The sequence below is a fragment of the Elaeis guineensis genome, chromosome 2, assembly GCF_000442705.2.
Source record: "Elaeis guineensis isolate ETL-2024a chromosome 2, EG11, whole genome shotgun sequence".
Lineage (NCBI taxonomy): Eukaryota > Viridiplantae > Streptophyta > Magnoliopsida > Arecales > Arecaceae > Elaeis > Elaeis guineensis.
Window position 1 is genome coordinate 9,872,072 of NC_025994.2, and position 72,089 is coordinate 9,944,160.

General features: G+C 40.7%; 2 non-coding genes across 2 annotated transcripts; both read right to left on the reverse strand.

The window, feature by feature from the left end:
• Window positions 1–26,431: 26,431 nt before the first annotated feature.
• LOC114913067 (small nucleolar RNA snoR2/U65) lies at window positions 26,432–26,586 on the reverse strand. The gene has a single exon (XR_003799101.1). It is a non-coding gene; the product is annotated as a small nucleolar RNA snoR2/U65 (small nucleolar RNA).
• A 67-nt stretch (window positions 26,587–26,653) lies between these two features.
• On the reverse strand, window positions 26,654–26,880 carry LOC114913054 (small nucleolar RNA Z112). The gene has a single exon (XR_003799081.1). It is a non-coding gene; the product is annotated as a small nucleolar RNA Z112 (small nucleolar RNA).
• Window positions 26,881–72,089: the final 45,209 nt, after the last annotated feature.

Below are 72,089 nucleotides of genomic sequence, written 5' to 3' on the forward strand. Positions count from 1 at the left end.
TCTTTCTTTTCTTCTTTTCCTCATCCAAAACAAGGGACCCAATCCCCTCTTCTCCTATCGCCCTAATGCGGCCAAAGAAGGCCGACTCTAGCCACCCATGGCAACACATGATGGCGGCGCATCCACAGCCCCGACGACAACCCCAATGGTGGTTGTGGCCGGTGGCATATAGAGAAAAGAAAAAGAAAAATAGGGATGGTCCTATTCTTCTCCAAACCGACAGCTTGCCAGCTCATCGGTGAAAGAAAGGTACTCAAAAAGAGATAAAAGGGTAGAGAAGGGATTGATCTTGCTCCGATGGCCGAGAAGGACTCCGACGAACCCCCTTTTCCCGTCTAAGAACCCGTAGATCCTCTTGGAAAATCCCTCCAATCTCCTAAAAATCTCTCCAAAATCCCATTGTAGAGACCTAAAGGAGGGGAAGAGGGTTTTATAGGGAAGTTTTTCTAGTCTTTACCAGACTCCATCAGCCCGATTTCGTCAGAATCGAAGAGGAAGAAGACTTTGGCTAGGAGTCTTCCTCCTCCCATCGTGAGTTCTTTTGGGCTCACCAAAAATTGTTAGGCCCAAGAGCCCTATGGGCTGGACCGTGATATTCTCCCCTCCTTAAAATAATTTTATCCTCGAAATTAACTTTGTTGGATCAAGAACATCGATTATGTCATCTTCGAACTTTTGATAGTCTATCTTACATAGTACTTGTTTCACAAGATTTTGATATAATAAAATTATGTGAGGTCTCAAACTCATTCTCTTCATATTGATTTTTTTTTTGAAGAATAGTAACATTTTGATCTTGTATTAAAATACTCTAGTTATTTATCTAATGCATTCCGCTCAAAGTTTATAATTATCTCAGACTACCTATGATGTAAAAATAAAGAAAGATCGAACATTGGACACTCTTCACAATCATTGATTTCTTTCTTCTCTTGACCTTCCAATTAATTTAATAGATAGACTTTCATCTTAAGAAATCTCAATCTTCTATGTTAGTTTGAGTAATAATATTAAATTTAAAAAATATGAGATCTATGTCAAGATATTCTAGATTTGAACTAATAACAGAATTATCAAGCTGTTAATAATAAACTTGAGATATCTAAGATTTCTTGGCATTATCTACAATGAAGCAACCTACTAACAAAAATTATCTAACTATGATAAGATTAGATCAAAATCTATAGCATCCTTTCATTATCAATAAAATCATTCCTTATTTGCAACTAATGTATTCTATCATAATATCTTTTGAATTAAAAAAATTAATATTTTTAATCAATTTAATCCACCACACTTTTACTGCACACTTTGTTCTTAATTTATCAAATTATATAGGTTTATCAAAAGATAAGAATATCTTTGTATGTTAGATCAATCAAAGATAGATCCAACTTTTAAATTTCATATAAAATTTAGAGTAAAATTTTAAGTTTCTTTATCTTTACTACTCCTTGGGCATAGCACATCAAAATTAAATCTTGATCCACTTTCATATTTGAATTTATTGCATAAGCTTCATCACTCCTCAAGAATCTAACATGTCAAGAATTAATTGAAGTTAACCTTAGATTTATCTTGTAATCATTTAGATAATTCTTAAATCAATCTTTCTTTTTAAAAGAATTAATTCTAATTTGACAAACTAGAAGAACTCAAGCCAACATCCTTGTAGGTAGAATCAATTTGATTATTTCTTGTAGAGCTTTCTTCATCATAACTCTCAATATTAATCAATAAATCCATACAAAATCTTATCCCTTATATAAGTCATTCAAAATTTAACACTAGCAAGATATCTTAGTTCAATTCAGAAATTCGAACTTTGATTTGAATAATTAATACACTTCACTATCTTCAACAATCACAAGAAAAATTAAAGAATCTAATCCAATGATGATAATACGAATTATTAAAGATTTCATCATAACGTATATATCATGTTCTGACAAAATAAATTTTCTTATTCAATTAAACAACAATATCAAAATACCTTATATCCACTTAGAAAAGCAAGCTTTTGATTTAAAATTCAATGTAACTTGAAAGATCAAAAAAATCACATCCAAATATGATATTTTGAATAACTAAAGATTTCACCAAGATGCATATCTTATATTCTCATATTAAATTTTAAATATATTTTTATCTAAAATTGAGTTTCATATATGACCTCTTATAGGTTTAATGCTCAAAATATTTCTCTTTCATATGATACAATTTTTTCTTAGACCATATCCTAATTAACTTTCTTTTGATAAGTCCAAAAATTTTATAATGCTCAAAAAATTAACATCAAAATCAGACAAGTTATCATGACCTTTATCCATATAAGTTTCGTATTCAAAATCATTGAGTATACTCAACACAACACATTAATATCTCCCTCTTCATTCGAGAATCAACACTTTTCATACTTAGGTCAACCCTATTAATTGAAATTCAAGATATAACTCGTCAATTCTATTATAGACATCATATACCAATTATGCATAAATTTCATCATAGTATCTATTGATTCAAAATTCAATTACTGAATCATTTCTTTTATGTTTATCATGTTCTTTATGATCATAATCTAAGTTCAAATATCACTAAAGTCACAATTCCAAATAATTATAATCTTAAGCTCCAGTATCACTTAAATCATATTCTTTAGTGATCATAACTTAAACTCTAATATCATTCTATTACATTCTTAATGATCATAACTTTAAACTCTGATATTATCTATCATACTCTATTGATTATAATCCCAAAATTTTGATATCACTTATATGATAATCCCTAGTGACCTTAAACTTGGGCTCTAGTACTGTTCTGTTATATCCTAATCACTTGTATCATTATCTTCAAATGAACGTAATCTAAGCTCTAAGATCAGATACCACTCTGTCACTTCCTATTGATCTTACATAAAATTTTGATATCTCTTCATAATTTCTAATGATCTTAAACCTAAGTTCTGATATTACTCTATCATATCCTAATCACTTATATCATAATCTCCAAACGATCATAACCTGTGCTCTGATACCATTCTATAACATCATAATCACTTATATCATAGTCTCCAAATGATCATAATTTAGGCTCTGATACCATTCTGTCACACTCCGAACCCAACACCCGGATCGGATACGTAATGGCTGCACACTTCTTAGAGCAAGCCCTAAAGAATATGCAAGGCCAAAAATATTTCATTACAACCTTAACATCCATAATATCTGATTTCAATAATAATTAATAAAACTTATATAATTATAAATAAATTTTTTTCAATCCTCTGATCAAGTACTATGACACTCTATCTATCCATCTGCTCATCCATAAATCCAAGCCATAGCCAATCATAAACATCCTGTAACTCTGAGAAGAAAAAAAATGAAGGAGTGTGAGTTTCACAGCCCAGTAAAAATTTTCATATCACACTAATATATTAATATAATCTAAAAATAAAGATAAATAATAAAATATAAAATCTCATATTTAATATCCAGAATACTGTAAATATCTATAAATTATCTGTCTTATCAAAAGAGATGCATCATCATATGTTAATGGATGAAATACTTTTGTTCAACGATTGTTTCACGTCTTATCTTTCATTTCTCTTTTTATAATCACATGATTTTTAACCTTTTCTTTCTGGCTTTAAACTAACCAAGTCTATACCTCAGTCATAATTCGAATCAATTTTCACTTAAAAGTCTTTTAAGGCTGTCCCAAGATGAGTTCTTGATCGGCTGTCTCACGTACGAAAGTCCGTGAGAGGCTGTCCCAGGCATAAGCTCCTGACGGACTGTCCCAGACATGAGCTCCTGTCCGGCTAATCTATCTATAAGCCAGTGGGGGCTGTCCCAAGCATAAACTCCTGACGGACTGTCTCAAACATAAGCTCCTGACGAGCTGTTTCATATGACAAAGCTAGTCCATACCATATCTCTCTTTTTCATTTAATCATTATGTATTGATTTCATCAAATCAATTCCGACTTACATTATGATCAATTTAGATATGTCATATCCATATAATCATGCCATCAATCTCTAATACATATATATTGACATAGCATACTCATGCTCAAAATCAAATAACAGTATCTCAGATATAATAAATTCATCGATCTCAAATCCGACGATGCAAAATCAATGATGTAAGTCCAACAGTAAAATAGCATATATATATAGTGATCATATATAGGGATTCTTACCTTTATCGGTGACTGATCCAAGAATAGAAATCAATGTTCTTCTTTGATTTATGAATTTTGAAAATAAAATATTCTACTCGATATCTTATGCAAACAATTGTATCTATTCATGATTCTGATCAAATATAAAAATCATATATGAAAAAATTATCGATAATCGATCCTAATAACACAAATCCAGGACTTCTCCTAGGATTATCCAAAATCGAGATTTGTCTGAGTATCTGGACCCTCCATTGGTCCATAAGATTTTTAGAGAGAAAAAATTTATGAAGAAAGAGAAAATTTTAGAGAGAGACAATGGAGAGAGAATCTTCGTACTCTCCAAATGAGGCAATCATGATCGAGATCATTAGAGGTCCTATCGGGGTAACTTAATATAAATTAACCATGATTGATGTTATCAATTTCGAATAAGGATCTGATGAAATTCAATCTATCGCACGAATTTCGAAGCAATCTCAGGTCATCTTATTTTCATCTTAAGTTTATTCTAAGGTCCGTGATGCAATCAGAGAGGGAGAAAAAGATCCTAGAGAGACGAAATCCATAAAGAGAGAGAAAAGATTTGGAGAGAGAATCTAGAGAGAGGAGAGAGAAAAACTCACTCTCATTTTCTTTCCTTTTCTTTTCTTTCCTTTCCTTTTCCTTTTTCTTCTTTTTCTTTTCTTTTTTTTTCTTCTTCTTCTCTTTTTCCATTTTCTTCTTTCTTTTTTTCTTTTCCTCATCCAAAACAGGGACCCGATCCCCTCTTCTCCTATCGTCCTCATGCGGCCAAAAAAGACCGACTTCGGCCACCCCTGACAACACACGACAGCGGCGCATCCATAGCTCCGGCAACAACCCCAACGGCGGCTATGGCCGATGGCATATAGAGAAAAGAAAAAAAAACAGGGATGATCTTGTTCTTCTCCAATCCGGTGAAAGAAAGATATTTAAAAAGAGGTAAAAGGGTAGAGAAAGGGCTTTATCTTGCTCCGACGGCCGAGAAGGACTCCGACGAACCCCCTTTTCCCATCTAAGAACCTACGGATCCTCTTGGAAAATCCCTCCAATCTCCTAAAAATCTCTCCAAAATCCCATTGTAGAGACCTAAGGGAGGGGAAGAGGATTTTATAGGGAAGTTTTCCTAGTCTTTACTAAACTCCATCAGCCCGATTTCGTCGGAATCGAAGAGGAAGAAGACTCCGGCTAGGAGTCTTCCTTCTCCTCCCATCGTGAATCCTTTTGGGCTCACCAAAAATTGTTAGGCCCAAGAGCCCTATGGGCTGGGCCGTGACACTTTCCCTACCAAATAAAACCCATCAAGAAAAGATATTTTGTTTCAATTCAGTCTGTAGCTATATATGAAATAGTTGATGGGATAAATTTAAAAACACTGATAAGAGAAATGGCTATCAAGAACGGAATATTTTTTTTCTCTAAATACCTTTTCTTGATACAGAAGAACAGAAGCACAAGAAATATAATACAATAATCAAATGAATGAATAAAAATTTTGTAAAAAATAAAAAATTAAGGCATCTCAAAATGTTGGCATATGATTGGCTTAGATTTTAAGGTGGACATGTAACCGGTAATACTTGGATAATCTTCACACAGATTTGGAATAAAATGAAGAGAATTGTAAAAGCTACATTCAACATGCTACCAGCCGAAGCTTACTTCTTGGGAGCAAAAAAAAAAGGTCTCAAGAAAAACAGAAGGGAAAGAAGAAAAATAAAATATTGGAGCATAACGGGCAAAACCCATTTGAGAATAGCTTATATAACTCGATCCTGACAGAAACATCTAAATGAGCTTTAAATGCCGAGCCAAGTGTCAACTTCGATTAAGCTCAAGGCTGGACTATTGGATGGTAGTAGCACTCGTAGGCTGGACTTATTTAAGCCTGGCTTTGATCACTTGAGGCCACCATAAACACCTACGTGGGTTTGCATTGTAGAGCTGGACTTGGATGGTAACTCAGCCCATGCCAAACTTGGTGGAGCCTATGGTCGTCCATTTCACATTGCAATAGTTTCATGCATCATGATATCTTTTATATAGAGAGAGAGAGCAATTCTTTATACACCATGTACAGTATAATAATAGCACACCATCCAATAATATTGAGATACGTAACATATTTAGATGGGATGGACATTTAATATCGTTCAGTCTTTTCTTTTCCTAATTTTTAGTAACAAAATACTCTTTCTTCTGTACAATAAAGAAATAATAATATTATGATTTTTCTAATATATTTTTCATGAATATATATATATATATATATATATATATATATATATATATATATATATATGATGTTTTGGACTATATATATGATTTTTTATATATTTATGATATCCTGAATAATATATATGGCTTTCTGATGTTTTGTATGACTTCCTATAAATATATATGACATCTTGAATAATATATATGACATCCTGAACAACATATATACTTTCCTAATACTTTATCACTATAACAAAAAGGAGAAAAGACGATTGTTCTTTAGGCTTATTGCGGTGGTTTTAACCACCACCTAAAGATTTACTGACGAATTAAAGACCACCGCACATTCATTGCTTATGAAACCATCAATAAAAACTTTGCGGCAGTCTTGAAACTGCCGCTAGTTCTTCTAATAGGTAGCGACCGCTATTTCATCCAATAATTAGTGATGGTTTTGCTGGATCATCGCTAAATCATCCAACAATTAGCGGTGATTTCTCTCAAACCGCTACTAGTATAATCAGCGGTGGTGTAACAGGACCGCCGCTAATAGTCTATTAATTTGAGACGATTTCTGCAAAATCACTGCTAATATTGCCAATATTTTGTGGTAGCTTAGACTGGACCACCGCAACAACAAACTGCCCTAACTTATTTGTAAACTGCTATTTTTTTTTCCCCAGAGAGGTGAAAATAAAATAGAAGAAAACCACCACTAATTTAGACAAACCGCCGTCATTTTTTTTAAATACCGCCGCTATTTTTTTAAAAAAAACTGCAAAACTACCATAAATATATGCTTTTACATTGCAAAATAGCCCATCACATATGTCTGACATTGTATTGCAATCCTATATATTTGCCTGAATGAAACAAGCAATTGACCTCCACGTAGAATTATAATATCAAGTAGACTCCACCAATTTCGAAAAAAAGAGCAACGATAAAATTGAAAAATATTTCAACATCCAAAAGTTTGCATATATTTAAAGTTTCATCCAAATCCCAAGTACGATCAAAATAAAAATACAACCAAATAAAATATATTTTACATCACATGTTTTAAAAGTATTCTAACATCATTTTCTAATTAACATCCAAAAGATTACACAAATCCACCATCTTTCAATTAGAAAGTGTGGCTTCTATGATTCAAATTGCTGTGCTCATGATTCGAGTTGAGAGGGGGCATGCGCATTATGACTTTGTTTGCTTAAATTGTCTTGAATCTATAAAAATCATATAAAACAAACAATTAACATAAACAAATAGACTATCATTAAAACACCAAATTCCACAATGACTAGGAACTATATATATACAATTCAAAGATGAGCAAAAAATAAATAAATAAATAAATTATATATATATATATATATATATATATATATATATATATATATATATATATATATATATATATATATATATATGATAGCATGTGTCATTGTTAGTTATAATTAAATTCTGCAATTCATGGCAGGTACCGACACCCCAAATTTAACAAACAATTCCATGTCGAAAACTTCCTTGGCAAGATTCTGACTACAGAGTTCCGTGTGAAGAATTTCTCTAAGAGGTCTCAAAAGAGATTAAAGCAAAAGCAACCGTTTAGAAGTCAAAAGGCATGCTTTTGTGCGGTGGGAACACTTGCTGCTGACTCCAAAATTAGCCAAGATCCTTTGGCAGAGGATGAGAAGCTTCTCAGGTAAAAATGACTTCATGACAATTATGATGCAATTATAAAAGTTAATTTATTGGATCAAGAGAAGCAACACATCAAGGAGTAAAAACAAATGTTCAATTTGTGTATCTTCATGCAATGATTCACAAATATGACTTGTGACACAGCCTACACGTTAAAGATCAAGCCCCCATTCTCTTTGTTCCTGATGTCCAAATTCATCAATTCAGTTTTCAATTTTAAAATTTGCGAGTCTGTTGTGCTGTTAGGGAAACTATGCCTTTCTGTTGCAATAAATTCATCAATTTCTGGCTTATAGATGTCAAATAGACAGAGAAGTTCATGCATGATCATGAAAAAAGGCCTGCCTTTCACCATGGAATTTATGAGTATGATGACACTACATAGACAGCTATTTCTCATAATTACTTTTCCCTACTTGGGTTTGTTTCTTAACCATTACACCACATAGACAGCTTCCCAAGTTCCTAACCTGAATAGCAAGCCCAAATACAACACTCAAGATGAGAGACTAATGGAATAATTCAAAGATTATCAGCTAGATCTGAAACTTAAATGGGATCAAAGATTACAGCATGAGAGTGCAAGTTTGTCTCACCTTTAATTGATGTTCCTCATGAGTAACAACCAAAGGAAGTTCTGCAACTTTCTGACCAAATACCCTAAGAATTCCTGCTGATGCAGGATTAGATCTGTATTCACCACACATTCGATAACTAAGATCAGCATCATAGTAGTAAGCATCTCCAAAGCATTGCTCCATTCTATTTGGATTTTGGAATACTGTCATGACAAAGAACCGGGGGAAATAATTATTGGACTACAACCATTGGCAAAGCCAAAAGCCAATGGTTATGATAAATGCAGATAAACTGAAAGAATGAACTATTTAGTGATGTAGAACTCTTAGATATTAAGTTCCAAACAGCTGCTAATATAGCCCACACAACCCGTAAAGTTCCAAAAGTGAGAGTCCATCGAGTTCCAAAGGACTTGGGGACTAAGTTGGTTTGTTGCCATCTCACTAAATATAGCCCACCCAACCCGTAAACTGAGTCCACAGACACAGATTACTCAAAAAAAAAGTATAAATATCGATAGAAATACACCCCACAGCCCATTTTACCTGATCCAATTGAGGTTGAGTAGCAAGAATTTCATCAAGGTTGAAATTTGGGAATTGCTTTTGCATGAAAGTTGAAAAAGCTGCCCATCGAGACTCCACCATTCTAAGCTCCTCCTCCTGGGCCCGCAATCCCTCAATTTCTAACTCCATCAATTGGACCTTCTCCTTTAATTTGTCATGCTTCCTTTTCAACTCCTCATTAGACCCATCATTGATAATACCACTTCCTTTTGAACTAGACCCATAGTAAGAGGTTGGTGTGGGCCCCATCCCTTGCCTATGCACTCTCCCATTATGTTCCTTTCCCATCACTTGTAAAAATACTTGATTCTCCAAAGCACTCAAGTTTTCTGAACTAGATTGAGACTGCTAAAGGTTTTTATCTAGAAGTACCTTTGCCTTTTCCTACATGTGAATAAGAACAAGAAACATTAGATTACAATATCTATAAAATAAATTCAAACAAGCACAACAAAGGGAAATTTTTGAAGATAGAAATTAGTGCTAAGTCTGCCACCTTTTGAGAAATGAACTTCCCATCCCTATCTTTGTGTGTTATCTCAAACATTTCAATTCGAGTAGACTTTTTTCCTGTGGCTTTCTCTTACAAGTGAAAAAGATAAAATCAATGAATTTAGTACATAATAATCAATTTAACTAAACAAGAATATGGTAAAAGGAATTACTCACAATTACACACTCTAATCTAGCAAAGCTCATAGATCCTGACATATGTGTGTAAGTTTGATTTGCACGATTTTTCATATTTATCTTGGACTTTGTCTAAAATAGTTTAAAAAAAAAAAACTTAAAAAATAACTATTCTCCAATGTAAACAAGCAAACTTATAATTAAATATAGACATAAAATAAATACTCTCACTGCATAGAGAACCAATACTCAACAGCACCATACCACTGCTCTCTAATTTGACCTTTAGGCATGTTCTTTCTATTCCAATCTTTAGATTTAGTTGAGTCAAAGTATAGGCATTTCAATGTATGCTTGTGTCTTGTCATTTTCTGCTCATATTCTCAAACACAAATCGTCAACCCGTAGGTGGAATAATGAATTTCGACTAATAACACATAGAAAACAACAATTGTAAAGGTATTATCAAAGTGAAAGATTAATTAACAAGCTATTATATTTAATTTTCACCTCAACAAAGCCCAAAGCATCCTATTTGAATGACTTCGCCATATGTGTCTAATCATCATAGTTAATGGGACAAAATGTCAGATTTCTGGCAGCAAGTCCTATCCATCCGGTAAGTAAAGAGCATTCCTTTGATTTAGAAACACCACTTTCATTCCATTCCAATTCAATTTGAAGATTTGGATCTAAACCAAACATCCTTTAACGATGTTTTTCCTCTTTTTCTTTGTTCACCAGTGGATTTATTTACTAAAATTCAACTAGATGTTAGTAAAATTGAAAAAACATAGCTTAAATGTAGAACTCGTAAAAGACAAAAATATAAACTAGTTAAATTGGCGGAAATTAAGTATTACCTAAAACTGCTTCTTGACTGCTTTCACCATCATTAGATGCACCGTTATTATCTATGCTCAGTTGAGAGTTGTCACTACTTTCTCTTTGTGCTCTTTTCGAAACTCGTGGTACAATACTAGCATCTCTTAATCTTTTAGACCTAGTCATTCTATAAAACAAACAATTAAAAATTATAATAAACCAGTATCATTCAATATTCATCAATATTTATTGCAAAGAAAGAACTTTCAAGACAAGAGCAAAAAATACAAAGAAAGAATAAGGCAAGAACTATCGATTTTCAGCATCATTGAATAATTTTAACATAATTACAAAGGGGCCAAAAATAAATTTAGTAGCATTTCTGTAAAACCAATAGTAGTTTCTAATGAGAGAGATAGAAACATTGTCTATCCACATTTTCATTCATAAAACATAAAATAAAACAAAAAATTATGAAGCTGTATTAATACGTATCCATCCACATATATGTCTTCATTGACATATGAGCAAACCAAACTTGAAGTATCATTTGACCTATCTAATTCTTGAGCACTCAAAGATAATGTCTCGGCAGGTTCATCAACATCATCTGAATTATTCATATCATCCATATCGAACAAATCCCTAGGCTTGCTCCATACTACGACATAACAACCTTCTTTCCTTGGATCTTGTGAATAAAATACTTACTTCACTTGAGAAGAGAAGACATATGAATCGTGACTAATATGCTCGCCTGTGTGTATTAACCTTGAAAAATTCACGATTGTAAACCCAAATTCATCCTTTGTCACTCTCCTACCACTTGCAACATTACTCCAATTACAACGAAACAAAACCACTTTGGCATTTTCATAATAGTCCAACTCAATTATATCAGTCAATACACCATAATAGTCAATATCTCCCTCCAAAGAATTTCTATCCCTAGCTGATGCATAGCTGCGAGTAGAAAAAGTGACAACAATGCCACTATTCTGGGTTTACTTATTTCTATCATGACCTCTTATATGAAATCGAAATCGATTGGTGATGAAATCGTTAAATTGTCAAACTAGCTTGTACGGTCCTTGAGCAAGCCATTTAATTTTCGTATCAACTTCATTCGATGAGAACATCTATTTACATATCGTTAAAATGATTAATTATTCCAAATATAAAAAATATTTTAATGATAAACTTTTACTTAACTAATTACTCACATGAGATTGAAATCATTCACTGAAGTTTTCAACTAATGCTCTATCAATCTCTTTCTGAGATAATCATCATGGGCGACCTTGTCTCCTTAACTTCCTCACGTATTCACTGCATCCATTTAAATATATTATATTTTATTAAATTATATAAGGTGCATGATTTAAATAGCTAAAAGTTTACTTACAATTTATATTTTTCAACCATATTATAATGAAATAGGACATAACAATGTGCTTGTGCTAATAATAGGCTTTCCAATTCATCCGCCTCAACTTTTCTAAGTGATTGCCCAGAACTTGCAAACAAATATAGAATAGAAGACTCACTTTGAGAGATATCATAATTTTTGATTGGTCTATTCTATCTTGCCTCAACTCTTTCTAAATATCTTGAATAAAAGGTCAAACACTCTTCTGCTAAATACCCTTCCACAATTAACCCTTCAGGATGAGCTTTATTTCGCACATATGATTTCAGTCTAAGTAAATACCTATCAAATGAAAAAATATAAATATTGAAGTGTAACCTATATTAAGGTAATATGTATAAATTACTGAAAATAATAATTTATTCATATTATCTCTCAATTGGATACATCCACTAATAATGAACTGGACCTGCAAGTCTCACTTTAGTAGCAAGATGAATGACCAAATGAATCATGATGGTAAAAAAAGATGGAAGAAAATTTTTTTCCAAATGGCAAAGAGTAATTGCTGCCTGTGACTCTAGTTGCTCCAATTCTCAAGTATTTAGTACCTTACAACAAATTGCCTTGAAGATGCCATATAATTCAATCAAGGCAGAAGTCACATTTCTCGACATGGATGATCTTAATGCAATTGGGAGTAGATCTTGCATCAAAATGTGATTATCAGGTAATTTCAAGGAAATAAGTTTGCGCTCTTTCAAATTAATACATCTTGAAATATTAGATGCATAACCATTAGAAACTTTGATATCTTTTAAAACCTTACAAAAAATATCTTTCTCATTCTTAATCATGAAATAGCAAGCTAGAGGCATACATTTTCAATCATTTGGAAGAACCAATGGATGTAGTTCAGATCTAATGCCCATATCTACCAAGTCTAAATAGGCTTTCATGTTATCTTTAGATTTCCTATCAACATTCAGTAGGGTCCCAATCACATTATCACACACATTCTTTTTTATATGCATTACGTCAAGATTATGACATATCAAGTTATATTGCCAATAAGGTAACATAAAAAAAATGCTCCTTTTTTTCCATAAGCTTGCCTCATTTGGATCTTCCTCATATTCTTCCTCATCGTCATCTAGCTTATTCTCATTTCGAACTTGAGAACCATCTCACATTTTCTTTTTTTGTGTTTGTTGCATCACACTACTTGCTTATAGATCCTTTCTATAAGAGAAATTAATTCCTTCAGTTTGCTTTAACACATCATCCCCAGAAGCTGTAGTAGGTGCACATCTTAACTCTTCAGTGCCATCAAATAATTGACTTTGAGTATGAAAATCATGAGTTGGAGTCAACCATCTACGTTGTGATAAATAGCAAAACTTCTTTCCATTATAAAGCCATCTTGATGAAGTGTTTTCTGCACAATAAGGACATGCATAATGATCTTTTGTCGACCAACTAGATAAGTTAGCAAAAATTGAAAAATTATTGATAGTCCACAATAAGACAGCTCGTATAGAAATCCCTTTAGTTGAAGCATCATAAGTATCAACACCTTTCTATAATTGTTTTAACTCTTCTATCAATGGTTGCAAGTAGATATCAATATCATTTTCTGAACTTTTCTCTCCAAGAATGATCATCGACAAAATCATTGATTGTTGTTTCATATACAACCATGGGGGCAGGTTATAAGGAATTAAAACAACTGACAATGTGCTATAGGTACTGCTTATAAATCTAAATAGATTAAAACCATCCGTAGCTAATCCAAGCCTTACATTACATGAACCTGAGTAAAACTCTAGATATCGAGAATCAAAAGTCTTCCAAACTTCACTATTAGCTGGATGTTTCAATAATCCATCTTTTGTTCGACCTTCATCATGCCATCTCATTAAAGCAAATGTCTTGGAAGACATAAACACTCCTTTAGAGTCTTGGGATAAGGGAAAAATATTGCAAAATCTTCATAGATTTTTTTTCTTCTCACCTTCACTATTAGATCTTCTTTAGGATTGGTTTTATTACCCTTCGACAACCATCGAGAAGTACCACATTTCTCACATATTTCTCACTCTCTTTATCTTGCCAATAGAGCATGCCATCCTTTGGGCATGCATGAATCTTCTCATAAGTCAAACCCAAGTCCTTTATCACTTTTTTGGCATCATATGTAGTCATGGGAATAGCTGCATATGGAAAAATATCTGCTAAAAACTCGAGGAGCATAGTAAACGATTTTTCAGTCCATCCATTCAAACACTTGAGATGGAAAATATGAATAACAAAATTTAGTTTGGAGTATCTAGCACATCCTGGATAGAGTGGTTGATTCATTTCCTCTAATAATTTGTAGAATTTAGATGCATCACTATTTGGGTCAAGTGATTCTTGATTATCCTCTGCATCTCTAAATTGTGAACTCATCTCTTCAAAATCATCATGTGGAACATTGAATGCTTCTACTGGCTCTTGTACATTAATGTCATCTCCTTGCAGTGATGGGCTTCCATAAATTTGGTCATGCATTTGAAATGCATCTTGCAGTAATTCATTTATATCATGGTGTGCCTCAGATTCACATTGAGTACGTGTTGAATCCTGAACATTTGATATATCTTGTTGAGAAAACACATAACGAGAAGATGATAACTCTTGATGAACAAGCCATTGAGTGTGTTGGGGAATACCGACCGACCCCACTCACGCCGACTCATCGTCGGGCTTACAGGACCGACGCCCGACTCTACCGATCGATCGACGGCTGCCGTTACCGACCGATCGAGGATATGTTGGTCGGACAGATCCTCTCCTCTCTCCCGATCGACTGCACTATGGAGTCCGATGTCCGACTCTTGCAACATGCCCGATTGACTGTCGGAGGGGTCCCGAGTTTCCACCCGACGCCCCTCAACTGGCCGCCGACCTATAGTCGGTCGGCTCCTTCAAATACCGTACGACTGTCGAAAACTGTCACTCCTGACAACGGCATGCGGCACTGCTGCCTAGGGGCATTATCCCACCTAAGGCATGGGTCAACCCTAGCGATTTGACAGTCCCACGGTGATTTGACACCCTCACGATGACTCTGACAGTCCTCAGTGAGTTGATAATTCTTCAATTATCTGCGCCATTAATGACGGCGCCATACCGTGCTCCACTATATATATCGGGGAAGGCAACAGTGCTAGGAGGTCTTTTCGAAACCCTTGAATCCCTCCTCCTCTCTAAGCTCTCGCTCTTACCCTCTCTCTCGTTGAGCTCTTTGCTTCTTTTCTACTTTTGCCTAGTCTCTTCTCTTACTTGACCGTCGGAGGGTCCCCGCCGGAGCCACCTCCGATCAGTGCGGACTTTCTTTTGCAGGCGCTTGTATCCGGTGATCGGGCGACGAGGGGATTGGCCGCAACAGATTAGCGTATCAGGTAGGGGTATGGCAGTGCAATGCTTCATCGACAGCACTAGGGATTGCAACCCCCACGGGACTAGAAACATCTCCCCCAAATGACAAAGACAAGGGCTCAATGGTTGAGGGTCACCGGATCGGCGAGGCACTCTTTCCGTCGGGAAGAGGCCTCTCCTCCACCCTCCATGGCAGAACCTAGTTCCCCCCATCCCGTAGTGACCACAGAGGCACAGATCGTGGTAATTGTGTGGAAGATGACCGTACTGACGGATGCGGTCAAAAGCCTTCAGCAACAACCAATCCGGCTGCCGCTCTCGCCGGTCGGGCAACTGGTGGCACGTCCGATGCCCTTTAGGAGCAGCCGCCGACGCCCGCGACGGTCTCTGTCACCCCTTCGGGAGCCCCTGCCACAGGGCTCCCACCGAGAGGAGGAGGGGCGGCTGCGACGCGACACCCATCGATCTCGACGGCCATCTCCCTCCCGGCTGGAACGAGCAAGGAAGGAGAAGCGACCGCGAACACCGTCCGCCTCTCTCTCAGACTCCTCCAGAGACTCCACCCCTGGGGTCTCTCAGCACCGACGGATCGATGACTACGAACGCAGGTTTGAAGAAATCGACCATCGGCTTGCCCAGTTGCAGGTGGACGGGCAGAAGTCCTCGAACGACATCGACTTTCAGACCGTCCAACCTCTTTCCCGACTCATCCTCGATGAACTGATCCCCAATCGGTTCAAGATGCCGCATGTGGAGCCTTACGATGGCTCCACCGATCCAATTGACCATTTGGAGAGCTACAAGGCTCTCATGACGATCCAGGGGGCGATCGATGCTCTTTTTTGCATCGGCTTCCCCGCCAAACTCTGCAAGGCTGCCAGGGCCTGGTACTTCGGTCTCCGCCCTAAAAGTATCCACTCTTTTGGGCAGCTCGAGCATTCTTTCGTGGCCCACTTCAGCACGAGTCGAAAGCCATCACGAACTTCGGACAGCCTTTTTTTCTTCAAACAGGGAGAAAATGAGACGCTCCGACACTTCGTGATGCGATTCAATGCGGCCACACTTGAGGTCCGGGACCTCAATGAAGACATGGCCATTTCGGTCATGAAGCGGGGGCTGAGGGCATCCCGATTCACTTATTCTTTGGACAAGACCCTCTCCCGAATGTACGCTGAGTTATTAGAGCGCGTACAAGTACATGCGCACGGACGAAGGAGCTTCCGATCGGTGCCTGACCGATTCTAAGGGCCCGAAGGAGAAGCGAAGGAAGGATCGGGCCCCCACCGAGCCTAGCAGGCCCCCGACCGTCAGTCGGGTCTCACCCCCGCAACGGAACTAGAAGTTGCCCCGACGGTGGAGTCCAAGGCCGACACGCCCCAGGTATGACTCTTACACTCCTCTCTCTGCTCCTCGTGCACAGATTTTGATGGAGATCGAAGGGGAAGAGTACCTGCGGCGGCCTTCGCCTCTGAAGGCAAAGGGCCTCGACCGGCAGAAGTACTGCTAATTCCATTGGGGCCACGGCCACAATACCGAGCAATGCATCTAACTTAAGGATGAGATCGAAGCTCTCATACGCCGGAGATATCTCGGCAAATTTTGGAGGAACCCGCCGACTCAATCCATTGTCGATCGACGATCCCAGCCGATTGAAGAAGCAACAACTAATCAGCCCACGACCGGGGTCATCAATATGATTTTCAAACGGCTAGGCCCGGGGACGTCTGCTGGAGGAGAGCCGACGAAGAAGATGCACCCGGACGACGTAATCACTTTTACAGATGAAGATGTTCGGGGCATCCAGACTCCCCATGATGACGCTGTTGTTGTCTCGGCAACAATAGCAAATTATGATGTAAAAAGAATCTTTGTAGATAATAAAAGTTCAATGAACATTTTGTTTTACTCGACCTTCTACCGGATGCGACTATCGACCGACCGACTCAAGAGAGTCTCCACGCCCTTGATAGGCTTCGCTGGGGATGCTATCACGGTGGAAGGAGAAGTTACTTTGCCCGTGACGGCGAGAACCGAACCACGACAAAGCACAGTCCACTTGACTTTTATGGTCGTCCAAGTGCCCTCGACCTACAACGCCATACTTGGGAGACCCAGACTAAATGCCCTCAAGGCGATAGTTTCGACGTATCATCTCCTGGTTTGGTTTCCGACCAAAAATGGAGTCGGAGAGATGCACGGGGATCAACAGCTCGCTCGCCGATGCTTCCAGATCTCCGCTCAAAGCGAGGAGTTGAAGGGCTCCCTAACGATCGACAAGTTGGACCACCGGGAGGAGGAAGAACGGGGTGAACCGACCGAACAGCTCGTTTCCATCTCGATAGTGAAGAATCCCGACCGAAAGGTATGGGTCGGGTCTCAATTACCCGACCCCAAACGACGACGATTGGCGGAGCTGCTGAAGGCCAACACCGACATATTCACTTGATCGGTGGTGGATATGTCGGGCATTCCTCCAAAAATGATGACGCACCAACTCAATATCGACCTGGCGATGAGGCCGGTGAGGCAGAAGAAACGGTCTTTTGCTCTTGAAAGATAGAAGGCCATCGATGAAGAAGTGGACAAGCTACTCGAGGCAGGCTTCAACAGAGAAACTACGTACCCCGATTGGCTCGCCAACATCGTCATGGTGAAAAAAGCTAACGGGAGTTGGAGGATATGCATCGACTATACCGACCTAAATCGTGCCTGCCCGAAGGACAGCTTTCCACTCTCAAAGATCGACCAGCTGGTAGACGCGACATCCGGCCACCGACTGCTCAGCTTCATGAACGCTTTCATCGGATACAATCAGATCCAGATGGCGCCCGAAGACGAGGAACACACCACCTTCGTGACCGCCAAGGGCCTCTACTGCTACAGAGTAATGCCCTTCGGCCTGAAAAACATCGAAGCCACCTACCAGCGACTTGTCAACAAGATCTTCAAAGACCAAATCGGGTGCAACATGAAAGTGTACGTGGATGACATGCTAGTAAAGAGTGCACAGACCGCGGATCATGTTCGAGATCTCGAAGAGACTTTTCGCACTCTACGACAACACCAAATGAAGTTGAACCCGACTAAGTGCGCCTTCGGAGTGACCTCGGGAAAGTTTCTCGGGTTCCTCGTTTCGTAATGAAGAATCGAGGCCAACCTCGAGAAGATCGAGGCCATCATCGAAATACGACATCCGAACACCAAGAAGGAGGTCCAGCGGTTGAATGAAAAAATCATCGCTCTCAGCCGGTTCATCTCTCGATCGGCTGAAAGATGCCTTTCATTCTTCAAAATCTTGAGGCAGACGAAAGGCTTTTCTTGGTCGGATGAGTGCCAACGGGCCTTTGAGGATCTAAAGAAGTACCTGGCTTCGCCGTCGCTGCTTGTGAAGCTGGAGGTCGGGGAGACGCTGTATCTCTACTTGGCCACTTCTCTTGAGGTGGTTAGCTCGGTGCTCGTCCGAGAGAACGAGAGCCGAATTCATCAACCTATATACTACACCAACAAAGTGCTTGACGACGCCGAGGTTTGGTACTCGGAGACGGAGAAGATGATTTTTGTCCTAATTGTGTCCGCACAACGACTCCGTCCATACTTCCAAGCACATGCCATTGTGGTCCTCACCAACCAGCCCCTGAGGGCGATATTGCGCCGACCCGACAGATCGGAACGACTGGCGAAATGGGCGATGAAGCTCAGCGAGTTCGACATACAGTACCGACCGCGACCTGCCTTAAAGGCCCAGGTCCTGGCCGACTTCATTGCGGAATGCCCGACGACCGACTGAGGATCGAGAGGCGAGAACCCCGGAGGAGCTGCGATTTCTGAGCTTGACCCGGGGTCCACCTGGGTACTGCACATCGATGGGGCTTCAAACGCTCGGGGGAGCGGGGCTGGATTCTTGCTCACCAACTCGGAGGGGGTAGTCTCTGAGTACGCCCTCCTATTCGACTTTAAAGCCTCCAACAATCAAGCCGAGTATGAAGCGCTCCTCGCCGGCTTGAGGATGGCAAAGGAACTTGAGATCGATAGCCTCCAGGTCTTCTCCGATTCTCAGCTAATCGTGGGGCAGGTCAAGGGCGAATTCGAGGCACGAGATCCAGCCATGGCAAAATATCTCCAGAAAGTGAAGGATCTTATGGCGCACCTCGGATATTTCAAGATCTCCCATATCCCCAGATCGGAGAATGTCCGGGCCGACGCACTCTCCAAGCTGGCAACTTCAGCTTACGATGCTTTGGGCCGGACGCTCGTGGAGAATCTCGAGCAGCCGAGCATCGACAAGGCCGAGGAGGTTCTACAACTGGCAGCCAAACCAAGCTGGATGGATCCGATTGTTCGATACCTGACTGACAGAGTTAGTCCTGAAGATCCCACGGAGGCCCGACGGCTCCGATGGTTGGCCTCCCAATACGTGATAATGGATGGCCGACTCTACAAATGGTCGTTCTCCCTCTCCTTACTCAGATGTTTGGGACCGACCGACGCAGACTACGCGCTCAGAGAAGTACATGAAGGGATTTGCGGAAGTCACTTGGGGGGCAAATTCTTGGCCTACAAAGTCCTGCGGCAGGGTTACTACTGGCCCACCATGAGGAAGGACGCGGCTGAGTTGGTTTGGAAGTGTGAACCATGCCAAAGGTATGCCAACGTACAACACCGACCAGCCAGCCAAATCACTCCTATTATCGCCCCGGGGCCCTTTGCCCAATGGGGGGTCGACATACTCGGTCCCTTCCCTCCAGCATCTGGCCAAAGGAAGTTAATAGTCATCGCCATCGACTACTTCACCAAGTGGGTGGAAGCCGAGCCTCTGACGCAGATTATCGAGTGGAAGATGGAGGACTTCATCCAGAAGTCCATCATCTTCAGGTTCAGATTGCCGCACACCATCATCACCGACAACGGACGACAGTTCGAGAATCAGGACTTCAAAGACTTCTGTGCGAGGTTTCACATCACGCACCGACTGACTTCGGTCGGGCACTTGCAGTCCAATGGTGAAGTCAAGGTGACCAACCGGACCATACTGCATGGGCTCAAAACCCGACTGAATGAAGCCAAAGGCCTCTGGGTCGAGGAGTTGAACTCCGTCCTGTGGGCTTACCGGATGACCCCCCGAGTTTCGATCGGAGAGTCACCTTTCAGTTTGACCTACGGGATGGAAGCGATGATACCGCTCGAGATTGGGCTACCATCAACTAGAGTCGAGCAGTATCAAGAGCCGGACAACTCTGAGTGCCGGAGAGCCGATCTAGACCTCCTCTCCGAGCTTCGGAGTGAGGCTCAACTTCGCATGGCTTCTTACCGACAGAAAGTGGCCTGATATTACAATGCCAAGGTCAAACCAAAGCTTTTCAGGCCTGGAGACCTAGTCCTAAGAAAGGCAGAAGTCTCGAAGCCTCTAGACCAGGGGAAGCTAGCTCCGAATTGGGAAGGGCCCTACATGGTAGCGGACACCTACGGGCCGAAAGCCTACTGGCTGGAGACTCTGGAAGGGAACCCCATTCCCCAGACCTGGAATGCCGACAATCTAAAATTGTATTATCAATGAATTTTGTATCCACTCATTAGGAATACAAATTTAGTTTCAAATTTTGGAGTCTGGAATCTCGACTCTTCGACTGTTGGTCGGCGCTCACCAAGAAGTATGAGCCCCGATGTCCCGACTCAAAATTAACGTTCCACTGGGAACCAACGGCCCGATCACCGACGATGCATCGGACGCTTACAAGGGCCGATATATCCATGACAACGGGAGTTACACTCTTTCTACGGTCGAACTCTTGGGCCAAACGATCGGCTGACTCGCTGACTTAGCCCTGGCCAAGAAAGGCAAGATGCCGACGCGACCACTGTCGCGTTTACAACTCACCGATCGAGCTACAGCCGATCGAAGGATATTCGACTTACCATCGTCTATCATGCGGTGCGACGTAAGTACCCGACGTAAGGGTAATGGGATCCGACTTGTCATCGCTTCCCCGACTGAATGCGTCGGACGCCATTCGATCGAACACATCGAAAGACATTCGACTACCGAACCTTATGAAATGATCCGACCATCGAGTCCTATCCGGTGGCCAGTCGGCTTTCGACTCGACGAACACGCCCGACTCACAATCGGGCGACAGACGTCCGACTTGAGCCCTCGATCGTCAGATTATACGACAATCGAGAGGCTGATACAAAGTCGGGATCTGCTCTGCCTTCGCAGCAGCGCACGTTACCGACCACCTTGAATCACTATATGGGATCCTACCGAACATCCTAACTAGCGCATTGGGTCTATGACCTACGCGTTCTAAAAGTGCTTCGACAAATTATACAAAGCACATCCCGCGACATGCCATAAAGGAAAAGTTCAAGCTCAAAAGTTTAACTTCAATTTCATTGAAGGTTCGGACCAAGTTTACAAAACTGGGCCGAAGTCCTAATACAAGTATGATAAATAGAAGTAAAAGAAAAGTAAAAGACCGACTAGTCCTCAGAATCGGCCTCTTCCATCGGGCGGAGATTGGGGACGGTCGGCGAATCTACTCGGGCTTCAGGAGTCGGGGCCGCCTGACCATCGGCAGCCTGCTCCGCATCTGCTTCGGCTTCTGCTTTGGTGGTGGGACCTCCCGGCGATGGGTCGGTCGTCTCCTCCGCAGCTGGGGCCTCCGACTTTGGCGGAACGATGCTGTCAAGGTCGAGCTTCGGGTACAAGCTCCGAATGGCTTTCCGAGCATCCTCGTACCTCACTCGGTACGAGAGGAAGCCGCTCTCCAGAAGTTCCTCCCGGTACTCTTTCGAGTCGTGAAAGTCTTCTATAGCCCGACCCATAGCTTCCTTCGCCGACTCCGCTTCCGCCCTCGCGATGTCTGTGTCAGCCTGAGCAGTGGACAGACTTTCCTCGACCTTAGCGAGGTTCCCGAGGCTTACTCGGAGCTGCTCGCGTTCGGCCTTGAGCTCCTTGGCGAAGCTGTCCCTCTCGTGACGCAGCCAACGGACGGTTCGAGACTTCTTCTTGGCGTCGTTTCGGGTCGACTGCAGCTCGAATTTTGAAGTCACCAAGGTGCCTGTGAGTCGGGAGACCTCCCCAGTAAAATGAGAGATCTCCCCCTCGAGCTGGCCCTCCCGATCGATCGACTGTTGCAGCTGATCGACCAGTATAGCCTTATCAGCTTCGGCGGCCGCAGCCTTGTCCTTCCAGGCCGCACGCAGGTCGCCGAATCTTCGGTATCCGACCTCCAGCTCTGATATATTATAAATCAGCTGCACAAAACGAAGCCGACCGTTAGAAGATCGAACTTACAGAAATAATAATGAGAACAAAGAAGAGGGAGGCTCACCCGGATCATCGTCGGGTAGAATGAAGACAGCATGTCGGAGACACGCTGATTCTTCAACGCCTCGATGTCGGTCGGGAGAAGGAGCACCTGGCACAGCCGTCTGGCCAAGTCGTGGTTGGCCAGGCCCGATGCACCTTCAAAAAGTGGAAAGTCGGTCGATGCCCCACCATCGGCCGACCTTCCTTCGTCACCAGACGCCATCGGGCCCTTCCCTCGGGCGGACATCCAGGCCTTGATGTCAGAGAAGGACGGCATGCTTGAGCCCGATCGAGTATCCTCCGAAGGTGCGGCAGCAGCGGACGTGGGTTGCTCGGGCTCGCGTGCCTCCTCCTCCCGGACCTCCTTTGTCGGCTGAACGACCGGCACATCCTCGATCGATTCTTCGGCTACCCTTCCCTCGGGCGAGGCTGCTCCCTCGACCGATGGTCCCTCGGACGGGACTTCGACGAGCACCGTCGGTGCCGACAGTGCGATGATGGGCTCCGCCCCCGACCCAGTCGGCTCGCTCAGTGGAGCTGCTTGGGGCCTATTTGGAGGCCGTGATGGCTCGGCCCCTTGTGCCGGCCTCTTCCGTACGGTGTACTGCCAGACGTCGGCAGCCGTCAGTCTCGCCCTCGATGGCATATCTGCAGACGACGACAGATGGTCAGCACCATAAAAGAAAGAAAAGAAGAAAGGAGAAAGAAGATGGAAAACGGACCTAAGCGAGGGACCGGGCTGAGACCGACGTCGTACAAGACCTGCTCGGTGACGAGCTCCCTCTGCTTCGGCACCGAAATATTTTTCAGGCGGTGGAAGTCTTCTCGATCCTCGGCTTCCACCCGACTATTCTCGTTCGGATAAGTTCAGGGGTCTCCCCAACGGGCAGGGAACCCCCAAGGAATGGAGGAGGAGACAAAAAAGAATTGGTTCTTCCATCCATGAATGGACGACAGAAGACCGGTGATGAAAGAAAGCCCCTTCTGAGGATTAAAGTACCACCACCCTTGGGCTTTAGGGTGAGGTCGGAGAACGAAGAATGCTTGGAAGAGCAAAATCCGGAGAACAGTCGGCAATGGCCGACACAGCAGAGCAAAACTGACTATTAGCCGAACTGAGTTCGGTGCGAGTTACGCCGGGCATAGCCCGTAATAGTCAAGTATGTTCCAGATGAACTCCGAAATCGGGAAGCGAAGACCGGCCCGGAGGTCCTCGACGTAGAAGGCCACCTGGCCCTCGGGCGGGCTGTTGACCCGACCGTTGGCACCAGGGGCGAACAGCCGAAATTGCTCCGGTATGCAATATTGCTCCCGGAGCTGATCGACGTTCGGTCCCGAAAGTGAAGAGACCTTCACCTCTGGAGTTGACCGAGGGTCGTCGGTCAAATCCCCCGACTGACCTCCTCTTGGAGATGTTCTAGCCATGAACCAGAACAGAAGATAAGAAAAGGAAGAAGGAGAACCTTGAGAAAGCAAGGAAGAAGGCGAGCGACGATGGAGGCTCCCAGAAGAAAAGAGGACTCCAAAGAAGAAGGAAAGTGGAGACCGTTACCTGGAACAGGGGGCTACGCGGGCAGAGTCTCGACAGCAGAATGGGGGAGTAGAAATCTGGATGCAGGCGACCTTGTATATATAGTGCCCCCCGACGGTTGAGATGGAGGCACGACCAACGAGGAGCTTCCAGATCGCACCATGTGGCATCATCCGGGCCGCCTTTCAGCCCGACGGTTCAATGCACCCATCCTCAGATCGAGCCACGTCACCCCCATCCGCTCGAACAAGCCCGATCCAGTGGCCACCTGCCACATGGCGAAAGGGCCGTGACGTTTCGCATCCCCGAAGGGGCGACGGGAACGACAGTTTTTCTTCCCAAAGAGACGGGACGTCTGACGCCGATGGGACGGGACACCTGACACCGACGGGACACCTGACACCGACAGGACATCTGACACCGACGGGATATCGATGGGATATCTGACATGGGACGTCTGATGCCAGCGAATCGCTCGGCATTCATGAGGCACCTGACACCGGATCAGCCCCTGTACGGTCGTCAGAATCAGGACTTAATGCGATGGGAATCCACTCCTTTCGCCTAACGCTGCCGTCCAAACAAAGACATTGGCCAGCGCACCATCCGACTCAGGAGTGGAGAGGGCAACTGTTGGGGAATACCGACTGACCCCACTCACACCGACTCATCGTCGGGCTTACAGGATCGGCGCCCGACTCTACCGACCGACCGACGGCTGCCGTTATCGATCGACCGAGGATACGTCGGTCGGGCAGACCCTCTCCTCTCTCCCAATCAGCTGCACTATGGAGTTCGATGCCCGACTCTTGCAACATGCCCGACTGACTGTCGGAGGGGTCCCGAGTTTTCACCCGACGCCCCTCAACTGGCCGCCGACCTATAGTCGGTCGGCTCCTTCAAATACCGTACGACTGTCGAAAACTGTCACTCCTGACAACGGCATGCGGCACTGCCGCCTAGGGCCATTATCCCACCTAAGGCATGGGTCAACCCTAGCGATTTGACAGCCCCACGATGATTTGACACCCTCACGGTGACTCTGACAATCCTCATTGAGTTGATAATTCTTCAATTGTCTGCACCATTAATGACGGCTCCATACCGTGCTCCACTATATATATCGGGGAAGGCAACAGTGCTAGGAGGTCTTTTCGAAACCCTTGAATCCCTCCTCCTCTCTAAGCTCTCGCTCTTACCCTCTCTCTCTCGTTGAGCTCTTTGCTTCTTTTCTACTGTTGCCTAGTCTCCTCTCTGACTTGACCGTCGGAGGGTCCCTGCCGGAGCCACCTCCGGTCAGTGCGGACTTTCTTTTGCAGGCGCTCGTATCCGGCGACCGGGCGACGAGAGGATTGACCGCAACAGAGTGTATCCTTTCATAAACCCATTACATACTAAGTGCTCCTCAACCACATTATATGCTTGATAATGGCCATTTTTACATTTATCACATGGGCATAATATCATATCTTCATGAAGTGTGTTCTTGAATGCAAAATTTAAAAATGATTGTAGCCCATTGTGAAACTCTTTGCTTGATCGAGATTTATGCATCCAACTTTTATCCATTTTAGAATAATTTATCTGGTATAATATGAACAAAAAAACAATCCAAAAATTAGACTTCACTTTGCTAGATTTAAGTGTTAATAATACAGTTATAGCCAATATATAGGATATGAAAAGCTAGGTAAGAGCAATGGAATTAGTTCTTCACTAAGAATTGAGAAATTACTAGCTCTACAAGCTTGCATGCTCAATTTGGCTCTTATCCTCAACAAAATCTTATAGTAATAAAACCTATGTTACATCTCTATACAAGCTGAAAAAAATATGAAAAGAAATTGTACGAAAATTTTTTGATCAAGAAATTTGCCGTTGGTTGATGTCTACTATGTCTTATGGGTTTATTTGGCTTTTTCTGAATTTTTGCTGGGTATTCCTTCAGTGTTTTTCTTTGTCTAATGCTCTTTGAACTCCGATGATGTTTTGTCTCAGAGAGCATTCATGAGAGATCGGTGAGCCTGCGACGATACGCTAAACATTGTTGGAATTACAATGTAATCGCATGAACCGGCTCCACGGATGAACAATAAAGATCTAATCCACAGGTTCCTATCAACTTGTGAAATATCAAACTTGACTTGATTTAGGCCCAATCATAGCATCTCTGGTCAATGCATCTGGCTATCAGAGACGTGGCATTGGGCCTCAACAAGCATGCTAAAGTAAACAAAAATAAATTAAAACATGGATAAACCTTAAACCGATTACAGTGATCCCTCAGTGACCCATTTAAAATCACACATACAGCTGATCCAGAAATCGCAAAACGTTTGCATCTGTGTACTTCTGTTTCAACTTCCCTTATAAAACATATCCAACGTTCAATTGGAGATAAAGGGCTAAGAATAGGAGACAGAACAGAATGTGATGGGGTGAAACAGCTGCTGTTAAGTGTCGTACGGCACTTCCTATCATGAGGTCGTTCCTCCTCAGTAGGATCAATAAGTACTACAAACACCTATTCATCAACCTAAAAGTGATTCAGATAAGAGCACGATATTGAGAGGACAACACTAATGTGTTACAGAACATGGAAATCACAGAGAATCGTGCTTGCAGTCACTCAACATTGGTCGACTACGACACCAAATTAGTCGGTTATTTAAGAATGATGATCAAAAAAAAAAAAAAAAATCCTAAGTTATTATTGCAGCCATTAGAAGATCGAATATAACCATTAGAAGATCGATAGAAGTATTACAGCTATTAGGACTACAGGAAGGTAGGTTACTCAAACCTTTTTTAGGAACAGATAACAGTAACAAATGCTGATATAGAGAAGCCTCAGATAGCCACCTATTTATTTGCATCAAATGATGGTTGATTAACCTCAGCGGTAATTCCAACAATGTTTAGCGTATCGTCGTAGGCTTACCGATCTCTCATGAACGCTCTCCGAGACAAAACATCATTGAAGTTCAAACAGCATTAGACAAAGAAAAACATCAAAAAAATTGTCACGTCCCCGATCCGAGATTATGAATCGAGGGTCACGGCAACCGCCGCATATTTATAGAAAACTTTTCCCATAAGCATGCAAGGCATTTCATCATGATATCTTACACATAAAGTTAAATAATTTTTCAATTTTTAATAATCAAACCTTAGTCCAAATAATAAATCAAAACTCAGTGTCCAAAAGAAAAATAATTGTCTGACAAAGTCAACACTTAAAAATAAAAGTCTTGAATCAATTCTGAGAAAATCCTAAATCAAATGAGCTAACTCCATCTCTAATCGCTCTCCCAACCGGAATCCCGCATCATGCTAATTTTCTGGATCTGTAAAGAAAAATATAAAACTCATCATGAGCTAAATAGCCCAATAAGCAGTGTATACCTTTAACTGAATGAATCAGACAATAATACTATACATATCGATTTACTGATAATAACAAAATCAATATGTAAATTCATGAAATCATAATCATACTATCAATCATATATAAAATTTCAATTCATCATAATTTCAACTTATGCTCATCATCTTAAATTCATCAATTTCTTAGGTTCTTCTTACCAACTATGACTATGACCACATTTTCCCAGTGGCAGGGTCATAATACCGCGTATCTGCTTGCGGTAGGCTGCGAATCATCTAGCAGCCAAGTCCTTTAGAACCGCTAGTCTCGCTGGCGATTTGTCGCTGGTCTCTCTGGCGACATGTCACTGGTCTCGCTGGCGACCTAAACCCTCAGGACAATCAATTGCCAACATATATGCCCCCATTGGCGAGGTCCTTTACATAGTCAGGTTGTCAAATTCATATCATCTTCCAATTCATATATTATTTTCAAAAATAATATAAATAAATGATATTCGAGTCAAATCATATCATTCTTTATAATCACACATCATCATAATAATTTTTCAACAAATAACTTCAATCATAAATAATTTCTACAATTAACTTCAATCATAAATAATTTCAACAATTAACTTCAATCATAAATAATTTTAATAATTATTTTCAATAAATATTTTCAATCACAAGCATGCCATGAATTTATTTAATTCAGAATTTATAATTTACCAGATAAATTTAATAAAAGTAAACACTACTTACCTCAAAAGAAAATCCAAACTAGGAATTCTAGAAATCTTGAAAATCTTTCTCATACGTCAAATATCATATTTTGATCAAAATTTCATCAAATTAAAAAATTAAAATTTGTTAAAATCCAATGTCCCCACATGGATCAACTTGACGACAGCATCTAAGATTTTCGGACTGATCCATGGAAACTCTTCTTATATTTCTTTTAATTATTATTATTATTTTATTCTTTTTTATTTTATTTTTTTTAATTCCATAAATTTTAAAAATCTAAGAGAGAGAGCAGAGAGAGAAAGTTTCTCTCCCCCTTTTCTTTTTCTCTCTTTTTTTTATTTTTTTTCTTTTTTTTTCCTTTCTTTTTTTTTTCTTTTTTTTTCTTTTTCTTCTTTTTCTTTTCTCTTTTTCTTCTTTTTCTTTTCTTTTCTTTTCTCTTTTTCTTCTTTTTTTTCTTTTCTCTCGGGCTCCTTCCTAGCCGAAACAGGAGACCGGCAGGTCCCCTCCCTTGACCGACCGTTCAGACCACGGTCGATACGGTGGAGGCCGGCGGCAGAGGGAGGCAATTCTCTCGAGTTCGGAAAGGCAAGGCCGGCAGTCGGTTGTGATCGCCAATGCCGGAAAATCAAAGGGAAGAAGAGACCAAATAGGAGTCTCTTCTCCGACCAAAAATCGGCGACACCCATCGCCGACAGTCGCGCACAGAGGCACGAGAAGAAGGAGAAAGAAGAGAGGAAGAGGAGAAAAACTTACTTCGGCCTCCGGTGACCCCGCCGGTGAGCAATCACGGCGAGAACGAAACAAGTATCCGTGACTCCAATCAAAAAATTCAGGGAGGAAGAGAGGAGAATAGGATCGGTGATCGGCTTCTAAGGAAGGGGAGGACCTTTTCATAGAGAGCCCTAGGACTCCTGGTGGTCCTAGGACTCCTGATCTCCGGGGTTTAATCGGAGAAGAAGACTCCTACCGGGAGTCTTCTTCCCGGTTCCCCTATTTTTTTTTTTTTTTGGGCTTGGGTCTTGATAGATGGGCTTGGGCTATAACATTCTTCACCTCTAAAAGAAATTTTGTCCTCGAAATTTTTCATACCTGTAGTCTCGAAGAGCTGGGGATATTTTTGCTTCATTTCTTCCTCTAGTTCTCAAGTAGCTTCTCTTTCTGAATGTCGACTCCACTGTACCTTGACATAATGAATGTTGCGACGTCTCAGCACTTGTTCTTTATGGTCCATGATCCGTATCGGATATTCTTCATATGATAGATCTTTTCTAGCTTGCAATGGTTCAAGTTCCACGATGTGACTTGGGTCTAGTAAATATTTCTTTAACATAGAAACATGAAAAATATTATGTACTCCTACAAGTAAAGGTGGTAAGGCAAGTCTATAAGCCACCTCACCAATTCTTTTCAAAATCTCAAATGGACCCACATATCTAGGATTCAATTTGCCACGAATGCCAAATCTTGAGATTCCTTTTGAAAGAGATACTTTGAGAAATACATGGTCACCAATTTAAAATTCTAATTTCCGTCTCCTGTTATCTGCATAACTTTTCTGTCTGCTTTGTGCTGCCCGAAGTCGTTCTTTAATTAATTGAATCTTCTCGACTGCTTGTTGAACAAGTTCGGGACCCAATATTCTCCCCTCACCAATATCATCCCAGTGAATCGATGATCGACATCTTCTACCATATAATGCTTCATAAGGTGCCATACCAATGCTAGCCTGATAACTGTTATTGTAAACGAACTCAATCAAAGGTAGATGCTCATCCCATGAACTTTTCATATCCAAAATACAAGTTCTCAACATATCTTCTAAGATCTGAATAGTTCTCTCTGACTGACCATCAGTCTGTGGATAAAAAGCTGTACTGAAGTTCAATTTTATTCCTAATGCCTTGTGTAAGCTCTTCCAAAACTGAGATACAAATCTGGTGTCTCGATCCGATACGATGGTCACTAAAATTTCATGTAGCCTTACAATTTCTTTCATATATAATTTTGCTAGTCTTTTCAAAGTAAATCCAACTCTAATTGATAGAAAGTGTGCAGACTTTGTCAATCGGTCCACAATCACCCAGGCTGCATCATTTTTACTTGGAGTCTTTGGTAGTCCAGTTATAAAATCCATAGTGATATATTCCCACTTCCATACTGGAATATCAAGAGGTTGAAGTAGTCCCGCAGGTCTCTGATGTTCAGCTTTAACTTGTTGATACACCAAACATTGAGCCACAAATTGAGCGATCTCTCTCTTCATATTATTCCACCAGTATATTTTCTTTAAGTCTCTATACATCTTAGTACCTCCCAGATGAACTGTATAACCGGTCTGATGTGCTTCCTGAAGTATTTCATGCTTGAGTATTGAATCATTGGGTACGCAAATTCTATTTTCGAACCTCAACGAACTATCATCATGTATCTTGAATTCAGATTAAACACCAGCTTCCACTGAATTCCTTATTTTCATTAGTTGTGGATCATCATGCTGGGCAACTATAATTCTTTCAATGAGTGTTGGCTGAACCCTCATGTTGGCTAATCGTACTGTTGAGTCATATATTCGGATGTCTAATTTTAGTTTTCTTATATCCTTCAATAATTGGCTTTGATGTGCGATTAAAACCGCCAAATTTTCCACATATTTTTTACTAAGGGCATCAGCAACGACATTAGCTTTTTCGGGATGATAATGGATTGTTAAATCATAATCTTTCAATAGTTCTAACCACCTTCTCTATCTCATGTTTAATTCCTTCTGCGTAAAAATATATTTCAAACTCTTATGATTAGTAAATACTTCACACTACGCATCGTATAAGTGATGTCTTCAAATTTTTAGGACAAAAATCACTGCAGCTAATTCCAAATCATGTGTCGGATAATTCTGTTCATATGATTTCAATTATCTTGAGGCGTAGGCCACTACCTTACCATGTTGTATCAATACATAGCCGAGTCCCTTTTTAGATGCATCACTATATATTGTGAATCCTTCATCTCCTGTTGGTATAGTAAGGATAGGGGCTGAAACTAATCGTTATTTTAACTCTTGAAAATTCTGTTCACAATCTTCGTTCCACTCGAATTTAATCCCTTTTTGAGTAAAACGAGTTAAAGGTGCAGCTATGCGAGAGAATCCTTCTACAAATCATCTATAATAACCTGCCATTCCCAGAAAGCTTCGAATCTCAGAAATATTTGTAGGTCTGTTCCACTGCATCACAGCTTCCACTTTTGTTGGATCCACAGAAATTTCATCTTTAGACACGATGTATCCAAAAAAGACTATTTTGTCCAACCAAAATTCACACTTCTTAAATTTGGCATAAAATTTTTCTTTCCTCAATATTTGTAGTACACATCATAAATATTCTTCATGCTCCAATTTACTCCTTGAATATATCAAGATATCGTCAACAAATATGACAACAAACTTATCAAGATAGGATTTGAATATTCTGTTCATTAATCCATAAAGACTGTTGGAGCATTGGTTAACCCAAAAGGCATCACTAAAAATTTATAATGTCCATAACGAGTTCTAAATGCAGTCTTTGGTACGTCCTCTGTTTTGATTTTTAACTGATGATATCCTGAACGAAGATCAATTTTTGAAAAGACTTGTGCACCTTGCAGCTGATCAAACAAATCATCGATTCGAGGTAGAGGATACTTATTTCTGATAGTGTTCTTATTCAACTCTCTATAGTCGATACAAAGCCTCATACTACCATCTTTCTTCTTCACAAATAAGACTGGAGCTCCCCAAGGAGATACACTAGGCCTTATAAAATCTTTATCCAACAAATCCTATAATTGATCTTTTAACTCCTTCAACTCCATAGGGGCCATTCGGTAAGGAGCTTTAGAAATCGGATCGGTATTGGGCACCAACTCAATGGTAAATTCAATTTCTCTGTCTGATGGTAGTCCGGTTAAATCATCAATGAATACATCCAAAAATTCATTTACGATGAAAATATCCTGTAACTTTAATTCATCATGTTCTTTATTCTTTATTGATACTAGGTAACCTCTACATCCCTTTCTTAGCATCTGTCTAGCTTGCACAAATGAAATAATATGTGGAGGGGTGGTTTCTGTACTTCCATCAAAATTGAATGTCAATTCTTTCAGTATTTGAAAGTTCACTCTCTTTCCATGACAATCCACAGAGGCATGATAAGTAGCAAACCAATCCATTCCTAGAATGACATTGAAATCATGCATATCTAGGATCACCAAATCTGTCAGTAATTCTCTTTCTCCTATTCTGATACTACATGACTTGCACACACTTTCGATACTCAAAATACCACCTACTGGTGTCTCAACATATAATTTGATTTTCATAGGTTCACATACTATATCATGTTGTCTAATAAAAGTTATGGATATAAAGGAGTGTGTAGTACCAGAATCAAACAAAACTGAAGTAGAAATATCGGATACAGGAATGATACCTGTCACCACAGCATTAGAGGCCTGAGCATCCTGTTGTGTGAGTGCATAGATCCTTCTTTGAGTTTTCAGCCTTTGACCTCCATCCTTTGTTTGTGTGGATCTATTCTCATTCCTCTGGGGGCAATCTGCAATTTTGTGTCCTTTCTGTCCACAGCTAAAACAAGAACCAGTATTCCATGGGCAATTAGAAGACTCATGCTCTCTTCGGTCACATCTCGAACATCTAGCTGTCTCATTCTCACGATTCTTATCATTTGCTGGTTTCTTTGCTGAACCCTTATTGTTCTGATTTCGTCATTGAGTTCAACCAAACCTATTTCTCTTCTTCTGATTCCGTTCTCTCTCTGCATGTGCTTCATTAACTTCCCTCTCAATTATCAGAGCTTTATTCACAATTGAGGCATAAGTAGTTAACTCATAGGGTACAACTTGTTTTCTAATATCTGTCTTCAATCTCATTTCAAATTTATGTACTCTGTCTTGCTCAATCTCAACTAATCTTGGAATAAACTTGGCTAACTCCATGAATTTAGCTTCATATTCTGCAACAGATCTGTTCTCCTATTTCAGATGAATGAACTCCTGCTCTTTCTGTATTCTGGTACTTCGAAGGAAGTACTTGTCAAAGAATTCATCTCGAAATCTCTCCCAAATGAGTGGTATCCTATCATGTTCATATTTTTATTCAAGTATATGCCACCAGTTGTATGCCTCACCTTATAACAGATATGCTGTGTAGCGGATCTTCTCTTCGTCGTGGCATTCTTGCACGACGAATGCCTTCTCCATTTTCATAATCCAGTTATTTGCTTTCAGTGGCTCGATGGTCCCTTTGAAGGCTGAAGGGGCTAGCTTCTTAAACTCGACGATATTGTATCTCTGCATCGGATGTTCTCCATGTCCAGGTGTCAGTGGAGAATGTTGACATGGCTGTGCATGTTGTTGTTGAAGTAACTGTTGTTGTATTTGAACTACTCCGATCAGAGTTTGCATTAGTTGAGTCATGTTCGGCTCCTCCTGTACTGTCGGAGTATTTTCGGTAGGATCAAGGATTCCCTCCTACTGAGATATGCCGCTATTCAATTGGGGAGTGTTATCACCAAGTAGATTTGATGTCCCTCCTACCGCTCCTTGAGTATTTTTCGTTCGCCATGGAGGTATTTTGACCTATGACAAATTTGAGATAATAACTTATCCTTAATAAGGTTATAAACTTACTTGAGATAGGTCAGATCATAATTATCGTAACTAACCTCTCGAATTTTCTAATATCTACCCATCACTCGCTCATTATATTCTACATGTCTTTATCTATCTACTTATGCTCTGATATCATATTAATTGTCACGCCCCCGACCCGAGATTGTGAATCGAGGGTCATGGCAACCGCCGCATACTCATAGAAAATATTTTCCATAAGCATACAAGGTATTTCATCATGATATCTTACACATAAAGTTAAATAATTTTTCAATTTTTAATAATCAAACCTTAGTCCAAATAACAAATCAAAACTCAGTGTCCAAAAGAAAAATAATTGTCTGACAAAGTCAACACTTAAAAATAAAAGTCTTGAATCAATTCTGAGAAAATCCTAAATCAAATGAGCTAACTCTATCTCTAATCGCTCTCCCAATCGAAATCCCGCATCATGCTAATTTTCTGGATCTGTAAAGAAAAATATAAAACTCATCATGAGTTAAATAGCCCAGTAAGCAGTGTATACCTTTAACTGAATGAATCAGGCAATAATACTATACATATCGATTTACTGATAATAACAAAATCAATATATAAATTCATAAAATCATAATCATACTATCAATCATATATAAAATTTCAATTCATCATAATTTCAACTTATGCTCATCATCTTAAATTCATCAATTTCTTAGGTTCTTCTTACCAACCATGACTATGACCATATTTTCTCTGTGGCAGGGTCATAATACCGCGTATCTGCTTGCGGTAGACTGCGAATCATATGGCAGCCAAGTCCTTTGAAACCGCTGGTCTCGCTGGTGGTTTGTCGCTGGTCTCTCTGATGACATGTCGCTGGTCTCACTGGCGACATAAATCCTCAAGACAATCAATTGCCAACGTATATACCCCCATTGGCGGGGTCCTTTACATAGTCAGATTGTCAAATTCATATCATCTTTCAATTCATATATTATTTTTAAAAATAATATAAATAAATAATATTCGAGTCAAATCATATCATTCTCTATGATCACACATCATCATAATAATTTTTCAACAAATAACTTCAATCATAAATAAGTTCTACATCTAACTTCAATCATAAATAATTTCAATAATTAACTTCAATCATGAATAATTTTAATAATTATTTTCAATAAATATTTTCAATCACAAGCATGCCATGAATTTATTTAATTCAGAATTTATAATTTATCAGATAAATTCAATAAAAGTAAACACTACTTACCTCAAAAGAAAATCTAAACTAAAAATTTTAAAAATCTTGAAAATCCTTCTCCGAACTTGATACGTCAAATATCATATTTTGATCAAAATTTTATCGAATTAAAAAATTAAAATTTGTTAAAATCCAATATCCCCACATGGATCAACTTGACGATAGCATCCAGGATTTTCAGACTGATCCATGAAAACTCTTCTTATATTTCTTTTAATTATTATTATTATTTTATTATTTATTTTATTATTTTTTTTTTAATTTTATAAATCCTAAAAATCTAAGAGAGAGAGAGCAGAGAGAGAAAGTTTCTCTCTCCCTTTTCTTTTTCTCTCTCTTTTTTTTTCTTTTCTTTTTTTTCTTTTTCTTTTCTTTTCTTTTTTTTTTCTTTTTCTTCTTTTTCTTTTCTCTTTTTCTTCTTTTCTTTTCTTTTCTCTTTTTCTTCTTTTTTTCTTTTCTCTCGGGCTCCTTCCTGGCCGAAACAGGGGACCGGCAGGTCCTCTCCCTTGACCGGCCGTTCAGGCCACGGTCGACACAACGGAGGCTGGCAGCAGAGGGGGGCAACTCTTCCGAGTTCGGAGAGGCAAGGCCGGTGGTCGATTGTGATCGCTGGCATCGAAAAAATAAAGAAAAGAAGAGACCAAACAGGGGTCTCTTCTCCGACCAAAAATCGACGACACCCGTCACCGACAGTCGCATACAGAGGCACGGGAAGAAGGAGAAAGAAGAGAGGAAGAGGAGAAAAACTTACTTCGGCCTCCGATGACCCCGCCGGTGAGCAATCACGGCGAGAACGAAACAAGTATCCACAGCTCCAATCGAGAAAATCAGGGAAGAAGAGAGGGGAATAGGACTGGTGATCGGCTTCTAAGGAAGGGGAGGGCCTTTTTATAGAGAGCCCTAGGACTCCTGGTGGTCCTAGGACTCCCGATCTCTGGGGTTTAATCGGAGAAGAAGACTCCTACCGGGAGTCTTCTTCCTGGTTCCCCTATTTTTTTTTTTTTTTTGGGCTTGGGTCTTGATAGATGAGCTTGGGCTATAATAGGAATACTCAGCAAAAATTCAGAAAAAGCTAGATAAACCCATAAGACATAGGAAACATCAACCAACGACCAATTTCTTGATCGAAAAATTTTTGTACAAATTTCTTGATCAAATAAGACTTAACAGAGAAAATCATGTAGAAAAACTACACGGAGAGAATAAACAACCAAATTCTCATCATCACCATGAAATACAATAGAAAGATGCAATCATGGACAAAACCTTTTAAAGAAGGGCTTACCTGTGGACTTCACCACCATTTCAATCTGCTCGCCGACCAAATCGATGGAATGTTAGGGAAGAATGATGAAGCTTTGCGCAGAAAAACCATCACTAGTATTTTATCTTTAGTTTCCCATTTTGTTATACTGTATATGATTTTCTGTAAGTATATATGACATCTCGAATAATATATATGACATCCTGTGAATATATATGATATCCTGAATAATATATATAGCTTCCTAATGTCTTATATGACTTTCTGTGAATATATATGATATTCCGAATAATATATATGACTTCTTGTAAATATATATTGTCACGCCTCCGACCCGAGATTATGAGTTTAGAGATCATGGCAACAACCGCATACTTATGAAGAACTCCCTTCATAAGTATGCAAGACATTCCAAAAATGATATCAATGCATTATAGCGAAATCATAATAAATTAAGATCAAAATTTAATTAACTAAATTTCAACTTTAGTTTTTCACAAAATTTCAATAATGTTTGAAGAACTTATATCATTGCATCTCAAATAATAATCTTATAAAGACATCACAATAAATCTATATTGTCAACTCTCGCTTCTAGCTCACTTTCAAAACAATACCCATATCTGTAATTAAGAATCCGAATCTGAAAAATAAAAGAGAGAGGTAATAAATTAGATAGCCTAATAAGCAATGATCACTTTAAGTAAATTTACATTAAGCAATAAAGTAAATAATCATTTAAAGAAATTAAGTATATAAAATTCATCAATTCAAAATTAATTTCAATTATGCAACATAGTTCATGCCAAAATTTAATTCTTTTTCAAAAATTTTAATTTTTTTGAAGAATTCAATTTCTTTCATTCTCAAGTTCTTCTTATCAACTATAAACTATGACCATATTTTTTCTATGATAAAATCATAACATCACGTATTATCTTGCGATGAGCTACGAATCATCTGACAGTAAAGTCCTTCGAAACCACTAATCTACTAGTGGTTTGTCGCTAGTCTGCTGGTGACATAACTTCTCAAGATAAATCAATTACTAATATATCAGCCCTCATTAGCGGGGTCCTTTACATAGTCAGGTTGTCAATTCATATCATTCTTGAATCAAATTCTTCATAAATCATCTTTCTTATTCTAGTTCGATAGAAATACATATAATCATGTGGTATCAAAATCAATCAACATAATACATAATAAAATCAATGCATTCAATCATGTTTTATCATAATATTTTAAAATAAGATATTTTCAATAAAAAATATCATTCATCAAATTCATGCATCATTTCATAAATTATATCAAAAAATATATTATAATTTATCGATAAATCTAGAAATAATGAATCATTACTTATTGGGCTGTCTAGCTTATTACCTCTCTTTTTTACTTTTCAGATTTAGATTTTTAATTGTAGACATGGGTATTGTTTTGGAAGTGAGCTAGAAGCGAGAGTTGATAATATATATTTATTATGATGTCTTTACAAAATTATTATTTGATATGTAATTGATATAAGATCTTTAAATATTATTGAAATTTTATAAAAAACTAAAGTTGAAGTTTAGTTAGCTAAATTTTGATCTTAATTTATTATGATTTTTACTGTAATGCATTGATATTATTTTTGAAATATCTTGCATGCTTATGGAGAGAGTTCTTCATAAGTATACGATGGTTGCCATAACCCCTAGACTCATGATCTCAGATTAGCGGTGTGATAATTAATATAGTATCAGAGCATAAGTAAATAAATTATGATATATAAAATCATATATGAGTATAGGTGGATAGATACTAAAGACATTGGAATGATAGCTTATATTGATTTTGACATATCTTAGAAATTTAGATTGATACAAGTGCATCAATGGATTTGAATCAGAGTGAGGCAACAGAAGCATAGTGGTTGAAATTATTTTCAAGTTGATTAGAACAATAATTTGGTCTGAAAGTTAATATACTGAAAGATTAGATTTTGAATTAAGGGATAACTATTGCTTGAGATAAAAGTAACATTAAATTTTTGAGGACCTGAGTAAGAAAAATTTCAAGGATGAATTTTTTTTGGGAAAAAGGCAATGTAATATCCCGTATAGATCTTAAAACAAGCAGTAAAAAAAAAAAAATTTAAGCCAGCATATGCTCTACACGTACTGGGAAGCCTGGAATTAATATGGAAAGGGGACGAATGCATGGAAGGAACTCCCAAAGAGTTTTCTTCCTTCTCTGATTCAAAGTCCTAAAAACACTAGGAATCAAAGCCCAAATCAAATTCAAATTCATTTCTATTAGAGGTTTATTTAAGGGCCTCGATCTCCTTGGTTTTTCCTCAACAAAAATCCATGTCATTCGCTGCACTTTTACCCACTTTTCTTCTTGGATTACCGGTGATAGAACTCATTGCGGTCATCAAAAGATCAGACCAATCTTTGCCGAAGACAAGGTAATCCAATTGGATGATCTTCCTCTCAATTTTCTTTAGATCCTAAGCTCGGATTTTAGACATGATTTCTGTCAGAAATTTTGTAAAAATTTTGTTATCAAATTTCCTGTTTTCCCCATCCATTTTTTTTGGTTCTCTACCATCATAGGCCGCCATCGGTCATCGGACCCAATCGACTATCACCGTCGAGGACTACCCCTCCGACCACGAGACTCCTCGGTTGGGAGGAGGACCTCCCAGCTTCGGAAATAAGGGAAGGAAGAGCCCCCCCCCATTCCATGAAAGAAGAAGAGAACAAAGGACGTGTGGGTTCTCTATTTCCCATGGAAAAAAAAAAGAAACGAAAAGAAAAAAAAAAGAAAGAAAAAAAGGAAGAAAAGAGAGAGAGAGAGAGAGAGAGAGAGAGAGTTTCTCTCTCTTTCTTCTTTTCATGCTCTAAGTCTGAATCCTTACTTTCTCTCTCTAAAATGTTAAATTTTTTCTCTACTTTCTCTCTAAATTTTTCTCTCTATAATGTTTCTCTCTTTTGATGGATTTTTTTCTCTCGAAGTTATCTTTTTAAGATTAGCCCAGTGAAGAATTTTCTTTCAATAATTTTGATCGAGCTTAGTGAAGAATCTGATTTTAAGTGAGATTTTGATTTAAATTTATTTAGATCTAATTTTAAATTAAAATTAATATAAAAATATAATTTTAAATAATAAATTTTAAAAAATATTCTCAAGATTAATCAATCCGTTCGTTCAGTGCTCTATAGAGATAAATAATAAACTATCTTTCTCGAGATATTTTATATTTATTTTGAAAGTAAATAATTATTCTTTGAATTATGAATGCTTATGAAATTATATTTTAAACAGCAAGTAATTTGAAAGTTGATATTTTCTGAAATATTATGGTTTATTGATTATGCATATATTCAGTAAAAGTTATGATATGTTATAATACAAAAGTATTTTGATATGAATTAGATTTATGCTCTCAGCCTAACTATATTTCAGTGGTTTCCGTCAATGGAAATTGTACATTGGTAATCAGTGGATCCTACTAATGGAGATTATATGTTAGTACTCGGTGGACCTTGTCAGTGAAGGTTGTGTGCTGGTATTCAGTACATCCTGCCAGTGCGGGTTGTGCATTGGTATTTAATAGACCTCGCCAATGGAGGTTATATATTGACCATAATTACAGGCTGCTAAGTTATATGTATTTTTAATTCAAATCAAATTTATGATTATATTTTGAAAGATTTGATTTATATTGAATTAGCGTAGAATATATTATCATGTTATTTATGATATTTATTTAAAAACATCATATCTATGATAATATCTAAAATATCTAGTTGAGATATTTATTACTTACTGGGCTATCAAGTTTATTACCTCTCTATTTTATTTTTCAGATTCAGATAATTAGTTACAAGTGTGGGCATTAATTTTGAGAAAGAGCTTTTAGAAGTGAGATTTGACACTGTCAACTTCATTGAATTTTGATCTTAATTTATTATGATTTCAGCTATGATGCATTGATATCGTGATAAGATACCTTGCATGCTTGGGAAGAAGTTTTTTATGAGTGTGCAGCAGTTACCATAACCCCTATACTCATAATCTCAGAGCAACAGAATGATATATATGACATCTTGAATAATATATTGTTTCCTAATATCTTATATGACTTCCTATGAATATATATGATATTTTAAATAATATATATGACTTCTTATGAATATATAAGATGTTCTGAATAATATATATGACTTTCTAACATCTTATATAACATCAAAAAGTTATATATATTGTTTAGGATGTCATATATACTCACAGAAAGTCATATATATTATTCAGGATGTCATATATATTTACAGAAAATCATATAAGATGCTAGAAAGCCATATATATTATTTGAAACGTCATATATATTCAAAAAAAGTCATATATATTCTTCAGAATATCATATATACTCACAAAAAATCATATAAAGTATTAGAAAGCTATATATATTATTCAAAATATCATATAGATTCACAGGATGTCATATAGATTCATAAGAAGTCATACAAGACATTAGGAAGTTATATATATTATTCAGGATGTCATAAATACACAGAAAGTTATATATATAGTTCAAAACGTCATATATATTCACGTAAAGTTATACAAGATATTAGAAAGTAATAATATTATTTTTTCTCTTATTGTATAGAGAAAAAGATATTTTTGTTACTAAAAATTGAAGGAAGAAAAAGCTAGGTGGCATTAAATGTATGTCCCATCGTTAAGTATGCTACATGCTTTAAGATAGTTGGATGGTGTGCTCCACGTCAAATTTATTGCACCGCATACGGTGCACAAAAACTTTCTCATATATATATATATATATATATATATATATATATATATATATATATATATATATATATATATATATATATATATATATGTATGTATGTATGTATGTATGTATGCATATGTACTTGTATATGTGGAGAGTCTTTTGCAAGCACAGGGTTCTCCATTCATTATCCTCAACAATGTTATCGATAGAACTATAATTAGTAGATCTCTCATTCAATAGGATTCTTTATCTAGTTTCTTTATCATATCTTATTATAAAATAATAGGATCATGGGCACATGCTACATGTGGGTCTTTATCTCAGCAAGGTTCTTATTAAATTTTCATGGGGCCAGGAACTATAGGAATGGCATCAAATCGGATTTGGGATGGATTTCTATCTATCTAAATCTAAACTCAAATACCTAATAAACTATCCAAATCCAGCCCAAACCTATAGGAACTGTATTTTTTTTGCCTGAACCCATCTCAATTGGACATTGGATAATTCAGATTTATCCGATCCGAATCCAATTGAGTCATATTGAGTATGTTTTTTTTAATTTCTGTAAACCTAAAACCATATTAGTATGTGGGGCGGTGGCTGAAAGGAATAGGGGAAAAGGAAAAAGAGGGGAATGCATGAATAAGTTAGAGTTTAGTAACTAATTGGTGATAATTGATAAAATATATTTAATATAATATATATATATATTTTTTAAAATATTAAAATAGTTTGGATCAGATTTGGGTCGAGTATCGAGTTGGGTGCATAACTATCCAGTCCTAATCCAAACCCAAGGCATTCGGATTTTATCCAAATGCAATCAACGTATTGACTACCTGACCTAATCAGGTCGGGTCGGATCGGATCGAATATCCATAGAATTTTTTTGTTGCAACCCCTAAAACTAAGATATTTTTCTTTTGCAAAAATTAGAGAGATGCTTCTTCAATTTTGAACTAATTATACTTCAGCCCAAAATTTTTAAAAAGTGTCAATTAGCTACTTAAACTTAATTTTCATTATATTATGGCTCATCTGTTTATCTTCATTATAAATTATTATCATGTGATGGTCACATGATAACAAAATATTCATGAAATCCCAAAAATTTCCTTCCACTTAGATCATCCATTGGTTTCTTTGAGATCTGTGTAGGTGGATGGATGAATAATAGAGGACGAAGCGCTTTGAGATTTATATAGATAGATGAATGAATAATAGGTGACGAAACATTTTAACTACGATCGTGGATGAATGATAGAGGATTTAAATACTTTAAAATTGATACATATTGATGATAGAGGATGGAGTAGTTTGAGATCTATGAGATGGGTGATCTAATATAGTAAAGGTAGAGATTAACATGGGTCTAGACGATCATCCACAATCGAGGAGATTGCGGGTGGATTGAAATTGATAGTTTAAGATGCTGGTGCTACCTAGGTGCCTCTGACATCGCTTGAACGGAGAACAGAGGAGCAAGGGTGTGGTGCCCTTGGCTTCTAGCCCTTGGCCCTCGATCCCCATCTTTGGTCTCACTGAACAGAAGCGACCTCGCAACCGAGGCACGATATCTAGAACATAAGAATAAAGGTCCTCTCGAATTAGAGATACTGTGCCCTTGAAATGCGATTGCCTTGAGGTGCATCCTTATCCCTAAGTCTTGTTGGACTGAGGTGCCCTTGGAACATAGAGCAATGCTGATGCCCTAAGTTGAAGGAGAAAATTGGAAGAAGAAAGAGGATAGGAGCGAATGCTCTCATGATTGCAAGACTCAGCGGTGGATCTCATCATCGACATTTGATTTTGCCAATGGACTCACCAATCACATGGATCTTATCATCAATAAACTTGCTTTGAGATCCGTGACAATATCAAATGCATAAATTTGTTTTGAAATTTATGCCTGTGGAATAATTATGAAGTGCAGAGAGCTTTGAAATCCGTATGGTAGGTTATCCAACAAGGAATTTGCAAAAAGAAAAAATAAATATTCTTTTGCATGAAGCTACAATCCAATTCTTCTGAGTGAAAATATATTTTTATCTTGTTTTAAAAAAAATTCATTAACAATATCAGAATTCAGATAAACAGTTAGGCCATATTATAATAAAAATTAAAATTTGATAGTTAATTAAATTTTTTAAAAATTTAGGATCAAATTATAGCCAGCTGCGGTGTCCTGTTTTCTCAGATCTCCCTGCCAACTCTTGGATTTGCGCGGATCCCTTCAAGCCGGTAAAGCATCAAATGTTATCTGAAGAAAAGTAAAATTACTTTTCGGTTATAAAGTTGGTTTCCTTCGCACCGCACACGTGAAAGACACTACTTCAGCATGCTCTGTTAGTGGAGTTCAGCACAAGCTAGTGGCCCACCCATCATTGACCACTTGGTGGTCTCGAGCTGTACGAGTGGCTAAGGATGAGGATAAACTTGGGAGCTGGGATCCATCAATGGTCAAAGAGAACAGGCTGGTGCTAGCAGTCCACCTTGTCGTGTGATGACAAATCCAATTTCATGCTGTGGCAGAGTTAATTTTGTTGTCATGAAATCAACGGGGCTCAATTAAAAAATTAATTTAATCATGTCAAAAAATATCTAATTTTTTTAAATTTTTTAAATTTTATTTTAAATTTTTATTTAATATAATTAAATCATCTAAATTTTAAATTATTTTAATTTAAATTTTGATCGTAATTCCTACTGATCTGCTGTGATAGAATTATCATGTGATGTCGTCTAATTTACTTATATATATATATTTATATTTTAAAATTATGTTACGCGGCAACTCCATTATAATAGATCAATGAAAAGTACAGTTAGAATTTGAATTAAATTAATTTAAAATAAGATAATATGATTATATTAAATAAAATTTAAATTTAAAATTTAAAAAAAATTAGAGTTTTCTTTCTATGATTAAGCTCAAAAGGATAATTTAAGTGCAGGCACGTAAGTCATAACGACAAAAGAATGCATCCCGTGACCTAAAAAAAATACAGAAAGCATGCATGGGATGACAGTTATCAGTCGCATGGTTAGAATGGTGCAAATTGGCACGGTAGCAGCATCCTTTTCCTGTGCAACAGACAATGAAAACGTGCGTCGTGGCATGCATGATGCCACATGTACGAGAGCATGACAAAGGGACGTAATGACAGGGGATCGGAGAGAAAACTCTTTTGGCTTCCCGAGCCACGCATGGTTGGGTGAATGCAGCCGCAACATGTGATGGAGCCTCAGAGTCAAATCGGAGGCTACATGCATATAGGACAAATGATGAAGGGAGTGATGATGGGGATGGGAGGAGCATTCGGGCAAGGGCCTACATTTCATTCAAGATGGGTTCGCTTGGACCGCATAAAGTCATGATAGAGGATTTGGGTTTTATCTAAATTCAATCAACTTTTTGACTATCTGATCCAATCAGATTGGATCGGATCGAATCAAATCAAATCAAATACTCACAAATTTAAATTTTGTTGTCATCTTTAAAATCAAGATATTATTCTTTTGCAAAACGTAGAGAGATGCTCTTTTAATTTTGGACCAATTACATTTTAGCTCTAAATTTTTAAAAAATATCAATTAGCTACTTAAATTTAATTTTTATTATATTATGACCATCTATCTTCATTATAAATAATTATCATGTGATGGTCATATGGTAACAAAACATTCTTGAAAGCTCAAAAATTTCCTTCCACTTAGATCATCCATTGGTTTCTTTGAGATCTGTTGTAACATCCCGGCCCAGAATCAAGCCCAAAACCCAAAACCATACAAAAAAAAAAAAAAAAAAAAATGGAGGAGGAGGAAGACTCCTAACCGGAGTCTTCTTCCTCTCCGTTACCTGCGGAATCGGACTCAAAGAGTCCGACTAGGGTAGGAAATCTCTTCTATAAAGATCCCCCGTCCTCCCTTAAGATTTTACGACAAAAATTTCAAAGAAATTCGAGGGATTTGAGAGATTTTCTCAAGGAATACCGTGGATGGTTGATCGGAAGAAAAGGGGGTTCGCCGGAGCTCTTCTCAACCGCCGGAGCAAGGTAAGCCCCTCCCCTTCTTCCTCTCCCTCTTCCCTTTCTCCCCTGGCCCAAAGCCTCGCCGCCGGCCACCGTTTTTGCCAAAAATCAGTCGCGAAAGAATCCCCCTGTTTTCCGATCTCTTCTTGATTCTCCCCGGCCGAACCCTGCCGCCGGCCGTCCGCTGCTAGCCACCGCCGGCCGAACCCCATCGCCGACCATTATCGGATCTCCGGCCAAGCCACCGGAGCCCAAGCCACCGAGGGGGGGGACCTCACGGTTCTCCCCTGTTTCAGCCAAGGGAGGCCGCGGGAAAAGAAAAGAAGAAGAAAGAAGAAGAAGAAAAGAAAAGAAAAAGGAAAAAGAAAAAGGAAAAAGAAAAAGAAAAGAAAAAGGAAAAAGAAAAGAAAAAAAAAAGAAAAAAAAAAGAGAAAGAGAAAAATAAAAATAAAATAAAATAAAATAAAATAAAAAGAAGAAGAAGGAGAGAATTTTTCTCTCTCTCCTTTCTCTCTCCTTTTCTCTCTTTTTTTCTCTCTCCTCTCTCTACATTTTCTCTCTCTAGATTCTCTCTCTAGACTTTTCTCTCTCTTTACGGATTTTGTCTCTCTAGGATCTTTTCTTCCTCTCTGATGCATCACAAACCCTAGGATATATTTGAATTAAAAATATGATGAATTGAGATTGCTCCGAAATTCGTGCGATAGATCTGATCTCAGTCCGATCCTATTCGAAATTTGTAACACTTGATTCATATTGAGTCACCCTGATAGGACCTCTGATGATCTCGATCATGAGTGCCTCATCGGAAGGATACGAAAGTTTCTCTCTCCACTTTCTCTCTCTACTTTCTCTCTCTAGAATTTTCTCTCTCTTCATGAATTTTCTCTCTCTAAAAGTCTTATGGATCAGTGGAGGATCCAGATACTTAGATAAATCCTAATTTTGATTAATCCTAAGAGAGATCCTCGATTTGTGTATTAGGATCAATTATCGGTAATTTTCTCCATATATGTGATTTTTATATTGATCAGGGTTATGAAGAGATGATTGTCTGCATATGATATCGAGTGGAATATTTTGTTAAAGAAATTCATAAATCAAAGAAGAACATCGATTTCTGTGTTTGGATCAGTCACCGGTAAAGGTAAGAATCCCTGTACATGATCACTATTATATATGCTATTTTACTATTGGTCTTGCATCGTTGGTTTTGCATTATCGGATTTGAGATCGATGAATTTATTATATCTGAGATACTGTTATTTGATTTTGAGCATGAGTATGTTATGTCAATATATATGTATCAGAGATTGATGGCATGATTATATGGATATGACATATCTGAATTGATCATAATGCAAGACAGAATTGATTGATGAAATCAATACATAATGATTAAATGAAAAGAAAGAGATATATGGTATGGACTAGCCTTGTCATGTGGAACAGCCGGCCAGGAGCTTATGCCTGGGACAGCCCGCCAGGAGCTTATGCCTGGGACAGCCCCCACTGGCTTACAGGTGGATCAGCCGGCCAGGAGCTCATGCCTGGGACAGCCCGCCAGGAGCTTATGCCTGGGACAGCCTCTCACGGGCTTTGGTACGTGGGACAGCCGGCCAGGAGCTCATCCTGGGACAGTCTTGAAAGACTTTTTAAATGGATTCGATCCGGATGATGACTGAGGTATAGACTTGGATAGTCCAGAGCCAGAAAGAAAATGTTAAAATCATATGATTATGAAAGGAGAAATGAAAGATAAGATATGAAACAATTGTTGAACAAAAGTGTTTCACCGGTTAACATATGATGATGCATCTATTTTGACAAGACAGAAAATTTATGAATGTTTGCATTATTCTGGACATTAAACATGAGATTTTATATTTTATTGCTTATCCTTATTTTCAGACTATATTACTATATCAGTGTGATATGGGAATTCTTACTGGGCTGTAAAGCTCACACCCCTTCATCTTTCTTTTCTTTTCAGAGATACAGGATGTTCATGATTGGCTATGGCTTAGATTTATGGGTGAGCAGATGGATAGATAGAGTGTTATAGTACCTGATCAGAGAACTGAAGAAATTTAATTTGTACCTATATAAAATTTTATGAATTATTATTGAAATTAATTGTTATGGATGTTAAAGTTGTAATATTTAATTTGGCCTTGCATATTCTTTAGGGCTTGCTCTAAGGAGTGTGCGGCCATCACGTATCCGACCCGGGTGTTGGGTTCGGGGCGTGACATCTGTGTAGGTGGATGGATGAATAATAAAAGATGAAGCACTTTGAGGTTTATATAGATAAATGAATGAATAACAGGTGACGAAACACTTTAAATATGATCGTGGATAAATGATAGAGGATTTAAGTACTTTAAAATCTATATAGATGGATGATAGAGGATGAAGTGCTTTGAAATCTTTGAGATGGATGATCCAATATAGAGAAGGTGGAGATTAAAATGGATCTAGACGATCATCCACAGCCGAGGAGATTACAGGTGAATTAAAATTGATAGATTAAGATGCTGGTGCCAGCTAGGTTCCCCTGGCATCGCTTGAACTAAGAACAGAGGAGCAAGGGCGGGGTGCCCTCAGTTCCAGGCCCTTGACCCTCGATCCCAATCCTTCATCTCACTGAATTGGAACGACCTCGAAATCGAGGCACGATGTCTTTAGAACATAAGAATAGAGGCGCTCTCGAATTAGAGGTATATCGCATTTGTAGCATCCTTATCTCTAAGTCTTGTTGGACTGAGGCGCCCTCGGAACATAGGAGCAATGCCGATGTCCTTAGGTGAAAGAGAAAATGGCAAGAAGAAAGAGGATAGGAGTGAGTGCGGATCTCATGATTGTTGGACTCATCGGTAGATCTCATCATAGACATTTGATCTTGCCAATGGACTCACCGATCGTATGAATCTTGTTATCATTTAAGGCTTCGATCCTGCCGGAGATGACTTGGGGTTGAGGTGGTCACACACGCAGGAGATGGTTTTCATGGAGATCTATATATTATAAATTTGCTTTGAGATCCATGACAATATTAAATACATAAACTTGGTTTGAAATTTATGCCTATGGAAGGATTATGAAGTGTAGAACGCTTTGAAATCTGTATGGTAGGTAATCCAACGAGGGTTTTTCAGATCTCCCTCCCAACTCTTGGATTTGCGCGGATCCCTTCAACCCGGTAAAGCATCGCTTTTCGGTTATAAAGTTGGTTTCCTTCGCACCGCATACGTGCAGAAGAAAAAGACACTACTACAGCATGCTCTGTTAGTGCAGTGACTCTCAGGTCACGCTGGTACCCTACCCATCATTGACCACTCGGTCCCTCTCAAGCTATACGAGCAGCAAAGGATGAGGATAAACTTGGGAGCTGGGATACATCAATTGGTCAAAGAGAGCAGGTTGGTGCCAGCAGTGCACCTTGTCGTGTGATGACAAATCCAATTTCATGCTGTGGCAGAGTTAATTTTGTTGTCATGAAATCAACGGGGCTCAACTAAAAATTTAACTTAATCATGTCAAAAAATATCTAATTTTTTTAGATTTTTTTTAATTTTATTTTAAATTTTTATTTAATATAATTAGACCATTTAATTTTTAAATTATTTTAATTTAAATTCTGACCGTAATTCCCGTTGATCTATCTTGATAGAGTTGTCTTTGTGATGCCATCTAATTTAGTTATATGATTTTTGCTTCCGTGTTATAAAACTACGTGGCAACTCCATTACAATAGATCACAGAAGAGTACAATTGGAATCTGAATTAAATTAATTTAAAATAAAATAATTTGATTGTATTAAATAAAAATTAAATTATTTTTTTTAAAAAAATTAAAATTTTTTTCCTCTAAAAATCACAATAACAAAAGAATGCATCCCGTGACGTAGAAAAAAAATACAGAATGTATGCATGTGATGAAGTATCAGTCCCATGGTTAGCATGGTGCAAATTGGCACGGTCGCAGCATCCTTTTCCTGTGCAACGGACAATGAAACGTACGTCGTGGCATGCATGATGCCACATGTGAGAGCATGACAAAGGGACGTAATAACAGGAGACCGGAGAGAAAACTCTTTTGGCTTCCTGAGCCACAAATGGTTGGTTGAATGGAGCCGCAACATGTGATGGAGCCTCAGAGTCTGATAGGAGACTACCTGCATAGAGGACAAATGATGAAGGGAGTGATGATGGGGATGGGAGGAGCATTGGGGCAAGGGCCTGCATTTTATTCAAGATGGGTTGGCTTGGACCATATAAAGTCATGATAGACCATAAACATGCTTCAAATATTTATTTTTCGATTGTTTTACTGCTGCACTCTAATGGCAATGATGCATATGAGCGTATAGAAATAAAGAATAATATTTAAAAAATTTTATTTTTATTTATATATTAATATCTAAATTATTTTAGTTGTAAATTCCGTTGTCATAAGATTTTGAGAGAGCACTTATCCAATAATATCGAAGAAAATCTGCAAAAAAAATCCACACTCGTAAAAGATGTTCCGATAGGGATCCTTCGACAATTAAATTAGTTGGAGCTTGAAAACAGCAGAAATGAGAGAAAAAAAGATTGTGAGAGAGCAAGATGCTCTTCTCTTAGTCCTCCTCTCCGATTTAGCTTGATTATCTTGGGATTTTCTTCGTACATATTTTATTTGGAGGTTGAGTCCGTAAGTTGTTAGTTAAAATCTGTAGGATTGTCAAGCCTAATTTTTTAAGTCATTAAGCCACGTCTTAGTCATTTGTTTGAAGAAAAATTTTCTTGCCAACTATAGAATCAAGATTGTTAGTTATAGACATTATCACTAGTTTGTTTCTTGATGGCCAGTCGAACCAGCGGTTTGAAATAAGCACGGGATTTAGATCTTCAGCTCATGTTTGGTGTGGCTTCGCCAAGCCGCTTTGGGTGCTCATCATGAAAATGTTTGATCGGATCACTTCTCCGACAAGTCCAAAACTTACGGACAATACATCATATGAAGTGGTAATGCCGAGTAATAATGAATATAATTACTACATAGTATTGCAATATTATCTCAATGATATTTCAGACATTTTCATATCTAAAATCATCAAAAAAAAAATTGTAAGACAACTTATGATTAATATCATAAGAGGCCTGTTGCCGCGTCTCAAATTAAGAAGAAGCATGAAAGATCCACACATATAAAGAACGAGCTTTGTAGTACTTACTTGCGAGATCAGATGCGAATTAAAAAAAAAAAAAACAATAAAGCCTCGCTAAAACAAATTTAAGATCATAATTTAGTGCTTAAATATGTCTCGACATTTGTTAAGAGCTGGAGACCTCTCCTACCTACTATGGAAGAAACATAGGTAGCATTTTGTTGTCTTCTACTCCTCTTCCTTTCTATGCTTGTTTGTCGATCAAACCCTACCGCCTTTTTGCATCTTGCTTTATATTTTCATTCCTATTCTATGAAGTATGCTCATTTTTAACTCTTTTGTTTCTTAAAAAAAAAGTAATAAATAATCTAGTATTGCATAATTGTTGGCTAATGACAACACTTAATTTACTAATAGATCTCTAAACAGTTGTAGCAGTAGTAGCTTGGAAAGTATTCGATGAATAATCCGCAAATTGTTTTCCCTTCTTGTAGATCGTTCAAGAAAATCAATTATATTTTACATTAAATAATTATTCACCCAAAGCTCCAGCTGCTCCATTATCATACAATTATTATTTTACATTAAATATTATTATTATTATAAGATTGACCATAAAATGCTAACATGCTTTTTTTTGGAAAAAAAAAAAAAAAAGGAACACAAGAAAGAGAGGCCAACTGAAATCGGCAGGATCAACCCAACCAATATTAGGTACCTCAGGTTAGCTTATTCTAGCTTACCAACACCTGGTGATCTAGAAAACTTATGTGGAACTTAAGTCTTAAAAGTTGTTAGACAATTTTAATTGTGGGTCGGTGCAATGGATTATTCAAAGAAGAGGACATAATGGTACATCTTTCAACATTGTTGAACATTTAAATTCAGCACTCTAAACAAACTTACAAACAAGATGGTGATATATTCCTAACTACATCTCCCCTCTTAACATAGCTATATCCTCTTCCCCAACCCTATCAATTAGACTATGACTTCCAACACTATTTTGACTCCTCCACTCAGGAAAAGTGGCATGGACCAGGATGGTAATTCAAGAATCTATGATAGGTGTTCTAACCAGTTTCAGGACTAATTTTTCCTTTTCTTTTTTTTTTCACTTCTGTCAGCATCTTTTATAATCATTTACTAGTAGTGGCTTGAAATCAGGAAGAAAAAGTTAGGAATTACTTATGACCCATCATCAACTTACCAACTATAATATATTTAATTTAGTATGGGCCCGACCAATATTATTTGCCCATCCTTGGAAAACCATGGAAAGTTTCTATAATCTTTCCACACAGTACACAAGGAATTGAAACAACCTTGCCCATAATTTGTCCCACAAATCAAAAATGCAAATCAAAAAATTGTAGGCAATTAATAAGAATGACCTATTATTAGCTGCAACGTAATCAGAAATCATGCTTTCCAGAGTATGAAGTGTCTTGACTAGAGGTTTAAATTCTGCAGCACCGTAAGTCCAGTCGACAAATCCAGGGTTATGAGATCTAACTCAGTTATGTCACCAGTGTAACTGGTTGTAGATTGTGAGATCTACACCTCTATGTTCCCAGCTTAACCTAAGCCCCATGATAAGCATGGCTACTCGAATTTGTTAATTCGTTGAAGAGTGCAAGTTAAGCATATCAACTGATCAGGTGTTCACTTAGGCCAAAGGTTATCCATTAATTGTCCATCCTTAACACTAACCTAGCCGAATAGAAAAACTAACAACTTGAATCCAAACTACACTTGACTAAAGAAATGTTCAAACCAAGCACCGCTCGAGCTGGCTCAAGTTGTGCTCGGTCGAACCAAGTCACAAAAACATAATAGCATAAGTGCAAAACTACCTTTTCAGCATGATAGATTATGTAATATCTCAATCTTGGGTTGGATTAGGTGATTGACCTTTATAGAGATAATATTGGTGGAATATTTTAAGGTCCAGACTTGAACCTAATTTTAACCTAACTATTAATCATTGCCATACTTCAGGCAGGTAAAGCATTGATATATATAAAGGAGTTTTTTGCAAATCACACCCAAGATTTGGGTGATATTACGTATAAACTAAGTATTTTAATCATAAAATGTACAAGAGTCCCCCAGAACGCCTATGATAACGATCTCGTAAGATCTATTGATAGATCCTTAACTCAAGATTCTCAATGCAATGTAGATATATATAGACCTTATTTGAATCTGTTTGCAAATAGCGATATGGAGAGGATTTATATGTAATATAGGCCAAGTATTGAGGTAATATGCAAAATACCTATGCCCACTAGAAAGGCCACGTTAAACTAATAGTTAATTAGAATATCCACGTGCGATTTTGTAAGAAGAAAAGAGAGGGAACCACTCAAAAGACTTTAATGGAAGCCTCCAGGCATTCCTCCATCAAAGAAGACACGAGGCTTTTGACTGTGAACTTAATGCCACCATGTCTCGTCCTTCTGGAGGCCATGATATGTTTTTTTTTTAGGCTTCCTATTGAAAGCCCGTGCTTGGGAATCTATCTTAGTTTACAATCTCAACCAAACAAACATTATTCATTGGTTGTTGCTGTATGACAGCAAGGTTTCACCTAATCATCTTTTGTATGGGTGCTCCTTCCAATCTCTCCCTTTCAAAACCGAAAAAAGAGAACAAATATTTATTCCTGCCGTTTCCCACCCCTCTAGAAGATCGTGATGTCCTGACCATGTTTAGATAATCTTGTTTTACACCATAAATTTACTATTTAGGGGAAAAAGGCCTAAAAATCACCCGATTTATCACCATTTAATTTTTGTTATCTATCCATGGATGCGGGTTGTATCTTTCAGAAGAAAGAATAATTGATCCTCCTTGGCAGCATAAATTGTTGCATCTTTTGAGATCTATATTAATGGATGGATGGATGGATGGAAGATGTCAGAGAGCTTTGAAAGTTATACAATATGCAATCCGATGATTGACATCATGTATGTGTATATATGGATATATGTATAAAGAAACAGATTATATTTAAATTGACTGGTCAAGCTTTTCACTATCCGATCTATGTGGATCTCCATACAGAAAAAGTTAATGACTGTTGGGTATAAAATACCCGTAGCCGAAATCGGCAGCAGAACGGCTCCGCCCGGACTCCTACGAGAGCCGGGCTCCACCATCGACAGCAGAACGGCTCCGCCCGGACTCCTACGGGAGCCGGACTCCACCATCGGCAGCAGAACGGCTTCGCCCGGACTCCTACGGGAGCCGAGCTCCACCATCAGCAGCAGAACGGCTCCGCCCGGACTCCTACGGGAGCCGGACTCTGCCATCGACAGCAGAACCACTCCGTCCGGACTCCTACGGGAACCGAGCTCCGTCATCAACAATAGGGCGACTCCGTCCGGACTCCTACGGGAGCCAGGTTCCGCCTGCAACTTCGGCTCCGAGAGGGTTCCACCCGGACTCCTACGGGAGCCAAGCTCCGACCTCAGTCTCCGACCTTAGCATCAGCTGCTGGAGCCGGACTCCACCCACGACCTCAACCGAAAGGAGGACTCCTCCCGGACTCCTACAAAGGCCGAACTCCGACCACTGCCGAGCCTCGATCAACAGATCCGCGTCCCTTGGCAGATCACAATAACAACCATGATCCTGTTCCACTTCCTGTAGCGGATTCCGTGCGGCTCCATCACCCCCTGCGGCGGACCCATTACTCTCTGACAGGTTGTGTCAACGGTCACGATGCTGCTCCGCTCTCTGCGGCAGATGCTGCACGACCCCACTACTCGCTGACAACTAGCGGCAACGGACGCCGCTCCACTACCTGCAGCAGGCCCTACGTGGCAGGCTGTGACGATGGCCACGGGTCTACCCCACTATCTTTCGCAATCAATTCCCCTGACCATGGGCGGCCCACTACCAGGCGGTTACAAACGTCGCCATCAATCCATTGCCTCCTTCGCCTATAAAAGGGGGACCCAGATACGTTATTCTTTAAGCTCCTTTTTCTTATCTAAAAACTCTGCTAAATTCTCTGTTCGAGCACTCCATTCTTGTTGAGGCAGAGAACTGACTTGAGCGTCGGAGGGTCTTGCCGGAGCAACCCCACCTCCGGTTTAGACTTCCCTTGCAGGTCCCGGCGGCGACCGCGGCTTCTCCGACTCCAGCTTCTCCGATGCAAGCGGATTTTTGCACCAACAAGATTGGCGCTAGAGGAAGGGCTGTGTCTTCGCAGCACCCTTGTTCTTGAAGGAGCGCTCAACGGACCCGCTTCCGGCCATCTTTTCCGGCATCCAATCCTCTTTTCCCCATCCGATGCCCTCTCGCGAGGTTTCTGCACAACTACCTCCGGCTATGGTTGTCGATAAAGGGTGGCCGGATGACCAGTCTTCGCCGGATTCTGTCAACATCATTTCGGGGGAATCCCGGCAGGAGGCAATCAGCACATCAGCTGCACCCCTCAAGCGGCAAAAAGTTGAAGAGCCCATAGCCTTCACTGAAGAAGACGCCCAGGGAGTCCAATTCTCTCATAACGACGCGGTCGTAGTTTCCTTGAACGTAGCAAATTATGACGTCCGTCGCATTCTCGTCGACAACGGAAGTTCGGCCGACATCTTATTCTACAGTGCCTTTTCGAGAATGGCCACTCTTGGCGGTCATCTAAGGCCGATGTGCTCCCCCTTGATAGGATTTACTGGTGACGCCGTTCCGACGGAAGGAATGATAGCTCTAACTGTGACCGCGGGTCAGCATCCAAAGCAGTCCAGAGCCCTGGTGAATTTCCTGGTGGTAAAGGCGCCATCTGCCTACAATGCAATCCTTGGCCGACCCGGCCTCAATGCCCTCAGAGCCGTTGTTTCAACCTACCATTTGAAATTGAAGTTCCCCACTGACAAGGGGATTGGAGAAGTTCGGGGAGACCAAGCGCTGGTCAGGCACTGCTACAATATTGCCCTGCAAAGAAGCGATCAAGCGGACCTCTGTCCAGTCGACGGGTTGGATGCGCGCGACGACCTCACTGAAGAGAGGGACGGTCCGATCGAGGACCTAATACCAATTCCTTTGAATGATGGGAATGCGGAGCATGTGGTGTTAATTGGCTCCAACCTGGAGGAGGAGGTGCGGATGCATCTCGTGGATTTCCTCCGAAGGAATGCGGACGTTTTCGCATGGGTCCCGACGGATATGCCGGGAATTGACACAGAAGTCATGGAACATCATCTGGCGGTCGACCCTAAACATCGGCCAATAAAAGAAAAAATCCGGAGTCATGCCCCGGAGAGGCAGAAGGCAATAGCCGAGGAAGTGGATAAACTTCTCAAGGCCGGATTCATCAAGGAGGTCAATTATCCAGAGTGGATCTCCAATGTTGTCTTGGTCAAGAAAGCAAATGGCAAGTGGAGGATGTGTATCGATTTCAAAAAGCTGAATAAGGCTTGCCCAAAGGACAGCTACCCCCTTCCCAGGATCGACCAACTGGTGGACGCTACCTCGGGCCACGAGCTTCTCACTTTTATGGATGCATTCTCCGGCTATAACCAGATTAGAATGGCATCGGAAGATGAAGAGAAGACTGCTTTTATCACTAATCGCGGCCTTTACTGCTACAGGGTTATGCCGTTCGGACTCAAGAACGCGGGCGCAACCTATCAACGACTGGTGAACAAAATCTTCAAGGAGCAGATCGGCCGAAATATGGAGGTTTATGTGGATGATATGCTCGTGAAAAGCAGGTCTTCCGGAAATCATGTCGCCGACCTCGAGGAAACCTTTGGCGCTCTTCGAAAGTATAGAATGAAGCTGAACCCGACCAAATGCGCCTTTGGGGTAACCTCAGGAAAGTTCCTGGGCTTCATGGTGTCGGGGCGCGGGATCGAGGTCAATCCGGAGAAAATTTGCGCCATCCAAAATATGACTGCCCCAAGGTCGATCAAGGAGGTTCAATGCCTCACGGGAAGAGTCGCGGCTCTTAATCGCTTCGTCGCGAGGTCGGCCGAACGATGTCTGCCCTTCTTTCAAACCCTCAAGCAGCCGAAGAACTTCTGTTGGACCTCTGAATGCCAACAGGCATTCGAAGAATTAAAAAGCTACCTTAGCTCGCCCCCACTGCTGGCGAAGCCCGAGCCCAAGGAGGAATTATTTTTGTACCTGGCAGTCTCTCCCACAGCCCTTGCAGCTGTCCTTGTTAAGGAGGAAATGAAAGTCCAACGACCGATCTACTACATCAGTCGCATATTGAGGGACGCCGAGACCAGGTATACTAAATTAGAAAAACTGACCTACGCCTTGTTGATTGCAGCTCGGAGACTCCGGCTTTACTTTCAAGGGCACACGGTGACGTTACTCACCAACCAACCGATCAAGGCGATTTTGCACCGAGCTGATATCTCCGGGAGAATGGCGAAATGGGCAATCGAGCTCACAGAATTCGACATCAACTACAAACCTAGACCGACGATAAAAGCCCAAGTATTGGCGGATTTCATAGTAGAATGCACTATCCCCGAGGAGGCTGAACCTGAGCAAAACATAATTAACGACCTGAGGACTCAACCGAACTCCCCCGACGAAGAAGCCAGTTCCTCCGATAGCTTTTGGGCCCTCCATGTGGACGGATCTTCCAACATGGCAGGCGCGGGTGCAGGCCTGATCTTGACCAGCCCGGAGGGAGTCGTTGTGGAGTACGCTCTGCGTTTTGAATTCCCCGCAACAAATAATGGAGCGGAGTATGAAGCTCTGATCGCAGGATTGAGGATCGCCAGGGAGCTCGGAATAGGTCAACTCCGGGTGCACAGCGATTCCCAACTTGTGGTGGGGCAGGTCAGCGGGAGCTTTGAAGCGCGGGAGGACAGTATGGCCAAATATCTTGAGAAGGTGAAGGAGTTCATCCCTGCCTTTGGCAATTTCGACATCAGGCAAATTTCAAGGTCGGAGAACACCAGAGCCGATCTTCTCTCCAAACTGGCGACATCGACTCCGGCCGAATTGCCAAAAGGCGTCCTCTTTGAAGTTTTAAAACATCCGAGTACGGAAGAACCGCAACTCGTAATGGAGATCGACCACGAGCCCAGCTGGGTCGACCCGCTAATAACCTATCTTAGAGATGGGATTCTCCCCCAGGACGCGAAAGAAGTCCGGAAACTCCGAAATCAAGCCTCCCGGTACATCCTTTATGAGGACAAATTGTACAAAAGATCGTACTCCTTGCCTCTCTTGAGATGCCTCCGACCCTCAGAAGCTGACTACGCTTTATGGGAAGTACACGAGGGAGCTTGCGGAAGCCATTTAGGTGCCAGGTCTCTATCCCACAAGCTACTCCGCCAAGGGTATTACTGGCCAACAATGCATCGTGATTCAATCGAATATGTCAAAAAGTGTGATCGATGCCAGAGATACGCCAACGTCCAGAGACAACCTGCTACCGAGCTTACACCCTTGAGTGCCCCATGGCCTTTTGCACAGTGGGGGATGGATATTCTTGGCCCCTTTCCCATGACGTCTGGTCAAAAGAAATTCCTCCTCGTAGCAATCGACTACTTCACCAAATGGGTCGAGGCCGAGCCGCTAGCCAAAATCACAGAAGCGAAAGTGCAGGATTTCGTCTGGAAATCGATCGTGTGCAGGTTCGGTTTGCCTAGAACCCTCATCACTGATAATGGACGGCAATTCGCGGGAGCCAGATTTGCTGAATTCTATGAAGACCTAAACATCTCCCACAAATTCACATCAGTGGCCCATCCCCAGGCGAACGGCGAAGCCGAGGTAACAAACAGAACCCTTTTGCAGGGGATTAAGACCAGGCTCGAAAAAGCAAAAGGAACTTGGGCGGACGAACTTTATCATGTGCTATGGGCTTATCGGACCACCCAGAGGTTGCCTACAGGAGAGACTCCCTTTGCTTTAGCCTTTGGTACGGAAGCCGTCATCCCGATCGAGCTTAAACTCCCGTCGGCACGAGTCGTGACTTTCGACGAACCCCTAAACGCGCAAAGTCTCAGAGCCAACCTCGACCTACTGGAAGAAAGGTGGGAGATTGCTCAGGTTCGAATGGCAGCCTACAGACAGAAAGTTGCCCGGTATTACAACGCCCGAGTCAAGAACAAGGCATTCAAAGCAGGGGATCTAGTGCTCCGGCGAGCTGCTGTCTCACAACCACAGGGCCAGGGGAAGCTTGCCCCAAATTGGGAGGGACCTTATGAGGTCAAAGAAGTAGTCCGACCTGGAACTTATTATCTTAAGAAGCTCGGAGGAGCCGACCTCCCGCGATCTTGGAGCTCAGAAAACTTACGGATGTACTACCAGTAATTTTGTCCTAATCAAAAAATGCGCGCCCATTTGTCTTGGGACAATTCAAGCAGACGGTATCAAAAACGAGAGGGCAACCACATAAAAGTCGAAGGCCCGATTCTTTTAGATCGGATGGGGGGAGAGGCCTTGCAACGTCCATATGTGCCCCCATAGCCCTGTTAGGGACAGGAGGAGAACCTCGCCCTAACTTGAGCAAAGTCGAAGGCCCGATTCTTTTAGACCGGATGGGGGGAGAGGCCTTGCAACGCCCATATGTGCCCCCATAGCCCTGTTAGGGACAGGAGGAGAACCTCGCCCTAACTTGAGCAAAGTCGAAGGCCCGGTTCTTTTAGACCGGATGGGGGGAGAGGCCTTGCAACGCCCATATGTGCCCCCACAGCCCTGTTAGGGATAAGAGGAGAACCTCGCCCTAACTTGAGCAAAGTCGAAGGCCCGGTTCTTTTAGACCGGATGGGGGGAGAGGCCTTGCAATGCCCATATGTGCCCCCACAGCCCTGTTAGGGACAGGAGGAGAACCTCGCCCTAACTTGAGCAAAGTCGAAGGCCCGGTTCTTTTAGACCGGATGGGGGGAGAGGCCTCGCAACGCCCTAATGTGCCCCCACAGCCCTGTCAGGAACAGGAGGAGAACCTCGTCCTGACATGAGCAAAGTGGAAGGCCCGGACTCCTACGGGAACCGGGTTCCTACGCCAAAAGGGCTTCACCCGGACTCCTACGGGAGCCGGGTTCCGCCGCCAAAAGGACTTCACCCGGACTCCTACGGGAGACGGGTTCCGCCGCCAAGAAGACTTCACCCGGACTCCTACGGGAGCCGGGTTCCACCGCAAAAAAGACTTCACCCGGACTCCTACGGGAGCCGGGTCCCTACGCCAAAGAAGACTTCATCCGGACTCCTACGGGAGCCGGGTTCCAAAAAAAAAAAAAGGACTTCACCCGGACTCCTACGGGAGACGGGTTCCGCCGCCAAGAAGACTTCACCCGGACTCCTACGGGAGCCGGATTCCGCCGCAAAAAAGACTTCATCCGGACTCTTACGGGAGCCGGGTCCCTACGCCAAAGAAGACTTCATCCGGACTCCTACGGGAGCCGGGTTCCAAAAAAAAAAAAGAGACTTCACCCAGACTTCACCCGGACTCCTACGGGAGCCGGGCTCCACCGCCAACGTCAGCTACAGGACAACTCCGCCCGGACTTCTACGGAAGCCGGACTTTACTTATGACTTTGATTGCAGAAAAATTTTGCCCTGACTCTTACGAGAACCGAGCTACTCCAACTTCCGGAGGGCTTCTCCGTTCAAGGGAGCCGAACTTAGCCCCGACTTCAGCGGAGAAAAATTCAAGCAAACCTGACAAGTGGGTATCTCCGAACGACATAAAAGCCGAAAAGAAGCTCGACGAATGACGACCCCACATGAACTGAAAAGGTCGCCGACGACCTTGGAACGACGTAACACAGACAAAGAGAAGGAAAGGAAAATGAAGAAGTTCGGCAGACAACTATTTAACGCAAGATGCAAACAAGGTACTGAAATCACTTTTTCATTTAATAAAAGTACACGTTACAGGACCCGGTGGGTCAGGAAAAAAGAAGATACACATCATCGCAAGTATCGTGAGCACGGTTCGGACAGGACGAACCGGAGGCCGCTCCGAGCTACGAACTCCGTCTGTATCCTTCTCAGTCGCATTCTCCAGTGCGTGTAACAGCTCTCACCCCATCTCGCCTCATTCTGTTCTCGAAGTCCCAACCTTAGCGGGAAAGGGGTGGGATAGATCTCCGGAGGCGGTGGGGGTAACGACGGCAGTAGCGAAGACCTGTTTCAAGAAGAACCGTAGCCACTTCAGGAGCGGTTGGGACACCAGGGATATGCCTCATCTCCGAATGCACCACGACGGCCGCCACCCGAGATGCTCCGGCAAGGTCGGCATGCATTACTTCCACCGTCCCCGCAACAAGTTCTACTGCCCCACCGTCGACGCCGACCGCCTCTGGTCTCTCGGCCCCGACGACGTCAAGGATCCAGTCATGGCTTATGACGTCTATTCTGCCCTCTTGACCGGTATCACCCCACCTTGCTACTCCGAGATTCGCGGGCAGAATAACTTCGCCGACAGCCCCCGTTATTAAACCCCTGTTGTTGAAGGAATTCTTCCTCGGGCTCCCTTTAGAACGACGGAGATTTTCACCAGCCGCCATTCTCCTCCTCACCTTCCTCCAAACCCTAAAAATTCCCTCAAGAACAGCCCCCCGAATAGAGAACATGGTGTGAGGGAAAGAGACAGGGACTGGAAAAGCAGGACTCTCAGATGAAATAACAGCGCCAGGATGAAACCACGAAGGGACTGAGGGGTTTAAATAGCCGATGGATCCTAGCGCAGTTATGGCGGCGGGTATTCCTGGGCCAACTGGTGTGTGCCACGTGGCGCGCTTATCCCCTTCACCGCCATCGAGGGTTGACCGCTCACAAATTCCCGCAGAGCGATGCTTGGGATCGCATTTCGGTGGGGGTTCCGAAGTGACTTTTTCAAGTCACCTGCATCGAAAAACGGACTCTGACGTGCGCGCATTAAATAGGGGCGGCAGTGCGCACGGTTCGAAGAGGCAATTTCGGCTGCGCACATCTCTCTCTGTGAGTACTTTCTTCGCTTGAAATTCAAACTCGAAAGTTGGGGGACTGGTGTTGGGTATAAAATATCCGCAGCCGAAATCGGCAGCAGAACGGCTCCGCCCGGACTCCTACGGGAGCCGAGCTCCACCATCGACAGCAGAACGGCTCCGCCCGGACTCCTACGGGAGCCGGGCTCCACCATCGGCAGCAGAACGGCTCCGCCCGGACTCCTACGGGAGCCGGGCTCCACCATCGGCAGCAGAACGGCTCCGCCCGGACTCCTACGGGAGCCGGGCTCCACCATCGGCAGCAGAACGGCTCCGCCCGGACTCCTACGGGAGCCGGGCTCCACCATCGACAGCAGAACGGCTCCGCCCGGACTCCTACGGGAGCCGGGCTCCACCATCGGCAGCAGAATGGCTCCGCCTGGACTCCTACGGGAGCCGATCTCCACCATCGGCAGCAGAACGGCTTCGCCCGGACTCCTACGGGAGCCGGGCTCCACCATCGGCAGCAGAACGACTCTGTCCGGACTCCTACGGGAGCCGGGCTCCACCATCGACAGCAGAACGGCTCCGCCCGGACTCCTACGGGAGCCGGGCTCCACCATCGACAGCAGAACGGCTCCACCCGGACTCCTACGGGAGTCGGGCTCCACCATCGACAGCAGAACGGCTCCGCCCGGACTCCTACGGGAGCCGGGCTCCACCATCGGCAGCAGAATGGCTCCGCCCGGACTCCTACGGGAGCCGGGCTCCGCCATCGACAGCAGAACCACTCCGCCCGGACTCCTACGGGAACCGGGCTCCGTCATCAACAATAGGGCGACTCCGTCCGGATTCTTACGGGAGCCAGGTTCCGCCTGCAACTTCGACTCCGAGAGGGTTCCACCCGGACTCCTACGGGAGCCAAGCTCCGACCTCAGTCTCCGACCTCAACATCAGCTGCTGGAGCCGGACTCCACCCACGACCTCAACCGAAAGGAGGACTCCTCCCAGACTCCTACAAAGGCCGAACTCCGACCACTGCCGAGCTCGATCAACAGATTCGCGTCCCTTGGCAAATCACAATAACAACCATGATCCTGTTCCACTTCCTGTAGCGGATTCCGTGCGGCTCCATCACCCCCTGCGGCGGACCCATTACTCTCTGACAGGTTGTGTCAATGGTCACGATGCTGCTTCGCTCCCTGCGGCAGATGCTGCACGACCCCACTACTCGCTGACAACTAGCGGCAACGGACGCCGCTCCACTACCTGCAGCAGGCCCTACGTGGCGGGCTGTGACGATGGCCACGGGTCTACCCCACTATCTTTCGCAATCAATTCCCCTGACCATGGGCGGCCCACTACCAGGCGGTTACAAACGTCGCCATCAATCCATTGCCTCCTTCGCCTATAAAAGGGGGACCCAGATACGTTATTCTTTAAGCTCCTTTTTCTTATCTAAAAACTCTGCTAAATTCTCCGTTCGAGCACTCCATTCTTGTTGAGGCAGAGAACTGACTTGAGCGTCGAAGGATCTTGCCGGAGCAACCCCACCTCCGGTTTAGACTTCCCTTGCAGGTCCCGACGGCGACCGCGGCTTCTCCGACTCCAGCTTCTCCAGCGCAAGTGGATTTTTGCACCAACAATGACTATTTTTCTTTCATTTGAGGTAAAAAAATAATAAATAATTAATGCAGATGGGACAAAAATTTATGTGCCATTAATGTGGATGGAAGGAGGGCCCACACACCAAAGAATGGGGTTCGGGCTTGTTTATTTGGGAGCATTTTTGTTTAGTTTGCAAAGTTTGTGTTTATTTAGAGTATTTTTTTATTTTATTTTTATTTTATTTTATATTTATTTATATTTATTTAAAAAATTTATATTTATTTAAAATGAGTTTATATTTATTTCATCTAAAATTTATATTTATTCTATATAATTTATATTTATTATAGATAAATAAAAAATAATATATTCCATCCGAATTGGTAGTAGTTGGAATGATTAATACGAATGAGATACGTCACTTTTCATCTTCTCTGTGATAAATATAAATTATAGAGAATAAATATAAATTTTGAATAGAATAAATATAAATTCATTCAAAATAAATATATTTTTTTTAGGATAAAGACAAACAAGTTTACAATAAATAAAAATAGAATAAATAAAAATATTTTAAGTTAAATACAAACTCTATATGATAAATGGAAACGTTTCGGAATGGATACAAACTCAATCCTATCTCCATCCCATTTATATTAATGATCTATTTTTTAAATTTTTTTAAAAAATAGATTGTGTTGCCACAAGGCTTCAGTCTAAAGAGTAGTTGAGGTCGACGCTCATCCGAGATGGAGCTCATTGGTTAGTGAAAATCTGAGGATAGTTGGGTGCTTTTAGGATCTAAAAAAAAAATCTGATAATTGGAGATTCTGCGATAGAAGATTCTTCAATGCTTAAGTTAGCTGGAACTTTGAGAAAAGTAAGAGAGAATTAACGAGATAGAGAGTATTTGGTTCTCCTAAAAAACTTATCCAATGGTTGTCTGTTTCCTCCTTATAGAGAGGGTAAAATATGTTGCCTTGATATCTGATAATTGCCATGAAGAATTATGGTCCATGATGTTATCATGGATGGTAGGCAATAAGTGGCATTAACTTGTGTCACATTTTTTCGTAATTGTCCGAAGTTTTACCATAATCGTTCAAAATTTACGAAAGGTGGCACTGGCCCATATTTCTCATGTGACGGTTTAATGTCTTTAGGACTTCAAGAATTGTCGGCTTAGATCCAACCATAGGGTCGGTGTGAGCTCGATGACCTCGTCGAGTAAGGGCCAAGGACAATATCCAAAAATGAAGATCAAGGATAAAGGCCAAGGTGGAGTAATTCCATAACACTTACCCTCTACTTCCGAGCTCAAGGTGATTGCTTCGGATGAAGAAAGTAGTAGTCCTTGAGGTAAGTCCTCGACTTTTATCCATTCTAGTGAATCATCCAAGTCGCACAGATTTCTGATGAACCGTCACATTGCTTCATGAATTTCAAAGCAAAATGGATACATCGTTTTACGAATCTTGCCCTATTTATGAGGGATGTGGTGCTTTGCGAATCCCATAGTGATTACGAGGGATTGGTGGCTTTAGGCAAAATGTTATTCTGATTTGAAAAGATAGGATTCGATGGTTAGAGACTAGCTTATTGCAAGTCACCATGTGGTGAGCATTGTTTGGCCCAACAGTGCTTCTGATGGATTGGCCTATGTGGTTGGATCTGGTGATGGTGCGACAAAGAGGCACATTTTTGAGTAGCTCTAGGCTACACCACATGGCGAGATCAAACAATCCCGGGGTTTTAATCTCAATCATTAGGCTACAGTATAAATAGGCCCCTACTTTTTCTTTTTTCATTCTTTTGACTATCAATTTCTTCTTCTGTTCTGCCACCAGGTCTGTCGGAGGATTCCCTACCACCGCCTATGCTATCATCTTCTTCAGCTCTAGAAATTCAACATCTTCTCTAGCTCTGGTAGCTTTTTCCTCTTCAAGTCCATTTTTCGGTTGGTTCCCTCTCTTCCTTTCTTGCTCTCTGCTTGTTCGGCTTTCTTATTTCATAGCTTTTTCTATTCTTTCCATTCCAATCCAGTAGTGAGATCAAGGGCAAGAATCATCGAGGTAGTCAGAGTTCTTGGTTGTCTCCTCCCCAAGCCGGGTTCAAGGATGTTCCTCAGGCTGCTACTAAGGCCGGCTCCTTGTCTAGACATCAAACTTTTGAACCTTACCACTCGGATAGTTCCATGTAGGGGGTTCGAAGACTTTTAGGGCCCCGGCAATGTAGAGTTGACCATCACTGAAGCCGACCTTAGAAGGCTTTTATCCTCATATTCAATCTTATCATCTTTGCAGCTAGAAGTTTCGAGCTGAAAAAGTCATATCTCTAGCACTCTGGAAGGTCGAATCACCTTACGAGGGGACTCTTCAAGCTGGTCTTTATCTTTCCTTCCATCCTTTTTCTAGTAACATCTTAGATTTCTACCGAATCCTTCCTACTCAGATCACTTTAAACTCCATTTGGATTATCGTCATTTTTATCATTCTTTATAACTGGCTCAGTATCTATCTAAGGATATGCTCTTTAAAGTATTGTTCAATTTGAAGAAATACCTCCGTAAAAATGGGTGGTGATACTTCTCTCCTTGGTATAGATATAAATTCATCACGAAGCTTTCTTCATCGGTCCATGGCTGAAAAAGCCGTTTCTTTTTTATTTCTTCGGATCTCTCCTAGAGCTTTAATTGGATCTGGGGTGATCCTCGGTATTCTCTGAATAAGAAGAAGTTGATCCTTCCCAAGGATGAAGAAGATTATAATAAATTGCTTAATATCTAAGTACTAGAGTTGAAGGAACTGGTAACCAAGCAGATACTTTATGACATCGGCATTAGCTCGGTGCTTCCTCATGGTATGATTGATTCTTTAACTAAGTCATTCTCATCATTTTAGGTGTAGCACCTTGTACTAACTCTTTCTCTTTGATTTTGCAATGATGAGGCCAACATTGGAATCTGTTAAGTCTGCCTTGAAGAAGAGGCCGAGATCTTCAGGGGTAGAGTCTTCGACAAGGAAGAAGACCAGGCCGATGACAACTTCGGCTCCCACTTCATCGGTTCCACCAGCTCCTGCCTGATCCACTGGGAACTCCAGTGCAGATCTTGTGGTGGTTGACGATGTGCTCGAAGTCATCATTGCACCGCTAAGGCTAGTCCTTCTAGCCACTTCAGAGTTGGTCTGAGCTCTGACTCCTCTTAGGTAGACCCCATCTCCAACTCGATCAAGGTCATTGCCTCTTTCCCTCATGGTATCTACTCTATCAGTCTAGCTTGGAGTGGGGCCCTCCTCTTTCAAAATCGAGGAGGACTTCATCACCCTAGAGAGGAGGATTCAGAAAGATGACTCGGCTCTCCACGATCACCAGCTCACTTAGGAGCTAATGAAGATGCTGCTACTATTGTCAAATTGGGTGGAGAAGAAGTCCCAACCTTTAGACAAAGTCTTGACTATCTTGTATGGTGGTCTCCTTGGGATAACCTTTTTAACTCACTTGGGTTTTACTCTTCATACTTTCGAGGTTCCTAACTTGACTTTTTGTTTTATATGCAGTTGGTTCATGACATCACCATCGTCGGTGAGGGACTTATTAGCTTCAACCAAGTCAAGTGAAAGGTTAAGGGAGAGCTTCAAGCTGCTGTTAGAAGAAGGCTGTGGAAGAAGCCAAGGAAGCAGCTTAGGCCAAGAAGAAGGCCAAGGAAGAAGCCTCTTGGACCCAATCTGGTCTGTAGGCTATGCGAGAAAGGATCGGGATGCTCGATGGCTTCATGGCCATGGAGCATGGTGTTGCAGAAATGTGACAATAAAAAACAACCGAGCTCAAGAAGGCTTTGGACTTGGTGAGGTAGCAATTAAGGCTGCCAAGACAGGTGAAGCTGGTCGAAGCTCGTGCAGAAACAAAAAAATTGAAGGTAGTGGCCAAGACCAAAATGAAGGCCATGGATAACTTGAGGACTTACACTAGACTTCGAGGCCAAAGTCACAGAGGGGTCGATGGTGGCCTACATGTGCATGTTTCAAGCTTGCAAAGCTCAAGTCATCCATCTTTTTTCAAAGTTGACGTCCATCAACTTGACCCTGAATAAGTCAAGGATGAGGCCGAAGAGGAGGGTCATGCCACTCCGCCTGTCCCTACCGAGCCTTCAGCTGAGCCAGCTACCGAGCCTATGATCGAGCATGTAGCCGAGGAAACTGCTGAACCGACCATTGCAAATGAGACTGAGGTCATGGTCGAGCACATTGCTGAGGCTCCATCCAAGGACATCTAGAAAATTTGTAAAATATTTTCTTCTTTTTGTTTGCTCTCTCATAATGAACTTTTTGAGCAATGAGAACTTTTACTTCTTCATATTCTGATGTTCTTCTGTGTTTGAACTTTGTGTTGACTTGACAAAATTTTGAACTAGTGTTGAAGTAACGATCTTCAGAAGAAATTCAAAGCTGAAGTCATTCATCGATCGAGGTCATTTTTTCTGAAATCAATATGAAGTAGATTCTTTGTAGAATATTTTGCCAAGTCAAGAGCATCATCCGTTGTCCGATCACATAGTAGGTCGTTAGTTAGCTTCCAAAGTATGGTCTTATGGAGGTCCTAACTTGGGTCAGGATGTCTTTCCATCATCGACACTTAGCCGAATGTAGATTTGGAGGTCTCGGCTGGAACCAAGATTTCTCTAACGAGTTGGTTGTATTCGATCTAGTCATCAGGTTTCAGACAGATGTTTGAATGTCCCATGGTCAATTTTTTGCTCATCTTTTGGCTGAGAACAGAGGCTTCAGATGTTGTTCATCATGATGCATCGGCCATAATCCGACCCTTTCAACTTAGTAATTTTCATATAGAACTTGTATGACTTTTAACATGAATAACTTTATTAATGGAAAGAAGAGGAATGACTACATATTTTACTGATAATACATTCGGAGGTTCTCGGTATTCCAAGTCTAAGGAATGGAGGTGCTATTGAGATTTTTAATTTTATAAGCTTCGAATTAGATGGTCTCAGCAATCTTATATGGTCCTTCCCAATTCGGGGCCAATTTATCCTACTCTATGGATTTGGACACTTTTTGGCTCGTAGAAGGACGAGATTACCATATCAGAGCATCTTTGTTTTGACTCAGGTGTTATAGTAGCGGAATACCCATTGTTGGTATGAAGCTATCCTAATCTGTGCTTACTTCCTTATTTCTTCCAGCAAATTCAAATTCGCTCGAAGTCGACTCAAATTTTTCTACTTGTCATAATGTTCCATCCTGATCAATGGTATTCCAATTTTGATCAGAATGATTGCTTCTGCTCTAAAGGCAAGGTTAAAGGATGTCTCTCCAATTAGTATCCAAGGAGTTGCTCGGTATGTCCATAGAATATCGTAGAGTTCTTCTACACACATTCCCTTTGTTTGGCCAAGTATGGTTTTCAGTCTTTGTAGAATTGTACGATTGGTCACTAACGCTTTTTCATTGGACTATATATGGATGACCTACTGAGATGAGCCTATAGTTGATGTGGAGTTTTGAGTAAAAATTCTTAAATTTTTGGTTATTGAATTGATGCCCATTATCGTTCGTGATAGTCTAAATTGATAAATGATCGATTTCCATTCGAAGTCTTAGGCTTTTACCTCGATGATCTATGCCAGGAGCTCGGCTTCAACCCACTTGATGAAATAGTTGATTACTACAATTAATAAATTTTTTTAACTGATTGTTTGTGGAAATGATCTGAGGATGTCAATTCTCTACATGACGAAGGGGCAAAGGATGACAATTAAAGTGAGCTTGGTCGCTAGCCTACGTTAGATGTTATTTGTTTTTGGCATTGCTTGCATCTTTTGACAGGCTTAGTTGCATCTTGTTATAGGATCGGCTAATAATATTTTTATCGGATGATTTTGTAAGTCAATAACCTGCTCCCAAACTAGTTGTTGCAAATTCCTTCATGCACCTTCTGAAGAAAATAATCTACCTTAGATGGGTGTGGGCAATGTAGCAAAGGTAGTGAGAATGATTTTTTGTAAAGCCTTCCCTCCAAGTGGATGTACCATGATGCTTAATGCTTGACTTTACGAGCCTCAATGGGATTGGTAGGTAGATCTTCTTTGACCAAATAATCGATGATGCGATCCACCCAACTCGGCTCATATCCGACCTATAGTACTGTAGGTTCTTTGATACTTCATGCTTGTAGATGCTCGATGAAGATCTTTTTATTATGGTCAGTCAAATCTGAGGTGGTGAGGTGAGAAAAGATGTCGGCTTGGGCATTTTTTGATCTTGATATTTGTTGGACTTCGAAGGTCTGAAAAATCGCTGATTTTGTCTTAAGCTTTTGCAGATATTTCATCATTGTAGGATCTTGGACATCGTACTCTCCTTGGACCTAGCCGACAATAAGTTGTGAGTTGGAAAAGATCTTGAGATCCTTTACTCTGAGCTATTTAGTAAGACGAAACCCGACTATCAAGGCCTCATATTTGGCCTAATTATTAGAAGCTTTGAAGTTGAATCAGAGAGTGTATGCTGTCACGATTTCTTCGGGGCTGGTTAGGATGACCCCGGCTCCATACTTTCTTATGCATTTGAGTCTACATCGATGTGAAGAACCCATTACGGAACTTCTCTAGACTCCTCAGACTGTGTTGAGGATTATTCCTTATTGGGAATCATACACTCCATGAAAAAGTTGGCCAAGACTTGAGCTTTCATTATAGGGTGAGGCTGAAAGCTAATGTCAAACTCTCCAAGCTCGATCACCCATTTTGCCATATGCTCGGAGTTGTCCAACTTTTCGAGAATTGCCTTCAAGGGTTGATTAGTTAATACGACCACCTAATGAGCTTGGAAGTATGGTCGAAGGTGTCGTGCAAAGGTGATCACTGCATAAACCATTTTCTTGGCCTCAGAATATTTAGTTTCTACATCTCGGAGAATTTTGCTTACATAATAGATTGGCTTTTAGGTTTCTACATCTTCTCAGATCAAGACTGAGCTAATGGCATTAGGTGAAACGGCCAAGTATATTAGTAATTCCTCACCTACTAGAGGTTTAGGGAGGAGCGTAGGGGACCCAAGGTATTGCTTAAGCTCTTTGAATGTGGTTTGAAACTCATTCGACTGCTCGAAAATCTTCATTTACCTTAGGATCTTGAAAAATGGGAGGCATTTCTCAGCCAACCTAGAAATGAATTGGCTACGAGCCACTACTTGACCTGCTAGATTTTGCACATCTTTCTTGGTACTTAGGTGCTTCATGTCCAACAATACTCGGATCTATTTCATGTTCGCTTTGATCTCCCACTAGGTTATCAAGAACTCTAAAAATTTTTTCAAGATGACTCCAAAGACAAATTTATTTGGATTGAGCTTCATTTGTTGTCATCTCAATTCTCCAAATGCCTCCTCCAAGTTGGCAATGTGCCGATCTACTTCAATGGTTTTGACAAGTATATTGTTGATGTAGACTTTTATATTATGGCAGATCTAGTATTTAAACATCTTGTTGATGAGGTGTTGATATATGGCACCTGCATTCTTTAACCTGAAAGAAATCATTTTGTAATAATACACATCTTTATCGCTTATGAATGTGGATTTTTGTTCATCTTTAGATGCCATCCGAATTTAGTTGTATCCTAAAAAAGCATCTATGAAGCTTAATAATGGATGTCCTAAAGTGGCATCTATGAGCTGATCAATCTTTGAAAGTGAAAAATCATTTTTTGGACACACTTTATTGAGATTAGTATGGTCGATACATATCCTCTACTTACTATTAGCTTTCTTGATTATAATGATGTTAGAGATCCACTCAGGATAGTAAGCTTTTTGAATGAATCCCACCATTATGAGCTTGTCCACTTCCTCCTCTATAGCTCATTGTCGCTCTGGAGTGAAACTTCTCTTTTTCTATCGAACTGGTCGGTAGACAATTATGTCAGAGGGAATATCCGATATGTCTGATGTTGACCACATGAAGATTAAGGCTGCAAATGGGTCGGGTTGATCTGTGATCCGCCCCGATCTGATTCGGTTAGACTTGACCCAAACCCATTTAAAAGACCCATAGAGCCAGGTCGGATTCAAAAATTGGATCCGTTTCCTTTTTCGGGTCGGATTTGGATTTTCTAAATTTGGATCCGATCTGGTCCGACCCGATCTGTGGAGATTTTTGGGTTAATTTGGATCTTAAGATACATAACCCAATCTGACCCGATCCGAACCCAAACATAGGATTCGAACCCAATTAGAGTGACTCACCGAAATAGGAGTTTGGGCTTGGGCCAAAATTTTTCAAACCCTTCGATCTTCTCCATCCGATTTTCTAACTAAAATTGTCCAAAACTAAAAGTTTTTCAAATCTTTCAGTTCTTTTATTCTGACTGTTGTAACATCTATAACAATCTGAGGAGGAAAGATTGGATGGATTTCTGATAATTTAAATGAAGGGCATCTCGATTACTTCTTCTGACTTCTTATTAGGCTCAGTTTTTTAAACCTTCTAGTTTATGTTTACTGTGACATGAGATACAAAAGTAAAAAGACTTCTTGAATTTCAATTCATTTTGTTGACTTTAAAAAATTTCAAAGCATACTCTAATGTGCACAGATGTTGTATCATCCACAGTATATACAATCTCATTTTTAATCATGTACAAATATTCTTCTAGTATGATATTTTAGATAGGAACAATTATGTCACTATATAAAATTTATATTTTTTTTTACTTTTCTTCTTTTGTGTGGACTTCTGAAATCTTCACTCTTCTCAAAAATTATTTATTTTTCTCTGCTATCCAATATAATTAATTATTAAAAATTATAGTTGAAAGATTGGAGGAAAAAAAAAGAAAAGAAACCCTTCTTACTTGTCATTTAGCATTAATATTCACTGATGGTAGATTTCAAATAAATTAAATCCGTGACCCGATC